We start from the raw sequence: 72,089 nt of genomic DNA, 5'->3' as shown, positions 1-72,089 counted from the left end.
AACATAGGATAAGAGCAGATGGTGAGAGGAATCTAGAATTGGGGCTTGGCAAGGTATGATTGATGACAGGAAGAAAAAAGAAAGGGACTTGATTGAGGAGGATAGTCTAGATTTGAGCTGGGACATCAAGGGGTAGAAACAGGGAAGAGAGGAGAGCATAGTCGGTGAAGGGTTGAAAGCCTGGAGGAAAAAATAAACTGAAGGGTTGAGGTAATGAAGGTCAAAGTAAGGATGAAGGACACAGATGGAAGGATGGAATGGGAAAAACAAATTATGATAGGGCAAAAAAGTTTTAGATATGGAAAGAAAATACTTCTGCATGATAACAATATGAAGGACACAACTATCTCTGGGTGTAGCTGAGGTGGATCAGGAGAATAAGTCAATGGATTTAGGAACTTGGATAGGCTAGTTGAAGTGGTTTCTTTATGTATATTGAAGTTACTCAGTATGAGGACAGTTGCTGAGCTAGGTAGAATGATCCAGGGCCTGGCCTCTTTCAGAAAGTAAGGAGAATGATCAGAGGGTTCAATAGTTAATCTCCAAAAGGATTTCTTTTGGGTGATAAGTTTGGATTGATTGAACCTCCAAGGCAAGAGTTTGCTGAGCAATGGTGGTAGAGGAAACATCTAGAAGTAGCAATAAGAAACAATGAATATTCTGACTCCCTCACTATAAACAGCAAGTCCAGGGTTATGTTTGAAAGTGCAAACAGTACTAGAAAGCAACACAAGAGGGAGAGATCAGATTTCGGGAAGAGTCACAAGTTGGAGGAAGTGAGCAAGCAAAAGTTTTAACATGGAAATATGATGGAGTACAATTCCAGAGAGAACTATGGAAAGGATGGAGAGATCTATAGTGGGACACTGGGATTAAAGAGTTGAGAGAGATTGAGTAGAGATAGGGACTTGGGGGTTGGAGAAGGTTGTTTTTGGATTGGCAAGTAGAAGTTCAGAAATGTTAGGAAGGTAAGAGTATGAAAGGGTGAGAGCATGATAGCAATTGAGGAATGAGTGCAAGTAGAGTATCAGTGGCTGGAGAATGGTCTGTTGAGGGAAGTAGTGATTAAACGATTCAAAACCCTCCCCATACAACATAATGTTATATGGACACATGCAGAAAAACAGGGGAAAGGGAATAACAAATGCAGCAACAGTAATAATGAGCTACAAAAAGGACCCAGAAAACTGGACACGGTGTAGCTATTGGTCTCAAGTTTTGTTTTGTTTGGGTTTTTTTTTCCTGTCTCTACAGCTACAAAAGGGTCCACACATCTAAAGTAGCTTTAACAACATCCATTTCTCTGTCATTCTGTCACCAGTGAATTATGGTGTAGAACAATAGCTAGTAATTTTTGCCCTTGGCATGAACACACATCCTCAGTTCAATTAGGGTAATGATGATAGAGATGTCAGGACACCATAAAATCATTTCTGGAGAAGCCATTGCTTAAGAGAGAACAGAGAGCAGGGCAAAACTTCCTAGGCTGTGGAGGAGCTTACCTTAACTGATCCTTGGGGGAAAGGGGGGAGTAAGTGTCTAGTGAATAATTTCCTATTTTAAATAATATCTTTGCTAACTAGATACTGAATTTAGGGTTTTTTTTTCTTGTGTTGCTAAATGATTAAAGTGCCATAAGTATACTCTAGATTTCAACCCACTAGAACAAAACTCTGGTCACTCTGACTCAGTTATTGTTCTGACATTGCTATTGCTGGTCCCATATCTCTTTTCTTTCTATCTCTCTGCATGCTTCATCCTGATAACTGCATTCTCATCTCCACTCATCTTCTAAACTTCTTTTTCCTAAACATGAAAGTACTGTCCATATTTTTCTCTCAGAGAATTTATAATTTAGATATTCAAAATTTTTAAAAATAAATTTAACATAGCACATATTTCATTTTATGTTAATACAATTCCATGTCAACCAAAATCAATAAGTGTATTGATACCTACCTTTCAAATTTTACACCTTTTTTATAAGAGTAATTTATTTCTGTTATAGCCTAAGATATACAAAAAGATATATTCTGTATCTTGCAGCAACTCTGTGTTTAGGGAGTGCCAATGTATTAATGTATCAGAAGTTTATGGAAAGGAGATGAAAGGAACAATGAGGTAGGCAAATTGCTATGGGACACCAGAAACACAAATCAGAAAGAGATCATGGCTAAGAGTAATAAATTAATGGATAAGACAGAGAGTAAGAAGAAGTTAGAAAGATGAACCAAAGGAGGAAGAGGAAAGAAGAAATTGGGATATGGTGATTTAGAAACAGGAATCTAATTCATTCAGGACAAGAGCCGGAGAGCTCTTGAGAGAGTTTATGATTGGGACCCAGGAGTAAAGCTGGGCCAAGATATTCCACGTGTGGGGTCCAGAAAAGACAAAGGATTTCATACAGGTGTCAGATGGCTATGGGGTGAGCAATTTGAATCTGACATTGGGGAATGGATCTGAGATCTAGCCAAGAAAGAGTTGGCGCTTTTTTTTCCCCCTCTTCTTCTGTAGGACTGGAGGCTAAGAGAAAAATATTCTAGTTGACTTGGGAATGAATAGAACTGAAAAACCACACTGATTTCTAAGCTGGACAAAACCATGTTCTCTAATCAAACTAGGTAGTTCTAATTTTATACACAAACTCATACATACACATGCATTTTTGTGTGTATAGATAGATATATTGGATATATATGTATTACGACATTGAGAAGAATCTTGCATATACACACACGTGTGTGTGTGTGTGTGTGTGTGTGTGTGTGTGTGTATCTCCCCTGTCCCCAAGATATCCTGCAATGTCATCATCAGATTAAATACTTGAAATCAGGCCATCATAGGTTATCATATACCGAGCAATATCTGAAATTATTTGGTGGAAGTATTTTTATCTTACAATTTACCTAAGTATAAAGAAAATAAATCAAAATATGAATGTATATTGTGGGAAAAATGAAAATATAAATAAGGAATATTGATTATTGTTCATACCCACTAGCTCTTGGTGGGAATTCATTATCTGAGGGGTTTTTTTTCCCAAAGATTCTTTCAGTGAGGGTTGTGTTATTGATGCTGGCATTCAGAATGTCTACTGAACAAGTCAATAAAACTACAATAATGTCTCTTCTAATGGCCCATTTGCTTTCTATTTTGAGAGATGCCAAGACTGCATTATTTATTTAGGTACTTATTGGATTTATGCCCTCAAAGTATAAATTGTTTTTAGTACATTTGGAGCACCCCACAGGATGCTAAACACTGAGCATAATATACACATGACATGGTCCTTCTAATAGCCCGATTATGTACTGTGTTTAATATACTTATTATTTTTCTATTTGATAATATAATTCTTTAACAGCCATATGGGATTCTCCTTGGAGCTAGTTAAACCTGGAAAAACTCTTAAAGGGAGCAATGTGGGTGAGCTTTTTTTTCTCCCATGAGTCACTCAGGGTTGTAAACTTCTCTCCTTTCTGTTAAAACTCATTTCCTCTCCTGGTTCCCACTTTGTCTAACCTTTTATTGTAATGTTTCTGGAATCTATTTTGTAGATTTTCTCTGGGCTATAATTGTGTGGTGAACTATTTTATTTTAATATTTTTCTCTTACTATGAATTCTGCCTTTTTAGAGAACAATCACACAATGCCAATATAGTCCCTTTGTCCTATCATTTAATATCCTTTGATACGAGTCATTTAAAAATATAAATAAATGCCAAAGATCAAACATCATTCCTTAGTCCTGGAGAATGTATAGACATTTTTAGTTACCCATATTTCAGACTGTGCTCACAACTCCTATTACTAGTTTCTTCATGTCTCTATCCTTCTCCTCTTTCCAACCCATCTCATCTTTAAGCCTTTTCCCCCTTATAGCAGTAATATGCACATCTACTTTGAATGTCTGACTTTCCATCCAACATGGTTGTCTCTGTCCCTGGTAGTTCCTTTGACTTCTAGCCACAACTTTCTGTGCTCCATCGCACTGTGCTTATAGTTTCAGAGCCACAGCATAATTAAAATCACAGCAGTTTGGAGTTTGAAGGAAACCAGATAAAGCATTTATATACTACAACAGCCATTTAATATGTACTTGTTTACTATGAATACTGTGCTAAGCACTGTAGAGATACAAATTTGAGATATGACTCCATCACTACCCTCAAAGTAGTCACAAACTCAAAGAATTACAATACATGGCAAAATTGTATAGCAAATGTATCAAATAAGTAAAAATCAAAGTGTTATAAGATTCTGGATAAGTCTAGCCCGGTGCTTTACTTTTATATGTAAAAACATTGAGGTCCTAAGAGTTAAAAGGACTTACCAAGTCTCAGCAATGTACAAGTGTGCAAACTTGGATTGAGTGAATTCTCATTTATGTACAATATAGTAATATATTCACATTGAATTTATGTGAAAAAAGTCATCAAATACAAAGCCACAGTTTATAAAGCAGCATAAATGACCCTGAGTGTCCATACATTAAAGAAAGCATTGCTAGCCAGAGGATTTCCTTGCAAAAGGCATTAATGCCTACTATGAATCAGTCATCATTGTTGGTGCCTTAGAAATTAAAAAAGAAGATATTGTAGACTAGGTTTCATGCCCTTCAGAAACTTTCAATCTTTTGGGTAGAGAAGGGGGAGGTGGTAAAACAAATCCATGAAACATACATGAAAATATATAAAGCAGAAAAACATAACCTTAGAACTGATACCTATGCTGAGATGTACACTCAAATGATGTACAATTGCAAAAGGGACTGAAGCGACTGTAGCAAAATGGGGGCAATGTGCTCAGGCTTCAAGTTTGGTTTTAAGTAGTATTTTGGAGCAGAAAGGCAGTTTTACAGAGAGAAGTGGAAAAAATCAGACTAAGTATGAAGTCAGAGACAAAAATTATTGTAAGCTTCTAGAGCAAAGAAATCCCATCCTATTTGCTGATGTCTTCCCAAGGTTTAGCCTATCACAATGTTGTCCAGATATTAATTCCTTAACAAATGTTTGTTGAATGAATGAATGTATAAATGGACAAATGGATGGGTGAATGATTAAATGTATGAATGCATAAGTAGAGGAAGCAAAGTAAGGGAAAGTATCAACATGTCTTCAAACTAAAGAGTGTGAGCTTGAAATAACCATTTCTTGGCCTATATTTCACATATTTGGTTGAAAAGTGGCTTTCAGAAAAATAACTAACCAGAAACACTAACATTCTTCATCATCAAATATTAGTTTAAATAGTCTATATATAGTATATTGTAGATATGTATATTTACATATATATTTCACAACTTATTTGGGGGCAATAAGTAAAAAAGCATTCTACATTTGAGCTGTTTTATTTGGATATTTCTATATTATGTTTAGACTGAATTTGGTTCCAATTCCCATTTTATATTGCCTTGTTATTTTATTTACTAGTTTCAGGAGTTCACAGCCATCCTCCACTCTGCCCCTCCCCTTCCCCATGCAGACACACAGTCTTTCATGTTACAGACCTTTATTTAAGACTCCTCTTTTACTTCCTTGAGTGGCTCCTTCCTGCTGTTTCATAAGACAGCTGCTCTTTGCTGGTGGTCTCAGCCACTTCCTAATCTTTCTAGTAACACAAGCAAGATGAAAAAATAAAACTTTTTGAAAATGTTTTTGTTTTCTGTTTTTCATTGTGCTTCTGATACTCTTTAGATTTCTGAAGAGAATCATTCAGGTGTTAGGTAGTAGAAGGGACCCAGAATAAAAACTAGAGTTGCTGGAGGTATGCTTTCAGTAGAAAGTGGGTATTTGAGGCCAATCTAAATCACATACATAGAAAAGGTCAATATTCTGATCAAAGGAAAGTGACCTGGGTTAAATTCCTTAATTAACTGAAGTACTGGCTTCAGATCTATTTCCAGCTCCTAATAACCTGATAATAGTCTCAAACTCTAGATTTCTCTTTCCTCTTTTTTCATGGCTGGATTATGCTGTCACTCAGCCTTTCTAAAGGAGTAGCTTAAAGCAGCATTGAGTAAAATAATAACTAGCACATCTGTTTCTTTTATGGAACTCAAAGTTCTTCATATCTTTGATTGTCAAAAATCCTCAGTATTTGCTCTATGAGAAAGATAGAAAGAAAACTTGATTTCCCCCTTTTTATAGAGAAGGACTGAAACATAAAGAGATTAGCCAAATTTGTTTTGCTCACCACACACGGGAATATTGGTGAGACTAGATGCAAGACTTTATGGGAACAGGGTCAAACTCTTAGGAGCTCTATAATGCTTCTCAACTTTTAAAAAGATTCCTCTTTTTATTATTCCTCTCCTTATCCATGACTGCAGGTATTAATACATATGCTGATGAACCCATATACTTAAAAGAAGTAAATGTCATTGAATTAACAAAAAGAAAAGTAAAAGCTTTCAAATTTTCCACAATTAAGAAGCATACAGTAGCATCACATAGCTATGATAAACTTATTGAATGAAATAAACCAAGGGAGAGAAATAAAGCTTAAAAATATGACCTGAAATCTTTGCTGTTTTAGAATTTCTTTGAAATTGAGAAACATGGACATTTTTGAACCTTGAAAATTGACAATATCCAGGATAAGAAAAGTAAAGAAACCATGAAAAAGAAAAGAGGAAAATAAAGTAGCTTGGAAACTAAGATGCAGAGAATAGTCATGACTTGTCACCGGTTACACTACTGGAAGAACAGGGCCTGAAATACATATCACCTTACTCCTGCTTCAATGCTTTTTCTACTATACTGTAGTATTTTACATGAGCTCTACCTAAGCAATGCCATTCTTATGGAGGGATCCAAGTACAGTGGGTTGTATTTTTGAATGTAGCTTCTTAAGGCATTAAGAGTATACTAGGAATAGTCAGGCCTATTAGCCATGCTGATAAAAGTATTAATTCTGGAGATTATCTAGATTATCAATGATTTATATTTTAATGGGTTCTGTATATCAATGTTATGTATAATGTTTTTTTTTTGTGTGTGTGTGTATTCTATATTTATATATAATTTTCATTTACTCATCCACTTCTAAAAGCATTGTCTCCTTCAACAACATTCTTGAACTTTTATGTTTAAGGCGTTACATTACGCTCCAAAGGAGACTCAAAAATGTTTGCCCTCGTTGTCTAAAGGTTTAGAATTTGAAATTGTTTCAATGTCATAATTGTGCTTCATTTTTAAAGTTTGTTTGCATTTGGTAAACAGATGCCATACACTAAGTAAGGAGATATAACCCAGAGGTTAAATTCCTAGGAATTGAAAAAAATGGGCAAGAGCTGATCCACACATTTAATAATTTCCATATAAGTGATATGGTTGGCAGTCCTTCTAAAGCAGGTTCCATCCTAGTGGTTATGCTGTTTCTTCCACATAAAGCTTTAGATTAACATTAGATGCCAAGACAAAGAGGTTATTTTAAATTCCAGTCAAACTGGCTTACTTGCTATTCCTTGGTAATGACATTTACCATCTCATCACAAGCAGTCCCCCATGCCTACAATGCTCCCCTTCCTTACATCCATCTTCTAGAATCCCTATTTTCTCTTAAGGAATAGCTAGCTGAACTACTAGCTCTTATGTAAGTCCTTTCTTAATTATCTTAGATCTTGGGGCTCCTACACATATATTTCTTTGTATCATATGTGTGTGCATGTACACACATTTATATGTATACACACATATATAAATATATATGTATGTATATGTATGTGTGTTCTATATTTACTTCTCTGTGCATATATAGTTTTCCCTCAGAGAAAATAAGTCTTTTGAGGTAAAGAATTGTTGTTGTTGTTGTTGTTGTTGTTGTTGTTGTTGTTGTTGTTTTGTCTTTGCATCCCCAGTACCAAGTACAAGGTCTGCCACATGTATGCATTGAATAAATTCTGGCTGAATTAATAAAGAGGTCAAGATTCTACAGGTCCTGCAGGATGTTGATGTTCTTCCACATTGCTTCCAATCCAAGATCAACTTCATGTTCGGATGTCCACTTGAGTTGTGGTCCTCCACCATCTCTGCCTACTTCCAATCAAATTGGCAGAGCTGAGAAAATAGAATTTCTCTATGACCAGTACATACTGGATACCTGTCTCTGCTGTCAGAATACAGGCTCCAACTACTTCATTGTTATCAGCATATTGCTCTTTCCCAGAGGAGAACCATGTAGATCATAGGCATACATGAAGAAATTAGAAAAAAAAAACCAAGACCTAGCAATAAGGTCAATTAATCAGAAAGTATTTATTAAGCATTTTCTATGTTCTTGGTGCTATGCTAAGCCCTTGGGATACACAGATAAAATACAACTCTCTGCCCTCAAGGAACTTATATTCCAATGGGAGGAAGACATGCACATATATAAGTATATAAAAATCTATGCAAACTTAATATTAGCTAGCATTGAGATGAAGAACACTAAAGGATAAAAGATTACTAAAAACTTCATGTAGATGATGGCAGTAGTCCGTTTTGAAGGGAAACCAGAGATTCTAAGAAAAGACATAAGAAAGGAAAATTTTCCAACAGTGAGGAACAGCCACTGAAAATGCATGGAAAGAGGAGGGAGAGATGTTAGGTCTAGCAAATAGTTCAGTATGGTTGAATTGTGGAGTGAGTAGAGCAGAGCAATGTTTAGTGATACTGGGGCTAGGTTGCAATAAGTTGCAAATGTCAAACATTAGATCCTGAAATTAGTAGGTATCATTAGAGATTTTGGAGTGAGAAGTGAAATTATCAACGCTGGCTTTATGAAAATTATTTTGGCAGTAAGATGGATTGAGTGGAGTGAAATGAATCAGGAAGACCAAATAGGAGACTATTACAATAATATAGCAACAATTGCAAGAGGTGATCAAGACTTGTATAAGAGTGGTAACTGTGAGATTTAGGAGAAGCAGACAAGCGGGGAAGATTTGAGAGAAGCAGACAGATGGGGTATGACAAGATGACAACTGATTAGATATATTGTGTGAGGGACAGAAAAGAAAAAATGAATAAGCTTTTATTAAGTACCTACTAGTACAGACACTGTACTAAGCTTAACAAATATTACCTCATTTGGGGCTCATAACAGACCTATTAGGTAGATACTATTACTATCTTCATTTTACAGTTAAAGAAACTGAGGCCAACAGAGGTTAAGTCACTTTCCCAGAAGGAAGAGTCAAAGGTAACATAAGGTTGCAAACCTGGACTTCCAAAGGGATGTTGCTGTTACAACAGGAAAGTTTGAGAAAGGAGTTTATTTAGGAGGTCAGATTAGTACCATGAGAACAAAAAGCAACCAAACAAACAAAATGTTAATCATCAACTGAAGTAATATTCCAACATTTAATCATAGAACACAGGTGATAATGGGCTCTCATAGGGTATGACAGTGAAGTATAAGCTCTAAGAGGTCCCAGTGAGCTTTAAGTATTGGCTGAATGATGGGCTTCTCCCTAGGGACCAGTCTAGGTAAATTTGTAGTGCCTTATAATCAGATTGACCATAGGGCAACAAATATTTCTGCCAGACTAATTTTTAAAGACCACATTAAAACTTTTAGAGAGATTATTATTTGAATTGCTTAATGGAGTCTCTCCCTCACTTTATGAAATAACGAATACATGAAACAGTGAAAAATAATCACAACTAGTTGCCTGGTTTATAAATATAGCTATTTCAACAGCTATGATTGAGTTAAAACAATTTAGAGTCTATCCAAACAATTTGTTTGACTGAACTCAATAGTCCACACAATGAAATAGGGGTAAACACTTAATTACTTTTTAAAAACTGAATTGAATGAATAAACAATGAAGGAAAAGCATTTATTCAAAAATTATTATGTCTAAAACATGCAAAATACTAGGAATATAAATAGAAAAGTGTGATATTCTCTGTTCTCAAGAAGTTTGTATTCTACTGGAAGAGATAATACATGTGGAAGATTGTAGCTCAGAAGTCAGATGAAAGGGTACCATGGTCCCTAGGTCACAAGGACAAAACGCATTTATGCAATACTGGATGGAAACCAGAGGTTAGCCATAGGAAGTCCATAGCCAGATTGGTCATAAACGTTCCCTCTTAGTAAATCCAGAAAGACTTGATAGGGTGAATAAGATTCCAGGTGTTATTTAAATATTGTTTTAAAGATGCCTTAGCTAGTACAGAAAGGTCACTCAAAGGGAAAATGTTTTTCTTTTATCTTTCTTTTCTCAAAAGTTATGCTGAAGTGAGAGATCAAATCAACAACAAAAAACAAAACAAAACACACTATTCATTCACTACGAATATAAAAATAATACAAGCACAGTTTTTGCTCACCAGGGCCATGTAAGGGGGGATGAGAAAAGTACACAGAAAATTATGGATATTAATTAATTTGGGCAAGAAATGATTTTTACATGCTTCTACTACTGACATTAGACTAATTAAAATATCTTACCTTAATCAAATGAAACCAAATTAAGTTGGCTTCCCCACTTTTAATTAGTCCTTTATTAGTTGAATGCTGGGATTTGTGCTATACACATGCCCCAGCATTACTTTTGTTTTCTTTTTAATTCTATGGCTTCTAAAAATGGATATTACTCCAAGGATGAAGGTAAATTTGGAGCCATCAAAGAGCACACTTCAGTGACCATTTGAGATATTAGAGTAGCTGTTAGTATAGTGAAGTTCGTTATTTCACATCAAGCCCATAATGAAACATGAGCAGCAATTATTTTATATTGTCCCTAACAATCAATATGATGTATGCTTAGAAAAGGTCCACAGACAATAATTGTATGCATCCAAGGAGGATAAAGTTCACTTTAAACCTCAGAAAATCAGAAGGGAGTAACCTAACCTGAGTCTTGGCAGAAGGAATGGATTTTATGAGATGTGGATAAAGGTAAAGTCTATAAGGACAAATAAGGATGCCATGCAGAAACAACCAGAGGTTGGAAAAGATGGGATAAGATCAAAGACTAATTGAAGAATATTTGTCCTTTCTCCCTGTTAATTCTGGGGTATATATGAGTGTGTTCCTGATTTATGAAAAGATGTTTCACTCTTATTTTCTTAGGTTTGATTACATCACCATCTCATTCAAAACAACTTGAATACCTTCCTACATAAAATAAAAATTCCTTCAATAGCCATTTAATGGCCCTTACAATCAGGTTGCATCTCAGTCAAATCACATACTACTCCCCTTCATACATGTTGTGTTTCAGCTAAACCAAATTGCTTCTACTGTTCTTAATGTCATTTCAGAAAATGCTTTTGCTTTGAGCTAGTTATGTCTTGCTGACTATTAAAGGCACATTGGTATGGACTCAAAAGCAATAATTTTAGGAGTGTGAGCCCAAAGAGTATTTATCATGAACCTTGGCTAGCCACCTTATTCAGGACCTGCATAAATTGGAGAGGGGTTGCTCTGAGAAAGGAAAAAATAAAAGATGACTTCAGGTACTCAAAAGTAACTTAGAGAATAGTACTTCTACCAATTAAATATAAAAGTTGAAAGAAAGGGGAGTGGTCAGTGTTTGTTTTAGAGTGGTCTTGATATGGGGTTGGATAAAGAGTTCAAGTTTGGTCTTCTTGAGCTTAAGATAATGGATCCAGGTAGAGTTTTGAAGCATGCAGTTGAAATGCTCAGGGAGGAGGTTTATGGCTAACAACATAGATTCCTAAGACATCTACAAAGAGTTGCTCACTGAAGTTGCTGAGGGGAAAAAATGATCCACTAGAAGAGAAGAGAACTAGAGCAGAACATTTGTGGACACCAGACTTATGGAATGCAGAAATAAATAGCTAGCATAAAAGACATACAAGGAATGTGAGAAATACAGGAGGAAAACCAGGAAACTACAATTTCGTAGAATTCAGAGGAAGAGAGCATATCAAGAAGAGGATGATTAACAGTGTCAGATGCTTCACAGAGGTCAAGAAGAACTGAGACTGAAAAGAGGATGTTAGATGTGTTTTTAATGAAACTTTTCAGGGACTTTGAAAAGAAAATTTACTGGTAAGGAAAGAAGTCAGAATGCAAGAAGTTGAGGAATGAAAGGGTAGTAAGAGAGTAGAGACAGTGCTTATAGACTACTCTTTCTAGAATTTTGGCAGAAAATGACAGGAGAGTTAAAGGATGATAACTTGAAAGGGAATCGGGGTCAAGAGAAAGTATTTTTAGTCACAGGATATTTGAGCTTGTTTGTGAGCAGAAGGAATAACTCAAAAAAGCGGGAAATAGTGAAGATAATAGAGACAAATGGGATGACCGTAGCAGGTGGACAGGGATCAACATTTTCTTTCCACACACACAAACACACACACACACACACACACACACACAAATGAACACATATACAAATATACACACACACTGTATGTGTATGTATTTATGTATGCATATACACATACACACATACCTGCTATATGGTACAGTGGATAGAGCACAAGGCCTGGAGTCAAGGAGACTTCAGTTCAAATCCAGAGCTGTGACTGTTCAGACCATAAAATCAATAGATCTATTAGCATTTATTAAGAACTCAAGGCAGAACTCTGGAGATATAAATACAAAGTGAGACAACCCTGGCCCTACATTCTACTAGGGAAATATATATGTCTCTGTGTGCATACATATATAGATAAATATATACACATATACGTACAGTTATGTGTGTGTGTGTGTGTGTAGATATGCGTGGTGCACATTCATATGTATGTATGTATACCACTCATGGAAAATAGGGGACAACAACAACTAAAGTAAACTGCAATCTACAGAAGTTAAAAATTGGCATATGGCTTTGTTTCTACAAATTCAATTTGTTGTTTTGGCATATATCTGTGTGTACATATCATAATTCTCCAAAATTTATTTCTTGGCTAATTTAGCAATTGGTAGAGTGCTTCAAACAATAAAGTTATTATTATGTTGTCCATTTCAACCTCATTAAATTCAATCACCATTTATATGACACCTATTGTGGTCAATATACAAGGCAAGGCACTGGAGTTATAAAAATAAAATAACACTATAACCTTACAATGTAAACAGCTGCTTCATATTTTAAAATTTCATAAAATTCTGGTATTCCCATTTGTCATATGTCAAATCTGTTACCAAATGTTGTTTAGTTGTTATATTTTCTGCCCCTTTAATTCTAACATCATGTAATCACACATTGGCTTGTCTTTAAAGAACTATTCATGTGCTTCATCTTGTCATGGAGGTTGCCCTTCGTTCTAGAATGTCATATAAGCAGAGAATAAGCAAATTTTATCAACCCTAGAAAGGAGCTGTATATAATGCTGGTAGCAAATTATTTCTCCTTTCTGAAGATTAGCTTATGTCAATATGGAGGTTGAGGTTTGCCATTTTGTGATGAAGTATATGGACACTTCAACTGATGAAACAGAGGAAAATGCAAAATGGTCCTAAACAAATATCCTTCGGCTCTTTCAGTGATGATGCCAGGATAGCTGAAAAAGAAGCAGATAATACTAATTACCTAACAGCTTCTATTCTTTAATTATTTTGTTTATATTTTTAAATATTTCCCAATTAGATGTAAAAAAATTAATAATTTTTTTTTAATTTTGAGTTCCAAATTCTGTCCTCCTCTCCTTCCCTTCCCCACCTCCTTGAGAAGGCACATAATTTTATTTCAATTACACATATGAGGTCATGAAAAACATTTTCATATTAGTCATTGATTCCCTTGATGTTCTCGACCTTATCTTCTTCCAGATGAATTTTTTTATTATTTTTTCTAGCTTTACAAAAGAATTCTTTGTTAGTTTGGCATAGCACCGAATAAGTAAATAAACTTAGATAGAATTGTCATTTTTTATTATATTGGCTTAAGCTACACATGAGAAATTAACATTTCTCTAAGTATTTAGATCCATCTTTATTTGTGAAAAGTTTTTGTAATTGTGTTCATATAATCCCTGGATTTGTCTTGGCAGGTAGACTCCTAAGCATTTTATATTGCCTGCTGTTATCTTAAATAGAATTTATCTTTCTATCTTTTCCTTCTGCCCTTATTGATAGTATATAGAAAGATTGATTATTTATGTTAGTTTATACTATGTCTGGCAAATTTGCTACAGTTATTTGTTTCAATTAGTTTTTTTAGTTGATTTTCTAGGGTCCTCTAAGTATGCCATCATATTTTCTGCAAATGGTGATAGTTTTGTTTCCTCATAGCCTATTTTAAACTCCTTTAATTGCTTTTTCTTATCTTATTACTAAAGCTAGTATAACATTGAATAGTAGTGGTGATAATGGACATTCTTGCTTCACTCCTCATTTATTGGGAATGTTTCAAGTTTATGCCCATTACAGATAATGCTTATTCTTGGTTTTAGATAGATAATATATATACATACGTATGCATATATATATATATACATATATATATACATATATATATATGTATATATATACACATATATATATAATTTTAAGAAAGGCTCCATTGATTTTTATACTTTTTGGTGTTTTTAATAGAAGTGGGTATCATATTTTGTCAAAGGCTTTTTCTGTATCATTTGATATAATCACATATTTTCTGTAATTGTTATTGATATGTTCAATTATGCTGATAGTTTTACTACTATTGAATCAGACAAATTCCTAATATAAATTGAATTCCTAATATAAATTAAATCTATATTAATTGGTATATTATATATATATATATATATCCCTAATATAAATATAAATCAAATTGAATTCCTAATATAAATTCTACCTAGATGTAGCATGTGAACTTTGTGATACATTGCTGTAATCTCCTTGTTAGTATTTTATTCAACATTTTTGCATAGATATTCATAAGGGGAGTTAGTCTATGGTTTTCTTTCTGTTTTTTCTCCCCTCATTTAGGTATCAAAAACATATTCCTGTCAAAAAGAAAATAAGAGTAATTGTGTAGGGCTCCTTCTTTACCTTTTTTTTCTTTTTCAAGTAGTTTACATAGTATTGGGATTAATTGTTCCTTAAAGGTTTGGTCGAATTCACTTGTAAATCCTTCCAGTCCTAGGGATATTTTTTTCTTAGGGAACTCAATTTCCTTTTCTAAGATATGAATATTTAACTATTCCTTGTCCTACTCTGTTAATCTGGGAAGTTAACATTTTTGTAAATACTCATCCAATGGGTTGTCATTTTTGCTGGCATAGAATTGGGCAAAATAATTCCTAATAACTATGTTAATTTCAACTTCATTGGTAGTGCATTAATCCATTTCATTTTTGATACTAGCAATTTGGTTTTCTTCATTCCTTTTTTATTTTTTATTTTCATTTTTTTGCATTCTTTTTTTATTGTTTTAAATGAAATTAAGTTATGGTTTATCTATTTTATTGTTGTTGTTTTCATAAAACCAGCTCCAATTTAGTTCAAAGATATTTTTTCTTTCAATTTTATTCATACTTCTTTTGATTTTCTGGAATTACATTTTTGTGTTTAAATCCATATTTTTAATTTGTTCTTTTTCTTGTTTTTTTTTTAGTTGAATGTCTAATTCATTGATCTGCTTTCTCTCTCTTTTACTGATGTATATATTTAGAGATATACATTTTCTTCTAAGTTCTGGTTTGGCTGCATACCACGAATTTTGCTGTGTTGTAACATTGTTTTCATTTTTTTAATGAAATTTTTAATGATTTCTATAATTTGTTCTTTGACCCACTCATTTTTTAGGATTAGATCATTTAGTTTCCAATTACATTTTAACTTATGCTTCCATGGCCCTTTAACATTAATATCATTTATTAAATGTATTTTAATAGGATTATGATCTGAAAAGGGTCCATCCAATATTTCTGCTTTTCTGCATTTGGGAATGAGATTTTACAACCTAATACATTGTCATTTTTGTGAAGGTGACATGTACTGCTGAAAAAAAAGGTAAACTGTACTCTTTCTCTGACCATTCATTTTCTACAGAGATCTATCCTAACTAACTTTTCAAAGATTCCATTCACTCCTTTGCTTCTTTCTTATTTATTTTGTGGTTAGATTTATCAAGCTTTGAGAAAGAAAAGTCAATTATCTTATGATTTCTCTTTCATATTTACATTTTTATTCTTCTCTTGAGTCTTACATCTAAAAATAAGATTTTCTATTCAACTCTGGTATTTTCATCAGGAGTGCTTGAAAGACCTCTGTTTCATTAAATATCTATTTTTTTTCCTTTGAAGGATTATACTCAGTTTTGCTGGTTAAGTTAGTACTGGTCATAATCCCAGTTCTTTTATCATCCAGAATATCATATTCCAAGTACTCTGTTTCTTTGATGTGATTGCTGCTAAAGCTTACTAAATCTTGACTGTGGCTCCATGGTATTTGAATAGTTTCATTCTTGCTACTTGAGGTATTTTCTCTTTACCTAGGATCTCTGGAATTTGGCTATAATATCCCGGGAGTTTTAGCTTAGGTATCTCTTTCAGGAGGTGATCACTGGATTCTTTCAGTTTCCATTTTACCCTATGGTTGTAGGATATCAGGACAGTTTTCTTTGTCAATTTCTTGAAATAATCTTATCTAGGTTCTTTCTTTGCTCATGGCCTTCAGATAATCCAGTATTTCTTAAATCATCTCTCCTTGATCTATTTTCCAGGTTACTTTTTTCTAATGAGATATTTCACTATTACTTCTACTTTTTTCATTCTTTTGACCTTGTTTTTCTTTTCATTTCTTTATGTCTCATGGATTCATTAGTTTCCACTTGCCCAATTCTAATTTTTAAGTAATGATTTTCTTCGGTGAGCTTTGTTCAATTTGGCCAATTCTGCTTTTTAAGGAGTTGTTTTCATTAGTGAATTTTTGTATCTCTTTTTTTTCCATTTGGTCTATTCCATTTTTAAGGAATTATTTCCTTCAGTATTTTTTGCCCTCTTTTACTAAGCTGTCAATTGTCTTTTCATGATTTTCTTTCTTTGTCTTCATTTCTTTACCTCATTTTTCCTCTACCACTCTTATTTGATTTTGAAATTCAGTTTTTAAGCATTTACAAACATTCTTGTTGGGGTTGTGTCCAATTCACTTTTTTTTTCCCCTTGGGAGCTTTGCTTGGAGGTTTTTTACTTCATTGTCTCCTTTTGAGGTTGTGCCTTGATTTTCCCTGTCACTATGGTAGCTTTTTTATGGTCAAGTTCTTTTTGGTTTTTTGTTTTTTGCTTATTTTTCCACCCTATATCTTGATTTAGAACTTTATATTAATGCTGAGTTCCATTCCCAATGCAGATATATAGGGGGCAGGGGAGAGAAATGAGAAACTCTGTTTTAAGCTGCAGATTTTTTTGTACTGCAATTTTCAGAGCTAGTTCTGGGGGTCTGCAAGTTTTAAGTGCTTCCAAGGTGGTGTCATCTGGAGAAAGATGTGTTAACTACTCTCTTGTTCTGCTCTCTGGTTACTACTCTAGTAGCACTCTAGATCAAGGAAGGGACTTGATCCCTTGGGGCCAGAAGTGATACTTTCTCTCTGGGCTTCCATTCCCTCTTGACTGAAAGTGTTACTCTCTTGAATTATTACCCCAAAGGGTGTAGGCAGTAGAGTTGCCAAACAGACTCTGATCCTACATGCAATGCTCTACCTCCTAGCCTCACCACTGGTGTTGTTATCCCAGTGGGCTCTGGACCAGCTTCCTCCCCCATGTCACAGATCTCTCTTTCTGTCCTCCCATGTTATCTTGGTTTGGAAGAAAGTCTCATTCTGAATATTTATTGGCTCTAACACTCCAAAATTCTATTTGAGGCCTTATTTCATAGTCATTGGAGGAGAATGTGGGGAGAGCTCAGCTGAGTACTTTTTCTACCCTGCCATATGGTAGCAACCCACCCCTCTGAAGTCCTCAAATAGCTTGTAGATAAAAAGAGGTAACATGTGCTAGACACATCGAACCATGACCACCATCTCCCCTAAACCCCAAAAGAAACAATGCAGAACCCAGCTGCTAAGGGCTGCAAGAAAAACAGCCCCCCCCCAGATCACTGGTCTTGTTTCCATCCCAGCCACCACAGCCATTATTGGGATGAGCAATATTTATACAGGAGTTTGCCATCTCTATCCAGATCAATGCCATATATAGACCAAATGCTGAAACAATAAGATGTCCCAAGGCAGACTGGAAGTAGTATGTACCAGATAGATCAAAGGACTATTCCCAACTCATATGGGACACAAATTAGACAGCCTAGGACTCCACACACAAGAAAAAAAAACCTGAGAAAAGTGGTGTCTTCTCCCATATCCCCAATCACCTACTTCCTTGTAGTCCAGACTCCACAAGCCATCATTCAGGGGAACAAATCCTGTGAAGAAGAAGCCTGCCATCTCAGCTATGAAAACTGTTGTTAGATATCAAAGTAAACCTGTAAGAGCTGGCCATCTTCATCATACTGCAAAACAAACTATTCAAAAGTCTTTGGGACATCCTTTTTTTTTTTATTTCATTTCCTTCTGGCCTGTAAGTTTTGTCCTCATTGCATGAACATTGAATAATAAGACAATGAGAAGCAGAATTATTCTAGTACTACAGAAATTCCAAAATGGATATGGCATGTGAGCACAGCTTTGTTCCATACCATATATACCAAAGTTAAGAAATTCTCCTAGAAATGGAAATAATCATGTAATATAGCCTAGAAGCTCAGCTGCTATAATCCATTTGAAAATCTAAGGGCTCTAATAAAGACTAGGCTTGGAAGAGTGCACTGTTTGTCAAAGATTCACCTAACATCCAGTGTGATAAAAGTGTGGTTTCATGATGAAGAATTATAGAATTTGTGTCAAAATTTTTTGACCTCAAAGCCAAATTGTGTAAAACAAGCCTTTGAAGCAAAAGGAGGACATATTGCATATTAAAAGCTTTTAAAATATGAATAATGCAAGGTTTATTTCTTATATTAATAAATGTATTTATTTTACTTTATTCCAAGTAATTAATATACTGCAAGAACATTCCATATACCTATTTTGCCATCTTTACAAAGTGTTTATTAAAATATATACAAATGCTTTCATGGTTTCCTTGATGCAGGTATGAAAGTGGAACAAGCAAACTTTCAGAAATAACACTTTGCAACAGACAATTCCCTGTTGTTGACAATGATGCAAGTCCTCCAGATGTTCCTCTCTGCCAATGACATGATGTCAGTACCTCACTCCCTGGAATATTTTCGAACATCCTGGATAAAATCACTTAAAAGATTTCACTCTATTAAAGAGGGCAATGGGGGAATAAGAATGAATAAAGAATGCCTGTTCTCCAATTATGACATGCAGGAAAACAATCAATTGGTTATAATAATGAAAATGATCATTAATGATAAATATTAATAATAATATTAAACAATAACAAGCATTATATAATGGTTTAAGGTTTACAAAGTGATTTGCATATATTATTCCATTTGATCCTTACAGTAATCCTTAGATGTAGGTGCTACTATTATCCCTATTTTACAGATTAGGAAAATAAAGTAGTTAATATGCCTGGGGTTACATAGTAAGTGTCTTCTAGAGACGGGTTTGAACTCAGATCTTCCCAACCCCATGTCCATAATTCTGTCCCCTTCACCACCTAGCTGTCTTATTGACAACAGAGAGTTAAATAAGCTCAAAATCAATTTGGAGGAGGGAGAGTAGGCCAACTTGCCTTTGAAAATCGCATAATGCTTTTACAGATCCCAACCAAATGCCCATCTTTTAAAAGGCAATGTTCTTCTAAGGATGCTGTAAGTAATAGAATAACAGTCTGAAGAATTTAAGTTGTAGGTCACCCAAAGGAAAAAAAAAACTTTAACATATTACAGATGAAGTAAATTATAGAAGAACTAAAATCAAAATGGAACATCAAAGGCATCTATGAGCAGAAAAAGAGTTTGTGTAGAATGAGGAAATGTTACACAGCTCAGGTGCTTTACCAAGATCTGCACAATGTCAAGAACTCTGGAGGAAGTCCCTCCTCATGTTCAAGGGAGCTCATTTGCAGCATCAATTGGAAAAGATGGCAAGAGACATCCAAGAAAAAAAAAGATATAGGTATATTGTCATCTGCATCTTTACATAGCTTCTACACATTGATGAAATTATGTATACACTAAAATGCAGAACTATTAACTTTTCTCTGGTTTTCTACCCATGATATCTATATCCTTTTGTTATGGCCCTTAAAGTCAACACAGTATTTTTAGCAGTTTCTATTACAGTGCCTGAAAATCTTGTTATTAGTTTCCTATTCACTGACAGTATACATGTATATTTACATAATATAAATGTATATGTAAACATATATTATATATACACATATATATAAACATATATACAACCTACAGTAACATGACAGCTTTCCAGCCACACTGGATGTCATTTTATATTTATGTAATTTAATTATTTGCTCATTATTTTTCACTGAATATCATTCCAGTCTTGCCCTTTGAGTAAACATGAATATATGGGTACTTGTTTTATACAGTTATGTCTGGATGTACAAGTACATAGCATAAATGTGTATTTGTAAGCGTTCTTCCTAATGTCACATTTCAGTGTGTGAGCATGTCATATTAACAACTTCACGACATTATTAACCCTGAAACATTTGTACTTTGAATGTTTTGAATAAGAATTCCATTATAGGAATGTTTCAAAACCTCTAATTGTATCTCTCCATTAGAAAACTCCATGAATACTTGCAAATATGACTCAAGAATTTTTCCAAAGGGTTCTATACCATTCAATAAGCTGAGGTTAGCTGAGATCTAACAAGGCCACAGGTTCTGCACAGAGTCTGTCTAATCTCTGAACAGATCTAGGAAATGAAAACAGAACCAGTTAAGTGTGAAGAAAGATAAATTGCATATTTCAGTGTTAATCATTTGGCCCAGGTTAGAAGTCTGTGAGCACAGTCCATGAATGTCCCTCTGATTGTGCTTCCATAAAGAGATGAATGGGTTCCCCTTTTCAAATGTTAACATGTGCTTGGTATTTAGCAATTGGTCTTAATGCAATATACAATAAAATTGCCATGATTTACATAATCTGTTTGTTACCATTAATAGTCAATTTTACATGAAGTGGAAACATTTTATTTCTAACGCTTGTTATATCTATTTAAGAATGCTTACTAAAAGGAGTAAAATTGATTCCTTAGAATGCTAAAGAGGAAGCAAACTAATCCCACTTTTATTCTATTGAGGCCTGCTGCTCACTGGGTACCTCCACGTAGCCAGTGAGAGGGAATATTTTCTTCACAATCACTCATTCACAAAAATGCACCTGTATTGTAAATACTGGGTTATACAAAACTCTGGCCTAATCTTGGGTGGTCTCTTTACCCAGGTTTGATTAAATATGTCTTTTCACAACAGGTGACTTTTTAATTGTTTTCTTATGGCAACCCATTTATTCCTCAACCTTTGTTTGGCTTGCATTAGTTTTCAAAGTTAATGACCATGTGTGAGAACATGCTGAGTACAGGTGGCCAATGGCAGTGCTAAGAATGTGGGTATTATAGCCCATGCAGGAGGCTATTGATTTAACTTTGCCAATTAATACATACAGTGGTTGAATCGCTCCATAACCCTGAAGGCCTTTCAAATGAGGGAAAAGGCCAAACAGGCATTCGTAATGCAAGTATGAAATTACGAAGAAAGCAGCTTGTTCCTTTCATTTGGCAGGTTTTCTTTTCTTTAGAAGGCTGAGGTTTTTTTTCCCTTGCACAGCTTGAGAGCGACAGAGCACCAAAGTGGACTGGCTTCTTTTCTGTGTAGCAAGATCAGAGATCTGTGGAATTTTAGGATCCTCTAGCACAATACCTTCATCTGACAGATTCAGAAATTGAGTCTTAGAGCAGTTGACTGGTTTACGTAAGGTCATAAGGGTATTGCAGAACTTCACATTTTTCCTCTTCTGTGTTTTAGATGACATTATTAGTCTTCAGCAGGTGTTTTCAAAGGTGGCTTCTCTGAGTTTCTTTCCTTTCAGGCAATACACAGGAGAAATTACTGTGATGGCAGTCATGGTGTTCTACACAATCCAACAGATACCGAATCACTTTTAATTTTACTTTACTGACAGTGAAGTCTTTACAGAGTTTACTTACAATGAAGCCCTCTTATCCTCAACATGATGAATTCAAAGAGAGAAGTTGAGCTACTTGTAAAATAATGAAGTCTACACAACATAAAGGTAGGTATACCAAAGGATTAAAAAAATTTGGGGACTAAATAAGTTGTCAATAACAGGAGACTGAGCACTGAAGAAAGAAGAACAATTAGTCATCCCACTGGGTTTCATTTTGATTTCTTTCCCTTTCTGTCAAAGCCACATTTGGTTACAATTAGCTTATGCAAAGGAAATAGCATCTGAAGTCCTATTTTCCAATTGGGATAACCCTTCTGACCCAGCATGAAGACACTTGGAAGCATTTTTGCAGTCTTGGTTAGGTATGTATAGGGTGGGGACAATTTGAACAAGCACAAATTGATTTTCCAAGTATGTTCAAGTTATAAAACTATGTGGTATCAACATCAAGACTAAAATAGCCTCTAGCACAATGAATGTGGAGAATGTGCTGTATTCAGCTGTCTATGCTCTTGTTAAGTCAGACATATAAGATCCTAGGATTTAGAACTAGAAGGGAACTTAGAATTCAATAAATCCAACTCCCTAATTTTACAAAAAAGAAACAAAGTTCCTAAGGGTCAAACAGCAAGGAATGTCTGAGGTGGGATTTGAATTCAGGTCTTCCTGATCTCAACTCCAGAACTCTATTCACTATATGACCTTGCTGCCTAAGAGTTTGCATTCATTTCAAATTGGGGCATATATGCAACAAAGCAGATTTCCTTAAGTCTCAAAGGAATGACTTGGTAAGGGCTGGTTGATGATGACGAGTTTCGTTGCTGTTGCTGTTCAAATGGATCCAACTTTTCGTGATTCTATTTGGGTTTTCATGGCAAAGATACTGGAATGATTTGCCATTTCTGTCTCCAGCTCATTTTACAGATGAGCATACTGAAGCAAAGAGGGTTAAGTCATTTGTCCAGGGTCACACAGTTAGTTAAGTGTCTGAGGCTAGATTTGAACTCAGGAAGATAAGTCTTTCTGACTCCAGGCCCAGCACTCTATCCACTGTACCATCTAGCTGTCCAATGATGGCAAATAGCTGAATTCTATTATACAGGTGCTTGAAGGTAGAGGAGTCTTGCTCCCCTCTCCTCCCTTTCCCACTCCCACCCCAACGGTGATAAGCAGTCCCTTGTACATAATAGATACTCAATCAGTATTCATAATTGCTTTGAATTTCATGAGGGAAAATTAAACTGGAAATGTGTGAATTCATGAAACCTTTTTTGCAAGTTGGTGTCCCCATAGCTTCTGCTCAACACATCTACTAATTCTGCTGATTGCTCTTTACTAAAGAAAAAAGGAAAGGATGAGGGATTTGACTAGAATTATTTTACAAATACTTAGAATCCAAATGATCTCAAAATGTAGTGTTTTTCTATAGGGTCAATTCATGCTCTCCAATGTTGTGGTTAATAATGAAATGAACATACCACAATTTAAGTTTCTGAACCCACAGTAGGAATTTTTTTTTCCATTTTTAATGCCCTTCTGCCCCCATCTTATCCTTCAATCACATGTCTACTGAGTTTCATAGATTTACTTGAAAATAAATTGATAGCATGGAATATAAGTAAGCCGTCAATACTCCTACAATTTGGAAAAGAACCAACTCCCAACTTTCCTTCTTCCTCATGCTTTATTTTTAGTCATTTCTCCCCAAGCCCCAGTTTCTCAATCAGACTTAGTTCAGAGGCAATAGAATAATACATGATGTTTTCATTGAACCCAATTCTTCCCTCCAAGCTTAGGATAGCTCACTAATGTGGCACTGCAGGTCAGAGGGCAGAAAACCTTTTTCTCAAATTATCTCCAGAAATAACACATAAGTCAAGCTTGCCTTGGAGATTCATTGAACTGACACTTCAGCTATACTTTACAAGAACAACTGCTGAGAAAGGCTGTTCTATGTGATATAAAAGCATTTTCTAAAAATGTAGGTGTAGATGATAAGGAGCACATAGGCTACGACACAGTTAGGTAAAATTATTGTGGCTGTAATTCTCCTAGCTCTATTCCTTCTTTTAACTTCCTTGCCCTTAGCTAACATGAAAACTCCATTGCCACCTCTTGAAATACACAGGTTGATAGAGGCAGTCAAAGTAAAAGAACCATTCTCCTCGCCATTAGGAAAATTGCAAAGGTATCATTCTTGCAACATTCCCACAATCTGTTCTCCCTTCGGGGGGGAAGACTGAAAGGGAAGAACATAGTACAATAATAAGAATAAGAATAAGAATAGGGCTTTTTGTTCTCATTGAATGCACCAATACTTAGTACCAATACCTTCCTGTACTCAGAGATGAGAGGAGATAGACGGAATACAGGAGAGTTGTATGCCTTTCTTTTCCAGGGTTGGGGCTGGGGAGAAAGGTGGAGAGAAAGCACAGATAAAAATAAAGACTAATTATCTAGCACATCATATTTGTGAGCTGCATGACAATCACTTAAAACTCAACTTCCTGAGCTTCATATTTCAGGTGCAGATAAAATCAGTGTGTTCACACATTAAGTGGAGTGGAGAATTGAGACAATTGTCTGTTGGCAAATACAGTCCCCAAGTCCAAATGGAAGCCAGACACAAGAGGCCTGAGGCCAGCCGGGAATCAAACTTCCTCTCTCTGGGAACCACCCAGATATTAGCAAGACTGAACAAAAGACTATAGAAAAAAGGGAAGGAAGATTGTTTGGAATAAATCATCCTATTTCTCCTGTGTGAACGTATAGACATTCCCCTATTCCAAACTGCCCAAATCTATCAGGCTCATATAACACAGTCTTCTTGTGGCAAGTAGTAGTCACAAATATTTGAAAATCTGAGCTCTTTAAGGTAGTAAAAGGCATATTGTCTGAGGTTATCATATCTCTGTAGTCAATAGAGACATTCTCTTGGAGCTCTTTAGGATCAACAAATGATCCCAAGACCTCCCAGAAGAGTACTTCAGGGTCACTACTAAAGCAAAGAAAGGACAGATAGTCCCACCTTTAGAGAAGGTAGGGACCAAGCCAATGAAACTCCTTAGAAGCAAGGAAAACACATCATCAATGCAGTCTAGCTTTCCTGGAATCTACACACTCCTCATTATGAACAAAAGGTATTTCAAAAATATTTAATAATGTGAGAGATGATCTCTCAGAAGTGAAGCCTCCTCAGGGAGTCAATGGTTCTTGTTAATAGTTCTTGATTATTGCTTTCAAACCCTGTCAGGCTCAGACCCTGTTTTTAAGTACTAAGCAGAAAGAATAGTCCTGCCTCCAACCTGAACTGCTTGCCCTTGAAAAGCTTCCCACCTTTTCTCATCTCTGGGAGAACTTGTGTCTCAGTGAATGGATTGTACCCTCTGAAAGCCCAGCCAATGGAATAAGGGGAAGGGGGTTAGGAAAGAGGAACTCTCGTTAGGGTATAAATAAGCCTTGGTTTCTGTACCGAACTCTTACTGTCCTGGCCCGCAATGGCGACTAAGAGGGTACCCTCTCTCATAAGAAAGCAATAAACTCCTTTCTACTTTCAAGGTATCTAAGTCTTTGTTTTTATTTTTGAGTAAGTGGTCTCTGTCCCACACAGTAGAATCATAGATTTAGGGATATTAAAGTCAAGTCCACAAACATTTATTAAGTGCTTACTCTGTGTCAGGCATTGTGCTAAGTGCTGGAAATACAAATACAAACTCCTAAACCTTGCCTTCAAAAAGCTTTAATTCTAAGAGGGGAAGAAAATACAAAAAATAATGCGGTAAGGGAGGGGAAGAGATGATGGTACTGGCTGAAGGGTGAAGAGGGAGTAGCACAGGGAGAAGGAATGGTAGAGAAAGAACAGAGTAGAGTCTGAAACAGAAACCTGAAATAGAATAAAGACATAGCTGGCCTGGGTCTCCTTCTTGAACTGGAGGTTCTGGGAGGAGGCAGTTAATCACAGGGAGAGGCTGTAGGAATGGAGGGTACTTCCAATGTAAGTAGTCCAGAGTTTGAATGAGTTTCCAAAGGGAATTATTTTCTATGGCATGGTAAACAAAATCCTGTGAAAATCCTGGAGTACAGCCTGAAGAGGAATAAAGACAAACATCGTTGGCCTGGGCCTCTTCCTTAAAATAAAGGTTTTAGAAGGAACAGAGATAAAGTGTACATCTAATGTAGAAAGCAGTCCAGAGGTGGAGTAAGCCTCCAGATTTCTCTAGTATGGAATTCCAAGTCCTGTGGACAGTCAGGAATATAGCCTGGTGAGCAATGACCTCTTAGAGGTCATCTGTCCAACCCTCTTATTTCCTAGATAAGGAAATAGGGGCCCAGGTTAAGAGGATTGTTCACAGTCCCATGGATAGTAAAAAGTAGAGCTGGAATTTGAACACAGGCCTTCTGAGTCCAATCTCTTTCCATTGTAATGTGCTGTGTATACATCCAGAAGAACATTATTGCTGCTCTCTTTTCTTCCTTATATATATATTCTAATATGCTATGGACAATAGCAACTTTTTTTTTCTCCTCACATCCAACTCTGGGTATATCATTCTAGCTAACATATAATTTTTTACCTGAAATGTAGGCAAATACTACAGAAAAGGAAAACAATTGCTTGGGAAGCTGTGGAAGGATGGAACCACTCATATACTGTTGATGGATCTCAGAGTTAGTCCACCCAATTCTCTATAGTAATTTGGAATAGGCAAACCATTTGACCCAGCAAAACCTGTACTAGGCTTCTACCCCAAAGAAGTCAAAGACTGAGAGACCAATATGTACAAAATTATTTATGGCAGTTTTTTTGTATTACTGCAAAGAACTTGAAACAAAGTGGTGCTCATCAAATTGGGAAACAAATCCCAATGAAGGAACATAATGGAATATTACTGGGCCATCTGAAATGAGTGAATGATTCAGAGAGAACATAGGAAAGGAGCAAGTATTTATTAAGCACCCACTATGGGCCAAGGACTATGCTAAGAGATGTGTGTTATATATTATTATATGTAATATATATAATATGTTACTATATATTATATGCAATATAGCAATATATTATTATATATTACAAGTATTATTTTATTTGAAGTAGGTGCCAAAACAGAAAACCTGAAAACACTTATTTGAACTGATATAAAATGCTTGTAATCAAGAGGAGGAGTTATACAATGAATACCCTATGTAAAGGAAAATATTTTTTAGAATCATAAGAACATTAAAAATGAGGAGGAGGAGGAGAATAACTAGCATTTAAGTGACACTTTAAGTTAGGCTTTATATTCACATTACACTTTACATTTAATCACACTGATCAAATCAATGCAATGACCAATCATGACTTCAGAAAACTGATGGTGAGAAATCATGTTTGCCACCTCTTGACACAGCCGTGATGGGCTAGAGAGATGCAGAAAAGGACATGTTTTCAGACACAGTCAAGGAGGAAGTTTATTTTTCTTGTCTAGGCTTATTTCTTAAAAGGGAAGTTTTCTCTATGGTTTGGGGGAGTTGTGAGTAAGTAGTGAGAGTGATACCAAAATGAGAAGAAAAAAACTATCAGTGATTTTTTAAAAATACATACAAAAGAACAGAAGGAATTTCAGAATGGGACCCAGACAAGAAAGGCAATTTTATAAATATCATGTTAAATTTAAGTTCATAGCTTCATATGCAATCCTTTTTTTTCTTTTTTCTTCATATATTGACATATTCGTGTTTGTTGATATTTGTTGAGTTCATTTTTTTTTAACTTTAGAAGAAATATGGGTAAAGTGACACATATAAATTAGGATGAGAGAGTTGAGGTAACAATCCTCTTTTGGCCTAAACCATCTAGACACATATTTCAATCCTCTACTTCATTTTGTATATGAATACGTAGTTTAAGTGATTGCCTAAGTTCTTAGAATTAGTGTTTGAGGTTTTTGAAAAGTCATTTATTAAAAAAGAAAGTGATGTTCTCATTATTTACATTTTTTCCTCATGAATGCACCATTTAGGTAAAAAGAGACTACCAGAGCTGAGACTACCAGTCCATCTCCAAAGTATATAAATAGTACTTAATTTACTTTCTACTTGCTAAAAAAAATTGTTTACTGTATCTATAGTAGATTGGAGGAAGGGGCAGGGAGGGAAGAATCCAACTAATAGTTGTATTATATATTTTTCTGGAAATTTTTTCTTTGTAATTGAATTTAATTAAATTCAATAGGCATTTATTAAGGATCTACTTACATTCATTAGATTGGGAACTCTTTAGGGGCAGGGACTAATTTTACCCTTCCCCCCCCTTTTTTTAAATCCCCAGCACTTAACACAATGCCTGGCACATAATAAGTGCTTTAAAATGGCTTAATAAATGGCCTACTTTATAGCAGGCATTGTGCTAGGCCCTATGGATAAAAATATAAAAATGAAAGAGGCTAGATTGATTTCTCTCATTTCAGTTCTGTTCAATAATTGTCTACAAATTGATGGGACAAGTTAGTCTATCAACATGAGGTCAAAACCTTCTATGTCCTTGAGAAGTAGCAATAACCCTGACAGAAATACCATATAATTAGCATTCTCAATGAATTACTACCATAATCATAACAATCAATTTCTGTAAATTAGAAAGCAATAGAATTGTTATCCTTAGATAGGCTGTTTAAAATAACTTCAATTTGGGGGAAGGACATCAATGGTAGAGCAGTAAAAGCTCAGTTATAAAAGTGGGCATGCGTGGAAGCTAGGGAAGCTAGGTGGCCCAGTGAATAGAGCACTGGACCTGGGGTCAGGATGATTTATCTTTCTGAGTACAAATCTGGCCTGAGACATTTATGTGTATGACCCTGGGCAAATCACTTAACCATCTTTGCCTCAGTTTGCTCATCTGTAAAATGAGCTAGAGAAGGAAATGAAAAACTGTTCCAGTATCTTTGCCAAGAAAACCCCAAATGAGATTTTGAAAAGTTGGATACCACTGAAATGACTAAACACCAACGTGTGGAAGAAGACACCATATAGTCGCTTCCGGTTTTACTAATTATTCCTGACTGATTAGATTCTAAGATCTCAGCTGTTTTCTATGCCTACTGAAGAACTGCAAATGCTGTCAGCACCATCTAAACTTTAACACCTTGGAGCAAAGCCCCAATTGCCACATCCTAGTTATGGTTCTGATTACCATCTTCCAAGATTCTCAAAACTTTTCCAATTAGATATTTATAGCTGAACTCTAAAGATTCTAGTAGCTCTTGTACTGATAGAATTTTGTCTTTCCAGCTATGTGTCTCTGATTTTAAAAATAATATATAAAAGGTATAGATGTGTGTACCTCTTTGAAATTAATTTGAAGTTAGTCTAGGAACATTACTGTATCTGCATAAGTCAATAATTCCATCACCTTCTGGGACTAAAAATAGTACTTTTTCCCCAATTGTTTCTTTCAAACTAGAATATAGAAGATTTGAAGATCCCTGAGATGATATGTTTCAAATTTTCATCCATTGACATTTAATATTCCCAAAATAAAGACTAATGCAGGGTTGGGTTGTTTTTTTTTTTTTTTGGAACCTTTTAAGATTGGCTAGATGCCAGATACTGATAGGCATTGGTCCTTAAGGGACTATTGTAACTATGCAGCTGTATTGTTGGCTGAAGTTTGTAGTCCCTGAGATATTTTCTGGGTCTGTTGTTGTTTTGGAGTTCAGGGAGGAGGGGAATCTTTAAGGGGGAAAAAATCCAAAGTTTCTGCGTTTCCTTTTCCATCTTTCACAGTCACTGTAATGTCAACACCACTTAGGTCAAATTTCAGGCATTCTAAATGTGCAGACCAGTCCAGCTGCAAGAACTACAACTTGTTAAAGGACGATAGCCTGAGTAATAAAACATGTCGAAGGGTGTTAGCTAACAATTTACAGGTGTGTGCCATCCTAGAAAAACTTTTAAATAACATGAAATTTATAATATATATTAGAAACCCAGAAAAAACTACATATGATTGTATGTGTTTTTCATTTGTTTGTGGCTTTGTTTTTGTTTTTTTTTACTAAGGCCAGTGAAGGTTTTGAAACTAAATCATTAGAGAGGTGCGCATTACAGGATGCTTCAACTACACTAAACTCAACTGTTCTATTCTAAAAATTAAACCTAGAAAGATACTTTTTGCTAGTAAGCATTTGGACATTGGTGTGTTTATCAATTTTAATTACTTTTCCTATTGCTTAGTATTTCATCAAGGGTGGTGAATTCTTGGAAACAGACTAAAATTAAGAGGGTTTTTTTAACCTTTTTGGTGTAATGAAATCCCTTTGGCATTTTGACAAAACTTATGGACCATTTCTTAAAATGATGTTTTTAAATGCATAAAACAAAATGCATAGAATTACAAAGGAAACCAATCATACAGAGTATAGTTATTAAAACATTAGAAAAAAAGTACACAGACCTTGGGTTAAGAACCCTTGGTAGTTGGAGAGTCAGTATCTCCTGTTGTCCATCTTAGCTTCCTGCAAACACACATCTAGACTCACTGAGGTGAAGTAAGGCTTCTTATAGACCTGCAGAAAGCATGCAGCTCAAAGCAGAGGTAGTTAAATCTATTGTAAAGTGAATATGAGGGGAATTTCCTCCCAATTAAAAGTTATCAGGAGTAGTTCAATTAACCTTGAGAAAGGGAGGGAACTATTTTGAAAGATGAAACTATAACCAAAGGCAGGGGTGAGGTTATTCTCACCCTCTACAGCTAGTTTCTTCTCCTAGGCCATGATGTTTGCTCCTTTCCTTTTTAGCCAAGAGTATCCAGACACCACATACATACACATACACATATACTTACATACATACACACACACATCAGTAAAAGGAGTATGGAAAAGGACTACTTTCCATGATGCCAAGGGCAAAGAAAACCCATTCTTATCCATACCAGAAGAGCTATGCTAATAAATGTTTAACAACCAGCTCTCTGAAAAATAACTACACATACATTTTTAATTTTGATCTTCATTATTAATATTTTCTCTGTCACATTCCTAAGCCTAGACAATCAACAAAGCAATAAATGAAATCGTAGTTTGTGTAGAATTTGATTTCTGAGATTTAAATGCTCACACTGAAAATTAAGCAATTGTTTCTTCCAAGCCAGTTAGAGGTGCCTAGAACACACTTCTGCAGAACCAACATTCCAGACTTGCTGTCCCATCCTGATTCTTGCTGTTAGTGACATTCATTTAAGATCAGGCTCCCTAGAAGACAAAGAGATTGAACATTATTAGAAAAGCAAAAAACAAAAAAGCACCTATTTTTACCAGACAACCTTAACACAACTGTGGGTGGTTACCTTAGTGTTATTATTGCCACATTGGCCTTTGAATTGTGTGTGTGTGTCTGTGTGTGTGTCTGTGTGTGTGTGAGAGACACATGACACACACACACACACACACACACACAGAACCTGTATGCCTTTGGTAGAAATAATGCCCAGGGAGGAAATTCGTTCTATTACTGCAGATCTGTTATCACTTCTTGTGCAACTTACAGTCTCAGAATTGCCTGGGTCACTGAGATTTCCCTTAAAATTTGAGCAGCTAGGTGGTGAGATGGATAGAGTGTTAGGCCTGGAATCAGAAAGGCCTAAGTTCAAATTCAGCCTCAGAAAACTTATTAGCCTTGTGACCCTGGGCAAGTCACTAATCTCTATTGCCTTTGCTTCCTCAACTACACAATGGGAATAATAATAATAATAATACATATCACGTACCTCAGAGGAACATCGTGAGGATCATAGGAGATTTGCCAAACACTTAACATAATAGCTGGCACATGGCAGATACTTAGTAAATATCTATTTCCTTCCTTCCAATTTTGAGCAAAAGCTTGAAACTTCTGAATCTCAGGCTGCTCTCTATTCACTTTACCATGCTGCCTCTTAAGCAAGGGAATTTTGAATTTAAAGAGGCAATACAGTACTTTAAATCAAGGAGACCTGGGTTCTAATGCTGCCACAGGTACTTACTAGGCGTATGACCACATATCTTTTAACCTCAGTCTGTTTCCTCTTGTGTAAAATGAGGATAATAATAATACTTATTCACAGAAATATAGGTCCCAATGAAAGTATATAATGCCCTTTGCAGACCTTGAAATATTAAGTAAAAGTAACTTATTATTATCAACAAAATTCTCATTTTGTTCAAAGTAGTGAAGATAGAAATGGTCATAGGACAGGTCATTACTCTGTTACTATTCCTTTGTATTTGATGTTCTGTGTACTAGTCCACATGTGTATAAAATGACTTTTGTGCTGTTGATTAAATATATTAAAATATAAACTCATTGACTGAAAGCATTCTTGATGTAACTCCAATAACGCATAGTCAGTAAATAAGCAATTACTAAGTAGTTACCATGTGCCGGGGATGACATGAACCTCAACTTGCTTCCAAATGATTTTGATTTTTTCTGCCAGCTCTCTATATTTTGAAAGCTTTGTATTCCACGCAGCTTAGAAATTGTGTGAAATCTATTACATATATAATTAAATTGTTATATATGAGTGATTGTGGGCAACAATTTGGTCTGCTATAATTCTCCAGTTCCAGTGTATTCCATTAGTTGACTTCTCAAGGATATTCTGAAGTCTTCATTTATCATAAGGGGATTAGTCAGCTGTCAGCCCATGAAAGATAGAAAGCTTTTGATGTATAAATCTAATCAATGGGTCATGTGTTGCTAGGCATACAGTAGGGGCTTATTTTTGCAGTCTGAAGTAATGTGTGGACAGTTTAAGTCAACAAGAATTTATTAAGCACCTACTATGTGCTAGGTACTGTGTTAAGTGCTGAGGTTACAAAGAAAGTCCATTTTCTCATATAATCAACTTTTATCACTAAATCTGGGCTCCTTAAGGAAAATATGTTTGTAATTTCTGGTAGAGGAGACATAGACTGAATTACCATCATAATCATCTCTGTATCTATAAATAAATTCATTTATTAAAATTTATTAAAATTCTTTACCCACAGAATGTGGCTGAATTCATGTAAATCTAGACCATAGAGTATCTTTTAATGACAATACTGTATGTTAGCTTGAATGATGGGCTTTGTGTTTTGCTAATAGTGTATGGCCTTTACATATATATGTGTGTGTGTGTGTGTGTGTGTGTGTGTGCGCGTACATATATAGTATCCTTTCCTAATCTCTTATGGTCTATTTTAGAGTTTCAAATGTATGCATAAAGACTGGCATTACTCAAGTATTAATTACTCTAAATACTCCCTTTGAGTTTTGATTTTAGGATGCCAGTGTGTCTTTTAATATAATTAGCCAAAGCTTTCTCTTTGATAGCTTTAGACTCAGTATGTCTTGCATATAGATACCAAGCTATTTCTAACATTATCTCCACCTATTGGTTAAATTTGACCTCCAAATAGAAGCTTAATGATGTTAGTCTCTATTTTTTCCAGTATCTTTTATTTATAGTTTTAAAGTGACATCTTTATGTCATTGTAGAAAGATTTCAAAAGATAAAGGAATATTTAATTAGAGGATTAATATAATTTCATGCTATCCATGTATGTAAAATAATAAGATGTTTTGGTTTAACTCCCGTTTTAATTATAGGTAACAGTTAAATTTAAAGGAAGATGATAATGGATTTAAGGCTAAGAAGAACCAAGGCGAACTTAAACTCTCATCTTGAAGTATATTGCACATTTGATTTCAACTGATCTTATCATTATTCTGTTAATGGAATTTTTTTTAAATAGAGAATAGTTTTCTATGAAGATATCAAATATTCCCACTATACTTTAATGTATTATATATTTGTAGTATAGGAATAAATAACATACTGTTATTCTTATTAAAATATGACTGAAATTAAAGGGACAAGAAAGGAGGGTGGGAAGAGAAGGAGAAATCCTAAGCTATGTCTTAGATAAACTTCATGTTTTGTTGTTGAAGTGAAGACCTCAAACTGTACTGTATAAGCTTTACTGGGAGGTGAGGTACTGTGGCAAAGGTAGCTAGTGATCATATCTTAGCTTTATTGAAAACCAATCAATTAGGTTCCAAATAAATAAGATATAAAAGATGGCTCATTTATAATAATTTACCAAATAATGAAATATTAATAGCCTATCTTATTATATAAACTCTTTGTGATAGCTGCTTGCAATACTCAGTCTCTTTGGACTAGCATGGCAAAACACATGCTAGAGTTTCCCTCCCGTCCATCTCTCTCTCTCTCTCTCTCTCTCTCTCTCTCTCTCTCTCTCTCTTCTCTCTCTCTCTCTCCCTCTCTGTTTCTCCTCCTTTCAAATACCCCTTTCCCTTTCCTACTTTAGGAAAGGAAATCCAAACTTCTTCCTACCTCCACTGATCCTACAATCCCCACAGGTCCATGAAGCCAGGTCTCAGAGACCCTTCCTGAAAACAGGTAAATTGCCCTCAATGCCTAGTTACATATATAATTACTTGCATTTCAAGAATGAAGATAGGAAACAAGCATTTATTAAGCATCTACTATGTGTCAAGCAATGAGCTAAGTGCAGGAAATTGAAGCAAAGAGAGGATAAGTGACTTACCCAGGGTCACATAACTCAGTGTCTGAGGCTAAATTTGAACTCAAGTATTCCTGCTTCTAGGATTCACAGCTGCCTCTTGAGTAAACAAATGAATCAATGAATGACTAACACCATAAGGTAAATATAAATTTAAGTAAGTCCTGTGTGCCCAGGAGGACTGTGGGCTGTGGCCAGGATATTTAAAGCATCCTCAGTCATAATGGCTAAGGTTAGAGTCACATAGGTACACACTAGGTTTAACATTGTTTCATCCCACCCTTATACAAAGCACCTTTCTTGAAAAGCAAGTGTACCCAAAGACATGCCAGAGACAGAGCATGGAAAATTGATTTGTAGAAGTCCTTCCCTTTACCACTTCTTTGTGGATGTCTAATCTACATAGTTGTTACTATGCCTCCATTCCAAAACTGTGTTGAGAAGAATTAGTTCACTATTGTTCTAGAATTGTTGTGTGTGACCTTGGGCTCTCTGATCCTCAGCATCCTCATATGTAAATGAAAGGGTTAAAGTAGATGAACTGCTAAGGTCCTTTTCAATTCCAAATCCTATTAACTTATGATCATTTTAATGCAAATAAAGCTACGAGAGGGAGAATTTATATGAGTATCCTGGCTGGGACAAAAAAAGAGATGAGAACCCAGTCAACCTCCCAATATTTTCTTTGCGCTTTATAGGCAAAACATGTTTACTCTCATTTAAGAAAGACAAGAGTTAAAAGTATGGAATCATTACAATGTTGGCGACTTCCTCCAAACGACAAAAAAAAAAAAATTAATAAGCCTGAAACCATGGGCAAAAAGGATTGGATGAAATTCAGATAAGTATCCAAATATGTAGAGACTTATCTTGATCAAACTGAACACTGTGAGCCCCACTTGGGGTGATCTCTAACACATCAATTTTAAAAGTGTGAGTCACAGGAAACTAGGGGAAGAGCAGAGGAGGACATGACTACTGAAGCACATAGTTATAGATGAAAAAAACCAAACACAGTTAAAAAACATCAGGAGAAATAAAACCATTGCCTATCCTGTTCTGACGTTTCACATACACCATGATACAACTTTGGAATGTTCAGTGAGATGACTATTTGGGATTTCATGATCATATTATTTTAAAGGTGGTTATTAAGCATCAAAATAGATGCCAGCATATCTTACAAAAACTTACTGGATAAAATTTATAAAAGTGAGGTCCTCTGATGCAGTGAAGTTAATTAACCCCATCCATTCCACAATTTAGATCTTTATAAAATAGGTGATAGCAGGCAAAGAGAACTAGAATCTGAATCATGAGACTTGAGATAAGTCATGGCTCATCTACTTGTTAGTTGTTTGACCTTGGCCAATTAATTTCCTTTATGCAGGCCTAAGTCTTCTCATTTAGAAACAGGAGATGATTGGACTAAATTATGTCTAGAATCCATTTCAACTCTAACATTCTATGATTTTCATTTTTCTAATCTATCTACACTACAGAAATTAATAACTAGAGCATAAACAGGCATCAGATGCTGCTGGTAAAAATGAGTAGCACCTTTTATTCTACGAAGAAAGACAAGCATGTACACATATAAGTGTATATAAAATAGATAAGCCTGGAGAGTATACCTAGGCATCACAGCTGTAAGGAGCTCATTGGTAAGGAAACAGCTTTTTGAATTACAGGTCATCACCATTTCTACAACTGATAGCTTTAGAGGGTCACCTATCACAATAAGTGGTTAAAAGATTTCCTTACAATCACATGACAAATACTTGTCAGAAGAGGAACCTGAATCCAGATCTTGACTCTGAGCTTGGCTTTCTAGCTGCTATGCCACAATAATGTTATAAAATTTATAAAAAATAAATAAATATAAAATAATAAATAGAAGAGGGATAGTAGTAACAGCTGAAGGATAGGGGTAGTGAATCCGGATTAATTTTCTACACCTAATTCATCATTCATCAAAGGTCAAAATGAAGAATTCAGTCTTCCTTTGAAATGGACACTGAACAAATAAGCTATAAATTCTCTCTACTCTTTCACTCTCTTAGCAGCCCTAAAATCCCTTAGTTTTCTCCATTGTCTTTGATTTCTAAGTTAGTGTGTATCTCATTTTATTAATCTTCAAACAAGGAAAAACAAAAACATTCTCTTCATCTTCATTCCTCTCTACAAAGAGCAAAATACATTTATTTTAATAGGGACCACACTTAGGCAAAACTTAAGTATATTGCATTCCAGAAAACCCTCAGTAAGAAAACCAAGTTGCAATAGCTGTTATGCACTATGGAAACAGGCCACCCCAATCCCAACTTCCTGAAGCCTTCTACAGTTCTCTAGGACTGTCTCCAGAGGGGTAGGATAAAGATGTGGTGAGAGGAACTGACCAGATCAGCTGCATCTGGGTACCCAGCTTTCCAAGGACCACACTTGGCCTTATGTATAGTCTGTCACACTGGCTCTTCTTACTCTCCACAGGAGTGGATTAAGTGAGGGGAGCTGTCTATGGGATGTGGGCACATGTTAACACTGCCATTGCATATTACACCACCCAGATAGCCATTTGAGGGAGAGCTTGGCTGCTGTTCCAGAAACAGGGCCAAAATGAAGATGAACTGCTTTTTGCCAGTGGTGTGTTCATTTCTGCAAGCATTTCTCAGTCTTCACTCGACTCTCACACAAGGTTCTTCTCTATTAGGCATGTGATTGATCGTGTGGTAAACCATTACGGGTGAAAATGAGTCATACTGAGTGGAGTATACACTTCGGCCCACTTTGTTTATGTACCTGTCAAGCTCAATAAAATATGTATTTTGTGCCCCAGAAAAAACAGATGAAATGGTATGAAAATGGCTTCAGCAAAGACTGATTTTTGATTTTACTATCTTGACTCATCAGGGAAAGGCTTATACATTGAGGCTTTGTACAATATTTCTCACACAGCATCCTGAAGTAACATTGCTATTCAAAATGTAAATATCGGGTACAGATATATTAACTGTTAAATTTGTATGCATGTGTATCTGTGTGTGTATGCATACTGATCATACAGCAGCTCCACAATTTCTCATAGAAGCGGTTGGCTGTCAGTTGCCTCTCTCTATCAAGTAGTTAATATTAATAATATCAACATGTAATAGTGCTGACCAAAATAACCCTAATTTTCTGCCACTAGTGCCTCAAAACACAGGTCCTGAAGTATAGACATCTAAATATGTGTACAAAAAAGAGGCAAAAGTCACTTTGTTGTCATACTTTTGTTGGCAATGAAGACAGTGAAGACAGAATATATTTCCTTAGAAGAATCCTTCCCATCCTGTGTTTTCTTTGGTCTTCAATATATCCATTCATACATGTGCATAATATATGTGTGTATATATATATATATATATATATATATATATATATATATATATACACACACACACACACACACACAAATATACTAAGCACACACTTTTCATTCCACAAATAATTTAATTCTCTTATTTTAATTATTTCATCCCTTCATTTCTCACCAGGCTACAATCCAGATTTCTCAATTATTCCAGGTTCCTCTCCCCTTCAGCTACCTTTTATGTGTTCTCTTGTCCCATTAGAACGTAAGCTCCTTGAGGACAAGAAGGAGCTCTCTTTATTCTTGTATTTGTATTCCCAGCACCTCATATATTGCCCAGCATATACTAAACTCTTAATAAACGCTTTTTGATTATCTGATTCAGATGCTATCTATAAGTACATATAACTCTAGCAAGAGCTGACATTGTAAAATGTAACTTACAGTTTACAAAGTGCTTTATGAGTACCGCCTCATTTCATTCTCAGCATTATGCTATAGTATAGAAAGTACAAGTATTCCTATCTCCATTTTTCACAGACAGAACCTGAAGCTTATAGAGGATAAATGACTAGGCCAAATAATTGGTAAGTGGTAGACCCAGGACTGAAATCCAGGTCCTTTGACTTTATATTGTGTTCTATCCATTGTAATTTACTCCTCTCTTGATAATATATAGTAGGTATGTATATATTTATGTAGGTAGTTAGGTAGGCATGTTTTATATATCTAATGTTTAAGATCAATTCTAACATATAATATGCTCTATCTAATAAATAACATATAGTACTGTTTTATTTATTACCTATGCTCTTATTTATTTATTATCTGTGCTATTATCTATGCTAATCATCTTTCGCTAAGAAATAATGTATCCTCTTTTCATCATAATTATTACCTGCCAATAAATGATGATGTGCTAGAATTTCACAAATATGTAGAAATTAAAAGTCAGTCAATATTTTCAAACTAAACTTCTAATCAGAACTCCCTAACTTCTCTCATGCCATTCTCCTTTTCTATCATGTCCATACTTCTCTTCACCTGCCTATAGTCTTCAAAGACTTTTGCAAGCATCACTGGATATGTGCCACCTTCCTTGACCACTGCAGCCATCATCCTTGAACTCTCCCTATGAATTCTCATATCACCTAGTAACACATTTTAGTTCTTATCTAGGCTTCAAATGCATCAATTATATTTCATTTAGTTTGGGAGCACTTTGAAGGCAATTATTCTGTCTTTTCCTCTCTCATCTGCAATGCCTAAGAGAGTGCTGGCCATATAATAAGCACTGACTAATACTGTTGATCACGTCAACCAACAGTTATCCTTCAGAGTAGAAGCATAAGTAAGGCTCTGATTCATGAACTTATTAATTATTCTTATTTGTTCTGGGTCATAAATACAGTAAAGATAAAACATAAGTGCATTTTGGAAATAGTTATACTTTTTTATATAGTTCTCGTGGTGTTTTACTATAAGCAGCAGATGTAAACAGAGTTAACTGAGAGGTATGAAAGAAAAAAATGTACTATGTTATTTTTCCCAAATAAGAAATACCTAATTCATAATACTACAGAAACAAAATTGTTGGATTCAAGTCAGTGTTTCAGTAGAATTCGGAAATGTTCCTCACCTGTCAAGGAAGTTTGGGTGTTTCTGAAATTTATTGAAATATGGCCGTTTTCAAATGTTAGATTCCTTCTTTATTGTCCACACGCAAGGTGATACCTCTGCTATTTAAGGAAACCTAGACATTTGCCAAAAAAAAAAAAAAGGAGGGGGCGGGAATAATCATATAATTCTCATTAACTTTGTATAAAAAAAATAGAGGAAAATAAGTGTTATGCTTGAAAAGGATAGGCAAAACAGAGAGGGAAAAAATGAGGAAAGAGGGAAACAGAGCAGCCAGAAATCCTCCTCCCCCTTATCAAGGGACACAATCCTAAACCACACCTCATCTGTCCCTTTGATTCCTGGAACAAGCCCCCACCCTTTAAGACCCGCCCATCCTCCCCTAACAATCCTTGTTCCCCAGACACTCTGGCCTCCCACACCTAAAACAGCATTGCCATATCATTTGGAATTTGTAGTGTTTATTCTGTTTTGCACATCTCTAAAACATTTGCCTCTCAGGCATGAGGACAATAACTATTCTTCCTGCCAAGTTATGCTCCTCTAATTCTAATTCTCGAGGAAACAGAATCCAAGATTGGGGTCTTGAGAGCACTTGCAGCATTTCCAGGCAGCACAGTCATAATTTGTGTCTGAAAAATCTTAAGGAAGGACAATAAGACTGAAAATTTAAAAAAAAAATGAAGTCAAGAAATACAAAGTTGAACTTGGGGTCAATTTACTTTTCAATGATTCAATAACCAGTGCTACTTTGGAACAAAATCTCTTATGTCCTAAAGAGGCAATGTTTAGAATAAAAGATATTATTAACAGTAAACAGATTACTTTGTCTATTTAAGTTAAAGAAATGTGATTGTTTCCAGTCATTATATCTAACTTTGAAACAAAAAGATAATGAATTTTTTTTAGCTTTCCATTGACTTACAATAAAATATCTTTAAAACTTAATGCAAGTCATTATCTTTCAAAAGTTTAAGGACTCAGTGAGATGTAAATGTTAAGAAGTTCAAAAAGGATCTTAATTTTAATTAAAAATATTGATTGCATGTGCAAAACCCTAGAATCTATAAAATATGATATTATTCTTTCTATTCATTAGACCAGGAAATGCAGCATGATGAATTTGTACTCACTTTTCTAGTAACCTAGCACATGACATTACAGATAGTTAATTTGTTCCTGTATAAAGAGTTTTGGAAATGAAGTATGCTTTGTGTGTCCAAGACCCTAATCTTTGTTCCTGATTTCACGACTGTGTGACCTTTGGTAAACACTCTTTGTGCCTGAGTTTTTCCATTATCCAAATGAGTGGTAGTCATATTTTTAAACTTCTGATCTACTTCCCAGGGATTTTCATTCAGCCATTGTATTCTGGGAATGAATGGAATAGTAGAGAGCCCAGTTTCTCCCATTCCTCCATAATGGAGATCAGATTCTTACAAAGAAACAGCTAGAGATAGTGATCATTCCTCAATTGCATAAAAAAAGGGAAAGCAAAGGGAGGATAAAAAAGGAAAGGGAGAGGAAGAAGGAGGAAAGGGGAAAATGAGGGGGGAGCTTTAGAGGCCTTTGAGCTTTTTTTTTCCTCAAAGGTTTTTGAAAGCAATTTATAATTATTTGATAGTCAATTTCATTGAGAATATAATGGCCAGAGGAAGACCCAGAAACTCACATAAAATGTTTTTTGAGAAAATTATCTGTGATGATTTATTGGATCATATTTTCCCCAAGTATAACATCCTATAAAAGTATCTTGCTTATGGAATTAAATGAAATGTCCACTTTCTAGCATTACTTGTCAAGGTAAAACAGCAGCCAGTCAGATCACCAGTACCAGACCATTCCCCAGAAGGTGAATGAAATTAATCTAGGTCAGGAGTTCTTAACCATTTTTGTTTCATGGACACCTTTGACAATCTGGTGAAACCTACAGACCTCTTCTCAGAAGAACATTTTTGAATAATTAAAATAAATGTTAAATCTCAGTAGAAAGTTAGTGTAACTTTGCTGTTCCATCCAAGTTCTTGGACCCTCTGAAATCTATCCACAATCCCGAAAGAAGTTTGTAGATCTTCGTTCAAGAACTCCTGGTCTAGGCATAATAGGTTGCACAGGGCCAGCTGCACCAATATGCAGGATTGTAGACAGCATGTTTTCTTACTTGTCTCAGAAGTGAGGTCTGGGACTTTATAAAGTCACTAATAGGTAGGCATAGATTTGAGCCACTGTTTACAAACTATTTACAATCTTCCCCCATGCCATTGATTCTCCAAGTGTTTCCACTATGGGGTTGTGAGTTGCAGAAATGCCGAGGCTGCTAACCTTCAGTTGAGATACTCCTTAAGGAAGTTACTTCCTTATTCTTGTGCTTGCTCAAATCAGAGGGAGAATTATATGTCAATCTAGCCAGCAAAGCCAGACACTTCATGACAAAAAAAAATTTTTTTTGAGTGCTTAAAAATAATGAAAAACTAAATAATTTTCTATAATTTTTGGCTATAGGTTCTGCTTAATAAAAGTTACATATTGTAAGACACATAGTGTTAACCCTCTAGTTACTCAGGTCCAGGTTGCAATGACTCACCAACATATGTTTTATGTAGTATGATCAATAAACTCCTACAATACCATATTTCTTATTTATATCAGATGTGGATAACCAGGGAGAAGTAACAAAATAATTTTCAATGGCACACAATGATTAAACTCTATCCTTTCTTTCTGCCCAAGCAGGGTCCTGTGTGCAACTGTCAAATAGGTGAAGTTTTGACCATCCTTCCTTCGCCTCCCAGAACCTTTCTCTCAAATTTAAACTCTATCACTCCATTTACTTCAATTAGTTGTTTGAATAATATTATCATTCTGATAACTAATCCAGCCTGGCTTTAAGACTACTTGTACTCTTCATTGTCTCAATCCTCCCAACCTCTGCCTCAAGTAAGGATTAATCTTATTTAAGCCCCTTAGATCACAAAAACGTATTTCCCTTATTACTGGCATGTGCCAAGATTGCTTTGGGTGTCTCATGACTTAATCTTTCTTGGGGATATTTTTATTTTTAAAAAGAATTATGTTAAATGTGTGGGGAGATGTTCTATTTGAAGGGGGAGGTGTATACTTTAATAATAACTGACATTAGTGTAGTGCTTTATGGTTTATAAAGGTTACAGAGTACCTGCATGACCTCATTTGATCAATTAATCAGCTACCATTTAATAAGCATGTACTAGGTACGATAATATGTGTTAGGGATAATATGGTAATGAAAGTTAACATTGATGTAATACTTTTTTGGTAAATAGTATTTTATTTTTTTTTCCAATTACATTTAAAGAAAGTTATCAACATTAATTTTTGTAAAAGTTTGAGTTTTTAATTTTTTCTCCTTTCCTCTTTCCCATCCCCCTCCCTAAGACAGCAAGCAATCTGATATTGATTACACATGTGTAATGATATAAACATATTTCCACATTAGTCATGTAATGAAAGAAGAAACAGAACAAAAGGGAAAAGTCACCAAAAAAAAGTGAATATAGTATGCTTCAAGCTGCATTCAGACTCCACAATTCTTTCTCTGGCTGTGGCTAGTATTTTCCATCATGAGTGTTTTGGAATTGCCTTGGATCATTGTATTGCTGAGAAGAGCTAAGTCAATCATAGTTGATCTTTGCACAATGTTGCTGTTATTATGCGAAACATTCTCCTAGTTCTACTCACTTTACTCAGCCTCAGTTCGGATAAGTCTTTCCAGGTTTTTCTGAAGCCTGCCTACTCATCATTTCTTACAGCACAATAGTACTCCACTACATCCATATACCACTGCTTGTTTAACCACACCCGAATCGATAGGCATTCCCTTAATTTCCAATTATTTTCTACCACAAAAAGAGGTGCTATAATTATTTTTGTGCATGTAGCTCCTTTCCCCTTTTTTATGGTATCTTTGGGATATAGACCTAGTAACGGTATTGCTGGATCGAAGGGCGCAGTTCCAAATTGCTCTCCAGAATGGTTGAATCATTTTACAACTCTACCAACAAGGTATTCATGTCCAAATTTTCCCACATCTTCTCCAACATTTATCATTTTCCTTTTCTGTCATATTAGCCAATCTGATAGATATGAAATGGTACCTCAGAGTTGTTTTAATTTGCATTTCTCGGATCAATAGTTATTTAGAGCATTTCTTCACATAAATATTGTTAGCTTTAATTTATTCATCTGAAAATTGCCTGTTCATATCCTTTGACCATTGATCAATTGGGGAATGACTTGTATTATTGTAAATTTGACTCAGTTCTCTATGTGTTTGAGAAATGAGGTCTTTATCAGAAATATTGCCTGTAAAAATTGCTTCCCGTGCTTTTGCTTTTTCTCTAATATTGGTTGCATTGGTTTCGTTTGTGGAAAAACTTTTTTTAATTTAATGTAATCAAAATTATCCACTTGGCATTTCATAATGTTCTCCATTTCTTGTTTGATCATGAATTCTTTCCTTCTCTATAGATCTGACAGATAAACTATTCCTTGCTCTCCTAATTTGCTTATGGTACCACCCTTTGTGTCTAAATCCTGTGCTCATTTTGACTTCGTCTTGTATGTGTGAGATGTTGGTCTATGCTTAGTTTCTGCCATACTATTTTCCAGTTTTCCCAGAAGGTTTTGTCAAATAATGAATCCTTATCCTAGAAGCTAAAGTCTTTGGGTTTTCAAAAAGTAGGATACTAAAATTATTTACTACTGTGTCTTGTGTACTTTATTCCACTGATCCACTACTCTGTTTCTTAACCAGTACAAATAGTTTGGATGATTGCTACTTTATAATATAGTTTTAGATCTGATATGGCTAGGCCACCTTCCTTTGCATTTTTTTTTTCATTAATTCCCTTGATATTCTGGACCTTTTGTTCTTCCAGATGAATTTTGTTATTTTTTCTAGCTATATAAGAGATTTTGGGGGGAGTTTGATTGATATGGCACTGAATAAGCAAATTAGTTTAGTCAGAATTGTCATTTTTATTGTATTAGCTTGGCCTACTCATGAACAATGGACATTTACCCAGTTGTTTAGATTTGACTTTATTTGTATACAAAAGTGTTTTATAATTGTGTTCATATAGTTCCTGTGTTTATCTTGGCAAGTAGACTCCCAAATATTTTATATTGTCCACAGTTATTTTAAATGGAAGAAGTTTCTGACTGGAAAAACAAAACAATGACAACAACAAAAATGGGCATTATCACTATGTATGTACTTCTCTTCTGCAACTTATTAGATGATAAAAATGGCAATTCTTAAGGTTAAGGCCTATATCGTGCTTTGTGTTCTTCCTCCCCCAAGGGAGTGACTTGCACATAATAAATGTTTAATAAATTTGATCACTTGAATAAAGTCACAAAATCACATGTGGCTCCTGTTTGGTTTCTTTTATTTGTTTCTCAAACAGTCCCACATTCTAGTTTTTACTGCTTGTTCTAAAATGGAGTATTTCATACTGCAACATTTAGAAGCATTGATCTTCTTTCTGAACCTTAACTAGAAGTTCTGCCTCTCCCCACATAGTTTCTTATAAACCAATTTTGAATGGTCTAAATTTACTATATATAGTCACAATCAACTTTAAAAAAAATTTAACAAGGATGGCAAAGGTCTTTTTGAGGATAAAGTCATGGCTATCACACTGAGTGATCTAACTTCTCCAAGTTCAAATAGCCCAAAATATCAATGCTCAAGCTTAAGGAGATAGAAGTGAGGATAGATTTAAGGAATTAACAATCAATATTATTTAGAAGAGTGTCATTTGGCTTTAATATGGGTCAAAAGACAATAACTGTAAATGTATACATAAACAAAGGATCACAGGATTTAGAGGTTGAAGGCATCTTAGATAATATGTAGTTCAACCCTTTAGTCTACTGATGAAGAAACGAAAGCCCACAGTGGAGAATTCAATTCAATAAACATATATTAAGCACCTACTATGTGCCTGGCATTGTGCTAAGTTTTGGGGATAAAGAAAAAGGCAAAAGACAACCCCTGCCTTCAAAAAGCTTACAATCTAATGACAAATGTCAAAGCCTGCAATAAAATAGATAGGAAATTGAAGATTTGGGAATAAAATCTAGGTCTTCTGACTCCAAACATGATTGTGGAAAAGTCTCTGTATAACATCCATGGTGGTTGGACTTTTGGTTCCAAGATTGGTCTATTTTCTCACTAAATTAATTAATTATTAATTATCAATTAAATGTCTAAATCAATTTATGCTTGGTATAAAACAGAACATCTTGCACCTGTGTAAATAAATCATTAATAAGTATCATTATCAGATTAGACTTAAGCTTCATATAAAAATATTTACTTTTTTTTGCCTGTAGTCCTTAGACATTTACCCCTGTAAATGACAATAAATTTAAAGATGTCACTAACAACACTAAAATACTAATAATCTTGATGCTTTTCTACATTATTTATTAGAGGCAAAATTACAAAAAAAACCCCCACACTTTCTAAGTTAAGTCATATTTCCTGGAACAAAAATGTAATTGAATTTCACATTTTTAGTTGTGAGTCTATCCTCAGTTGTGAAGCTATCTTTTCAATAGCCGCACCACTAGAGATGATAATCCCCTGCAGGACTGTCTTCTCTGTTTAGTTCCCTTACTGAATAACCCCTTCTCTTGCTAGGAAATTAATATCAGTTTAATGGTATGAGACCATGATTGAAAGAGACCTGGAGGTGAAGTATGTTTTCTTTAATTTCCTCTGCAATGGCCATGGTTTTGATTGTAGAACAGAAGGTATGGATTTATAACATGATGTGTGATTGAGCAACAGCTGTCAGCAATAGAATTCTACGAAATTTTCATAATGAAAACTCAAACCATGCAAAATGTACCTGGCTTTGGGTTTCACTACAAAGCTCCAAACTCAGTCTAGATTTTGGAAAGATCTGGTCTGAGTTATATATTTTTGCCAACCTCAATCCCCTCCACTCCGACTCTCCCACCTCTTCCCCATTTCCGATCATTGTTTCTATAAGCAGAGCCCACTACAGTCTGTCATTTGTACCTTTGTGTCTCTAGGCTGTCTTTCTTTGCTGTGATGGGATGTTGCCTTGGGATGTGGAATGTTGGATTTTTTTTCTTCACTTCCCCAAAATATAGGCCCAAAGGATGAAAAAGGATTTGATTCTTTTATCTATCAAATATCAGAGACTATATGAGAGTATATTTCAAAACCTTTCCCTTTCTCTTTCAAAACCTTCCACCTTCAAAAGAGACAGGACCTGGTGAGTATCTCTCCCGCACGACCTCTCGGGCCACACACTGCCCCTCGTCCCGCCGCTGCTGCGGCCATGCCCCGAAAAATCGAGGAAATAAAAGACTTCCTGCTGACAGCTAGGAGAAAAGATTCCAAATCAGTCAAGATGAAGAAAAACAAGAACAATGTGAAGTTTCAGGTTCGCTGCAGCAGGTACACTGGTCATCACAGACAAAGAGAAGGCAGAGAAACTTAAACAATCCCTGCCTCCTGGTTTGGCTGTGAAGGAGCTGAAGTGAAGGAATCATTCAATGTTCCACCTGTATTAAAATGTAGGGGGGGAAAAAAAAATAAAAAGAGACAGGACCTAAAAATGGTACAAAATATAAAAGGCTGTCATACCTTACCAATTTAATCATTACTGTCAGTTATTGAACAGACTGTTAAATCGGAAGTCCAGAAGCCTGAGTTCTGTCAGTCAAGTGGTAGAAAGCTATTTTCACTCCTCTGCGTTATTGTTCATTATAACAAATGGGGTGAAAATAACCACAACTTATTGAAAGGTTAATTAGCTGATATTTACACAATAACAGCCACATTGTAGGATAACTAACTTTGATAGACTTAGCTCTTCTCAGCAATGCAACAATCTAAGACATTTCTAAAAGTCTCATTATGGAAAATGCTATCTACATTCAGAGAAAGGACTGTGTAGTTTGAATGCAGATGGAAGCATGCTATTGGGCAGCTAGGTGGCACAGTGGATAGAGCGCTGCCCCTGAAGTCAGGAGGACCTGAGTTCAAATTCAGCCTCAGACCAAACACTTGACACTAGCTGTGTGACCCTGGGCAAGTCACTTAACCCCAATTGCCTAAAAAGCAAAAAAAAAAAAGAAGAAGCATACTATTTACTCTTTTTTTTTCCTTCTATTTTGTTTTGTTTCTTTTTTCTTGTGGTTCCTCCTATAGATTCTAATTCTGTTTTACAACATGACTAATGTGAAAATATGTTTAATAGGAATGTATATGTAGAGTTTACATCAGATTGCAGGCCATCTTGGGAGGGAGGAGGGGAGAAAGAAGGAGAAAATTTAAAACTCAAAAGCTTATGGAAGTTATTGTTGAAAACTAAAAATAAATTTAGTAATAAAAAAAAGAGATCCCTCCCAACTCTGACATTCAGTGATTTTGGGATTCTTCATTTTAAATTTTCAAGAAAGAAATGTAGGCATTCCACGCATGAGATCCCCATTTTTAAAATTCTAGCTCTCACTCCAAGTGTAACTACCTTACCTAAACAAAACAGTAAGTCTGCAGAGGGCTTACCTAATCTGAATCTGAACTAGTAATCATACTTGGTTTGTATGTAATTTAAAAAAAATTCCCTTTCATTCTTTTCATATTGCTGTGGTTCAAATTGTTATGACTTAAAATGAAGGTCATGAAAAGATAAAGCACCTAAATACCGTTTTCTAATTTTGTTAATGTTTCCAGCTCATTTCCTATTTTCCTGCTGATATTACAAAATCCCTGCCAAAAGTGTTCAGGCAAGTAGAGGAGATTTAAATAACGGACATCCGATCTAAACTTTTGTGGATAATTAGAGGACTGAGTATCTTGAAGAATAAGGTCATTTTTTCTTATTACTTACAAATAGTTTACTTCTATGGATGTTTTATTACCTAGTGAGGGAAACAACACACTGCAGAAAACACTGACACACTTTTAAGAGTATTCACTTCATATTCTGGAGAACCAAAACCGCCATAAAATAACCCTTTTCATCAACTATGCCCAAAATGTATTTGTTTCTCTGTGCTTAAGGAAAAAAAAGGGCGGGGGAGGGAGCCAGCTGCAGAAACAGATGTTACTAAAATATCTAGCTATCACATAACCAGCCCAATTGGAACTAGATGTTTCTGGTCCCATATAGGAAGAACTTTCAAATTCTGCCATGGTTGCAGTAAAATTGATAAAGGGATCAGAAATTATTTATTCATCAGGATGTATATATCACTTCCTGCAGACTTGAACTTGAGTAATCTACATTGTACTTGGCCATGTCATTCAGCAACCAGCCCTACCCACCCTTCCCCGATGCAAAAAACACTCAGTCTGGCAAGTTGGGGAGAGGATTGTCACCCCACACTCACAAAAATCAATTTTTAAAAACTGGCAGTCATTTCCCGTTTGATTTCCTTTTTTAGTTGAATTGAATTTCCTTCCTACTTGAGATATACTAACATTCGTCAGGCGCTTGTTCCTAACTATAAGAAGTTGAAGAAAATGGAAGTTATGTAATAGAAAAATGTTTATGACTCAGAGAAGTGAAACAAATTACATGTGTCATCATTCTTAGCATCATATATTTAGAGGTATCTGAAAGGTATCTGAGCAATCGTTTGGTCCAACCCATATATTTCACTGAAAGGGAAATGGAGGCCCAAAAAGGGTGACTTGCCCGAGTCTACACAGGTACCAAGTTTAAAAACAAAACAAAACAAAGCTAAGGTTTGAACCCATGTTCACCTAGTTAAAGGACCATAGATCCAGAGCTGGAAGGGACCTCAAAGGTCATGTTGCCCATTTCCCTCATTTTTACAGAGAAGGAAATTGAGGCCTGAGGAGGTTGAATGATTTGCTCCAGATCACAGAGGTCACAAACAACAAAGCTGGGATCTGAAGTCAGTGTCCCTGATTCCCAAGCCAGATTTCTTTCTACTGTGCCATTCTGCCTCAGTTTCTCACAAAAGGTGAGAACATTCATCCCTATCAGAAGACTTATGTTTAAGCTCCAACTCAAATGCTTCATTGCCATGTGACCCTCCAAATCACCTTTAAAGAAATACGCTTCTGGGGGAAAGATCACAGAATTTGGGAGGAGAGAACTTGGGTTCAAATCTTTGTTCTGCTTCTTACTACCTTTATGATATTAATCAAATCACTTGACCTCTCTGGGTCTCATTTTCCTCATTTGTAAAATGGACTAAATGGTCTCTTAAGTTCCTTCTATTTCTAAATCTATGATCCTATACTCCTTTAGTCTCCTTTCTTCCTTGATGTAAATAAAGAACTGTATAGTTACTGAGTTCAAATGACATTAAGATATTATTGGAAAACGTTTCCATGAGATGAAGTAGCTACTTAATGGGATTTTCTAGCATTCTCACTATGCTTGATCTATTTTACATTTTATAGTACATGAATAAATAATGAGCATAGGACAGAGTAAAAGGCTCATAATCAATAATCATAATATTATAATCATAGTGATGCTGATTGAGGAACAAGGCCAGCCACAGACAAAACTACAAAGTAGTCAGATTGTATTTCCTGCCCCCCTTGCTTCCTTTTCTATTCCTTTTTCTCCACTCTATAGTGTCTCACATGTTCTTTTTCTTCATCCTGACCTCCTATAAAATCCCCCCACCAGGGAAAGATCTGGTAATCCTTTCACACTAAGACTGATAAGCCATAATACCTTACTTCTCTCTGGACATTTTTTAAAATTTTCTTGGAGGAGAAAGGAATGATGCTTCAGTTAGGGAAACAAATGGGAATGAATATGTTTAACTCCAGGTCTCCCCATTCCTAAAATCCTTCACTTGATCTTGCCATCCATTACACAGTCATATCTCTTCTCCTTTTCATAGACAACCTCTAGAAAAGAGATGTGTACATTCTGTGCTTACATTTATCCACTTCTCACTCACTTCTAAACCCCTTGCAATCTGGCTTTCTATTCTGCCACTATATTGAAAACACTCTCTGCAGGATTACCAGTGCTAATTCAATGACATTATCTCAGTCATTGTAATACTATATGACCTTTTGTACATATCTTGATCTCAGTGATCACCCCTCTTCCAAATACTCTCTCTTGGCTTCCATGATACTACTTTCTCTTATATCTTCTATTTATCTGAACACCTAGATCAGTCAATCTTCTTTGCTAGATCATCATACATCTTTTATCTATTAAATACAGGTTTCCCTGAAACTCTCTTCCTGGTTTTTCCTCTTCTCCCACTTTATTCTCATGATGATCTCACCAGGTATCATAAATTTAAAGATCTTTTCTAAAAAGATGACTTCCAAATCTAGGTAAAGCTCTATTCTTTCTCCCAAACTCAACCAATTCCCTGCTAAACACTTCTACGTGTCCCTTCAGCATCTCAAACTCAACACCTCCAAAACAAAACTCATTTTCCTCCTTCTTCAGCACGTCCTTCCTCCTATATCAAGTATCCATCATCTCTCCAGCAACCCAAGTTCATAACCTCAGAGTCATCCATGACTTTCGTTCCTCTTCCTCATCTCCCACATTCAATCAGTTACCAAATCTTATCACATCTATGTTTACAACATCCATAGGACCTGGATCCTCTCCATTCAGTTAAAACCTTAGTTCATCACTACTCTCAGACTACTGAAATAACTCCCTATTTGATATCTTGGGGTGTAGCCTCTCCCTTTTCCATATAGCTCTCAAATAAATAATCCAAAGATGTCCCACTCACCAGTCAAGAATGTTTCCTGGTTCCCAATCACTGCTAGGCCAAAATAAAAAATTCCTACATAGTAATCTGGTTCCCATTTTGCTTTCCCAGTTTATTTCAAAATATTCCATTTCATGAACCCTATATTTTAGCCAAACTGTCCCAATAGTTTTGCCCCAGGCTTGGCATTCCATCTTCCATTCCTATACCTTCTCACAGAATGTCTTCCATATGTAAAATGCATGCCTTTTTTTTTTTACCTCTCTCTCACAAAATCCCTAGCTTCCATCCAAGTTCAAGTCAGGTACTATCTCCTGTTTGACTTTTTTATTTATTTACCCAGCTGGCTGTCGTACTCTCCTTCCTCAAATTATCTTTTCCTTTTTCATGTGCACATCATATATCTTATTGAATGTAAAATCTTTCAAGGAAGGGACTATCTTGTTTTTCTCTTTAAATCTGTCAGTACAATGCTTTGCAATAAAGATTTAAAATTTTTTTTAATTAAATTTAACAAGATATTTTTTTTCTGGTATTGAAGAGCTTACTTCATGTAGGTAACTATCTACTCATAAATCCAGCTCTGGGGGAAATAGGTGAAAGATGGTAGCAGCTGAATCAAGAGGATATAGGCTAGTGTCTCTAAATGGTGAAAATAATAGAATCCACCTCACAGGGTTGTTATGAAGATCAAGTGAGATAATATTTATAAAGCAGTTACCATAGCATTGGGCCCACAGTAGATATTATGTAAATGACATCTATCTCTGGAGCGAGGTTGGGGGTAGAGTGAGTGGGGAGAAGTGAATGGAAATGTGAGTTGTAGTGGAGGTAGAATCAATTAAAAGAGGCAACTGAATGGATAAGTAAAGTGAGGGAGAATGAGGAGTGAAGGATGGTTCTAACATTGTACTCCTGCGTGAATAAAAGGGTAGTGTTAGCCCTGACAGAAACTGTACTTTAGGAAAATGGGTGAGGTTGAGGGAAAGATGATGCTATTTATTTAAGACACATTGAGTTGGAAATGCCTACAGAAATCCAGTTCAATTTGTTCAATAGACCGTTAAACAAAAATAGAAATTATTATTATTAATAATAATAGTGATGATTAGCACATTTATATAACAAAGTGTTATCTTATTTGATCCTCACAATAACCTCGTGAGGTAGGGGTTTTCATTACCCCTACTTTACAGATATGGAAATTGTGGCTGAGAATGGTTAAGTGACCTGCCCAGGGTTATGCTGCTAGTTTGAGACAGTTTTTGAGTTTGGGCCTGTCAGAATCACCTTATTCACTATGCAACCTAGCTATTCAGTAAAAAACAGATTAAGACTATATATAGACATCAGAAAATTATCTGAAAAGGGGTGCTAATTAAATCTATGGGAACTTATGAACTCCCTGAGATAGTGTAGAAAACAATTAGCCTTTATTAACATTTATTAAGAACGTACTATGTGGTAGGCATCGTACTTTACGAATATTATCTCATTTAATAAGAGAAAGAAGAAAAAAGGCCCAGGACAAAATCTTATGTTGTACTCACAGGTAAGGGTATAAGATAGGAATGATAATTCAGAAAAAGAAATTTAGAAAGGGGTGGAAAGTCAGGAGGAAATCCAAGAGAAAGAATTATTATGAAAACCCAAAGAGGAGAGAATGGCCAGGGGGAGAGGATGATCAAGTGTCAAATGCTGCAAAGAGGTAAAAAATGATGAGTATGATGAGAAAAGACTCACTGTTGCCATTAGCAGGAAGGCAAAAACCGTTTATTAAGCGCTTACTATGTTCTAGGCACTGGCGATAAAAACAAGCTAAAACAAAGACAGTCCTTGGCCTCAAGGAGTTTAAATTATAATGGGGGAAGACAGTGGAAAGGAAGCTGGAGGGGGAGATTTCTGTTCCCTTTAGGATTTTGTTGAAATACTGAAAATCAAATTTCAGAATCATACTCTCCTTATAAAATAATTAGAGAAGAACTCATGATAATGAATAATTTTTACAGTATTTATCCACACCAGGAATTTCAGCTTTTGCCCATATTTCATATTTACTTTTACATGTATATCTTATTTCTTTTGATACAATGTAATTGGCATAAGGGCAAGGATTGTTTCATTTTTGTCTTTGTTTCCTCATGTATGGGAACAAAGCAAACATCTAAATGATCATTGAAACAGACTGAGTTTAATTTAATTAGTAAGTTATGCTGGACACAGATTTTCTACTTGTCACCATGGCTTATAGGCTAGTTGTTCTAACAATAGGTGTATAGGCTTATTTAAAAGTAATAAAATGTTCATTGCCATCTATGTTTTCTCCCCAGCTTTAAAGAAAAACACTAAAGTGAATTCTTCCCACTTTTCCTGGAAAAGTATATTGTCCTTCCCATAAAGATTATCTTTGCCTGAAGTTCCTATTCAGAGGTATATTTAACAATAAAACAAATAAATTGAATGGGCTAAACATGAGTGAACATGTGAGATTTTTCACAGCTGAGGGCAATTGCTATCTATTCCGGATAGATGATAGGAAGGAAGGAAGGAAGGAAAGAAGGAAGGAAGGAAGGAAGGAAGGAAGGAAGGAAGGAAGGAAGGAAGGAAGGAAGGAAGGAAGGAAGGAAGGAAGAAGGAAGGAGGGAGGAAGGAAGGAAGGAAGGGAGGGAGGAAGGAAGGGAGGAAGGGAGGGAGGAAGGGAGGGAGGGAGGAAGGAAGGAAGGAAGGAAGGAGGAAGGAAGGAGGAAGGAAGGAAGGGAGGAGGAGGAAGGAAGGAAGGAAGGAAGGGACAGTGCCAGGTACTAAGCTAAGTGATTTTTACAAATATATCTCATTTGATCCTCACGATAACCCTGGGAGCACTATTGATATCTCCATTTTACAATTGAGGAAACTAAGACAAATAGAGGTTAAGTGACTTGCCTAGGATCACACAGTTATTAAGTGTCTGAGGCTGGATTTGAACTCAAGTCCTCCTGACTCCAGGCCCAGAGCTTAATAATAATAATAATAATAATAATAATATTAATAATAATAATAATAATAATAATAATAATAATAATAATCTATTAATTTGATTGATATTTGGTTGATATTTCTAGCATATTGTTCATGTTTCATGTGTACTTATTTTGAGTATTGATAATATTAATCTACTGAACCAAAGTCATGAAATTATATTCCACTACATACTTATAACCACTCCATGTGTAGGCATTATTATACATTTAACCTATGAGGAAACTGAGATACAGAGGGTTTAGGGATCCCTAAGATCATAGATTTTAAGCTGGAGGGGAATTTAGTAATCATTTAGTTCAACCCCTTCATTTTGCAAGTGAGGAAACTGAGACTCAAAGAAATTTAGTGAGATGCCCAACATGGCACAGATAGAAAGTGGCAGATTCACCTGAGGGTACAAGAAGCTAGCAACATATCTACAGTGGAACCCTCGTTGTCCTCCTCCCACTCCACTAACTGGCCTCCTTAACCAAGAATGAAAAAGACATTTCCTCTACCTGTGGATATCAGCTGCAGTTCTCTGAAAGGCTGCTTTTGTGACTTACATGTTTCAGCCCTGTTTGAGGGCAGGGTTGGGGCGGAATCATCTGAGCTCACAACTAGGTGTATCTAATACTTTGACCAGCCATATAACAACTGTGCCAAGGCCCTCAGCTTCTGACTTCCCTATATCACTTTTTTTCCCTTAAAGGAGCAAGTGACCACAAAAGGCCACTAATTAGAGAAAAGTGATTCTCCATTCAAATCCAAGCATGCAAATGGTTCAAGCAGGAAGTCCCCAAACTTTGCAAATGAAGGGGTTTCTGTTCTGATAGCTCTGGAGGGCATGTTGTTATGCTCTCTGCAGTTGGAAGGGAAGAGTCGAGGTGATTAAGTGCTACATACATCGTAAATGCTCAGTAATAATAGGCTATGTTCCATGGTTGTTAGTCACACACAAGGTATGCCTTAGGAAAAATTTGTGCATGAGCAATTGTGGAGCAGAGACCTGTAATAATCATCAAATGGACCATACAGAGCAAGAAGACACACAGATGATGGTACTTAACTGAATGCATTTTTTACCTCCTGTTCCCTAGAGTACTGATTTTGGAGGACTGAGGATGCACAGTGGATCTCTGAGATTACCAGAGCCTAAAACACAGAAAAATTTGCAATTAAAGCCAATGACTGGAATGTGACCCAAAAGAGAACAGGGAAAAAATGAGCAATCCAGAATGTCTCTAATATTACATGTCTTTTATAAAAAATTAGGAGTAGAAGGGAAGACCTTTGGCTCCTGCCTCCACTCCTGCAGGGCCTGAGGAACAGATATAAATGCCCATCCCATCATGAAAGTATTTTAGTTCCTGGGGGTCTTCAGCAACCCAAAACAGGTGATCTAAGGTTTTGTTGGTGGTGTACACACAGTAACCTTGATCCCAGGAGACCAGAAATTATTGGACCAGAAATCTCAACTTCTGTTATAAAGATTCTTAAACCTGCCAAAGTACCCATTCAGTAGGAAGAGAGGAATGTGTCACTGCCATTAAAGAACCTGGAGGAAAGTGGATGATTCCTCCTGAAGTCAAAGAATCCATAGACAAAAACAAAATGAGACTGAAAGATCCCTTAAAGATACCAATAGCAGCTAGACATCCTTCTATGAATCTACTGCATTGTAAAAATTTTGACTTTTACACAATTGCACATCCACATGACTCCACTGAAGGCTACAAAACTTCTTACCTGGGGGCAGCTAGGTGGAGCATTGCCCCTGGAGTCATGAGGATCTGAGTTCAAATCTGGCCTCAGACACTTAACACTTACTAGCTGTGTGACCATTGGCAAGTCACTTAACCCCATTGCCTATCCTAAAATTAATTAATAAATTAATTAACTAATTAATTAAACTTAAAAAAATTAAAGTGAACCCCTCAAAACTCCTTAAATGGATGCAAATACTGTCTTGATTCGAGAGAACACTGAAGGCAAGTACTGTGGCATTGAGCATGTGATTCTTGATGGTATTGTACAGTATATCAAATTCATCACTGAAGACGCAAGTAAACGTATTGTCGAATTTGCCTTTGAGTATGCTAGGAACAATCATTGAAGCAATGTGACTAGTGTACAGAAAGCAAATATCATGCAAATGTCAGATGGCTTTTTTTTTCCAAAAGTGCAGGAAAGTTACAGAAAACTATAAAGATATTAAATTTAATGAGATGTACCTTGATACAATATGTTTGAATACAGTACATGATTCGTCCCAGCTTGATGTTCTTCTGAAGCCAAACTTATATAGGGAATCCTTAGTGATTTACATGCTGGCCTGATTGAAGGCCTTCATGTGATACTAAGGGGAAACATTGGTGCCAACAGAGTCACAATCTTTGAATCAGATCATGGAATTGCCCCAGACATTGTTGGGAAGGACATCACCAATTCCACTGCCTGCTTCCGAGTGTTATGATGATGTTGTGGCACATGGGGATGTATGAACACATGGCAGAAATCAAAACCACTTACTATTCAAAAATTATAGATGGAAAGAGCTTCACAAAAGATATGGGAGGAAACAACAAATGCTCAGACTTTACAGAGAATATCTGCTGCCAAGTAAAAGACCTAGATTAAAGGAAAGCTTCTCTTGTTATGAGCTTTGCAGCTATCACCACTAATGGACATAATAGAAAACGCTATTGCAGATAATCTACCATCTGTATTTACCATGCATACCAATCTACCATGCATATTTCTTGACAGAGTAAACATTCTAAATTGGGCCTTTTCTTAATTGGTTCTGTGCCCAGGCACCCAACTGATCCTCCAATGCCTACTTCCAGGGGATTTTTTTTCAAATGTTTTGTTTTATTTATTAAATGTCTCTGTGTGGTGGAAGTGCTTTGTATATTGTAAGGATGGATTTCTGTCCCATCATTTTCCATTGTTAACCATTTTACACCTCAATTAAAAAAGCTTTTTTCCCCCCTGAACTGAAAGACTTGCTGTAGATATCAAGAAACTGTATTAACAAGAGAAATTGTTAATTTAAAAAGAAAACTCCTATTTTCCTCAGAGCGTGTAAAGTAAAATGGAAATAAAACAGTTACTGACCTAGCACAAGATGACATTCTTATAAAAATAAATGGGCATAAAAGGAATTTCTTGGGAAAGTCACATCAAGGAGGATATAGATGATACATTCTAAAGTTGTATAGTGAGCTAAGAAATAAAGATTTACTCTCCAAAAGATTTATTGTATGCATGAATAAAAATCGCAATCCCAAGATAAATTGACTCAGTAAACTATATATATATATATATAATATATATATATATATATATATATATATATAATATGTTATTGAAAACAAGATAATCTACGCAGGACAGATAACATTCTAATCCAACATGGTATTTTGGAGTTTGTTAAGTTGGTATAATATTTCTTTGCTTATAGTAGCACTTTCAGTGAAGAAAAAGGTATGACAGCTCCCTGAATCAAATGTTCATTGTACCTTTTGAGTGGGCAAAGCTTTCTGCATAGTTGTAATCACTACCTGGAAACCCCCACCCATAGAGCTATCATTGCATTGGATGCATTGTGTTTCTTGTGTCTGTATCTGTCGCCCTGCTAATGAAGCAGCTGTCCCAGCTGGAGAAGGTCCTGCTCAGTCTGGCTGTCCTCTGAGAGGAAACAGTTAGCTCTCCAGCTGCAATTAGGAGCCCAGGATGTTGACTCACTCCTCATTGCATATTTTAGCATCTGTTCATTCTCCTACAGGAATATCAAGCTGTTGCTTTCCCTGAACAAATAACAAAAAAAACACCTTTTTGTCTGGTTGCATAAACTAGAGTGGCTACATGATGGATTGATACACACTAACTAGCAAAGCCTTCCCTCAAGTCCCTTGCACTTTGAAAGGTGGGAGTTAGGCATCCTAAGGCCTGAAACTTTTGTTTGTTCTCACAGACCCCAAAGTGACATCTGAGGGCTTGGATTGATTGGAGGAGGGGTGGAGGATTTTTGGTCATCCAACATTAAGCTCCCTTGTTAGATGAATTCTCTTTGGTGCGTTTTATGGTTTTGCTTTGGTCCTATAGGCTAATACAGTTTGGACCCTGTAGTTGACCAGTTCCTCTTAAAGCTCCATGAAACTGAGGAACAATATGGCAAATAATTCATATCATACTCTTAGACAAATTATGTCTGAGTCACTCCTCAGTCTCCCTGTGAAGGGAAGGGAATCCCTTAGGCTCATGACCAGGGCTATAGCTTGCTCAAAGAGTACTTCATATTATTTATCTTGCTGACTCTACATTTTTGGTGGATTGTGATAGCTACGAGAGTGCTTGTTGGGTTCAAAATAAATAGTCAAATAATAAAGATTTTTAAAATGAAAAAAAATTGGGCTAGTATCTATATCTTTCCTTTTCTTCAAAGTATAGCTCTAGTCCTAAATATTCCATGAATAATATTAGTTCACATTTATATGTTGCTTAAGGTTTGCAAGGTATTTTGCATACATTATCTCATTTGATGCTCACAACTTGGCATGTTAGGTTCCATTATTATTCCCATTTCATAGATAAGGAAACTGAGTTCTTAGAGGTTCCATCACTTACCCAATTGGAAGTTTCTCACAGGATTTAAATCAGATCTTTTTTGATACCAAGTCCAGCCCCGGCGCATAATACCACACTGGTTCTTTATAATAGATCTGTAATCTGTGACAATGAGCACTAATGAAGCCAAGTTTTATTTGGAAGAAATTACCCTTATTTGCAAAGCATAGAGTGGTAGTTACATCAAGGACACATGGAGAGTATAGCTTCCAGTGATCTACTTAGCATCAACCCCACTTTGAAGTCATGCACACTTACATAGGTCTGGACAGGGCCTGTGCTGTGCTTAGGTGCCTGTGTAAGTTTGATTTGATGGCACAGTTAAGCTGCTCTTCCTGGGTCACCTTGAATTTCTAGCTTGGGCATAACTCATGGCTTTCCACAATTTCTATAATTGTTTCTCATGAAGTCTTCCCTTCTAGCCAATAGTGATCTCTCATTTTTCTAAATTCTTCAAGAGCTGGTTTTGCCTGATTAAAGGTCAATTTACAACTAGATTTACTCTTTGCTGTGCATTGCCAATGAGGGAGTTTCTAGTCAAAAATGTTTAAAAAATAACTAATTAATATGATTCTGGTTTGTGATTGAAAACCAATAGATAATATACAAATAATGCATATTAATGATAGATTGAAGATAAAAGTTTTGGATGAAATCATCCTATACCTGAATTTAAGACAATATGGGAAAGATAAATTACTTACAATTTAAATAAGAAAATGGAAGAATGGGACAAAAGACTAAGCCAGAAAATGCTGCAAATTAAATATGTTTACATATATATATACACACACACACACACACACACACACACATATATATATACAATGTATACATATACATATATACACACATACACACATACATATATACACACATTATATATACAGTAAATGTCAAGTGTCTGAGGTCAGATTTGAACTCAGGTCCTCCTGACTCCAGGGCTAATTGCTCTATCCACTAAATATTTTCGTTATATGGACAAGATTCTACTTAAGTTTTTTGGGAAGATATATACAACTTATCAAAGCACTATGATTAAAAAAAATTGTAGTTTGGCCAGTGGATTCACTAGAAGCAATTCTCTTTATTGTTTCTATGAATTCCCAGTTCAACAGAGAGGATTATGAGCCCAAGTTTGATGGGGCACCTGGGTAGAATGGGTTTACCCTGGGACATACCAACAATGTACAAATAATATAATAGTGTCCAAAAAAGAAATTGTTAAAAATGGCTCCCAGCAAGGCAAGTACTTATGGCCAAGAAAACTATAGCCCATTGTTTGCATCCAGCTGCAAGAGGATTTGGAACAGGGAAATGGAGAGAAGTTTGTCCCATTTCTGTCACATTGGAGCATGTAGCTAACGCTCTTCTAATTGCACAGGAAGAACTCAGTTCACTTTGTTTATGAATACTTGAAACAGTCATCCTAAGGAACGGAACAAATAAGTAATTTAAAATTTTAAATCTGATATTTTCCCTTTAAAATGAAAGAACTCATTCTATGACAATTAATGCTTTTTTGCATTTTTTCATAATAAAGGTATATTTACAATTGTGAACTGATTTCATATGTGAAACAGAAAATAATTGGCTTCTTCAATGATTTAGAAAGAAACCCTCTTTAATGTATAAATCAAATCCACTATCAATTGGTGTGATATTTTAAAGTGCACGATAGACTTATGCTGGTAGTTTTTCTAGTTCATTTAGAATGTTACTCTGCTTTTTACTATCCTCAAAATAAAATGTCTCTAACAAATGTCATTTTTTCTTCTTACTAAGCATCAGTTATAAACATTTCAACCATAGAGATAGCTCTATTTTATTAATGATGAGAAAAATAAATCTGTCTTAGCTGTGATAAATTTAAACTTTTCACCCCTTATTTTTAGTTTAAGCTTCACAAGACTGTCATATTTTTCTTATTCCATTACCTCTCATTACTATTCTTATATCAGGAAGGAATGTAAGGACATCAGAATGAGTCTGTAAGGATAAGATATACATTTGGAGAGAAATATATATGTGTACGTACATATATGGGTGCATAATATATATGCACATGCACATAGATATGGGAAAAAAGACTAGTAAAAGCTTCTAAAACAAGTCTTTGTTTTTTCTCCATTGAAGCCAGTGGAGCCTCCAGATTTGGCTGCTTACATCATAGTTCTTGATATGCTATGTGAGGGAGCAGTAATAGAAGTAAAGAAAATAGAAATTTGAAAGCAGATATATTGCTAGACCAGGTGTAGAAGGAAGAGGTTTATGATACAGTTTTTGAGTTCACTGATGGGCTGAATATGAAGATATTAGAAAGAGGGAAACATCAGATGCAGATGACCTCATGTTGAATACATCAGCCCTAAGTACACTTCAGAGCTTCTCAAGTGTGTTCTATAATTTTGCAAAATATTTGACCTACAAACACTGTGTAATGGTAGGGACCAATCTTGGTCCTAGAGAAGACAGGAGGAAATGTACCTCCCGCTTGCTTTACTTAGGGGGCTACATGTATTTTGGTGATTGGGGAAGATAGGAAAATAGGTGCAGAACATTTTCTTACATTAAAAGTTGTGGTAACTGCATATCCTGGATTTACTTACCTGACTTTTTTTCGTTAGAAAAGAAGTCTCACAATCCTATTTCTCACATGCAGTTTCCCCTTCCACTGCCTAGTTCTTGGATTCCAGCATTCCAACTGCTTCTTTGGCATATTGTTAATGTGCTAATAATCTGCCAAGCGCAGTAATGAGTTACCTATGATCAGAGGTATTAAAGCAGAGGCTGGATGGCCAGTTGTCTAGGATGTTCAATCATCAATCAACAAACATTTATTAAGTACTTACTATGTGCCGAGCACCATGGGTACAAAGTCCTAGGGATACAAAAAGACAGTGTCTGCCCTTGAGGAACTTATCATCTAATGTGGGAGAGTTGCTGTAAAGGGATGTAAAGCAAATATCGTAAAGGGGATATATGCTTCAGGTTAAGAGACTGGGCTAAATGGCATCTGAGGTCCCTTCGAGCTCTAGGTTTGTACGATTCTATTACTTTGTTCTTCCTTCCCCATTGTGGCTCATGGCTCATCTTCGTTTACCTGCCTTGTTGGGTCAGTAAATGTTCGGTGAAGCACAGGTTGAAAAGAGATGCTGGCATGAAGGTTCTTAAGGTCAATTTCTCAAGTGACATCGCTGTCTGTTTCCTTCAGGAAAAAGGATGTATTGGGGGAAGGAAGTGACTTGAGCATGGTTGCTCTTCTGCGTATGTTTAGTAAATACTCCTTGACTACTTAGTTATGAGGCCAAGAATCTGGCTTGGCAAGTAGAGATAGAATGGGAAAGCTGCTGACTCAAATGCAACATCTTGTGACACGATGGAGTGCACATGAAAGCCAGTTAGAGAAAAGAGTAAATTCTAACGGACTCAGTCAGAGAGTAAAGTGTAGTAAGGGATAAGCCTGAAGTCCACACCATGCCTTCTTCTTCCTTCTCTGCTTCCCTACAAGACACACCGTGAAAGCTCTTTTTACCTGTCCAATTCTGTCACACATACACACACACACACACACACACACGCACACACACACACACACACACACACACACTTCTCACCACTGTACCCATATCAAATCCTGATATATCTTGCTTTAAATTATTGTTTATATTCTTTGCCATCTGAAAGCACTTTTAAAGTATTCCACTGTTTACAATTATTTTGGTCGAATTCTTTAAGTATGCAGTTTTAGATTGAAAGAGGGGATGTTAATCCAGAAGGAATTAGAGGTTTTCCTTATGTTAGGATAAGGTGAGGGTTTGATGAGTAGAGAGAGACTTTCTGTAATTTTAGTGATAGTTTAGAACCTGTTCACACGCTAGGGTTGCTTTTCAACCCAAGGAGAGACTTAGTAAAGAAATGAGTTAGTAGTAATGATCAACATAGGTTGATGTATTTATTCAATTATGTATGCAGATAACTGACAACCATATACATGGAAATATAATGAATTAGTTGACAAAGTATGGTCAAAATTGAATTACTGTGGTAAGAAAAAAAATGGCAGGAGGATACATTTCTACAAGTCTATTTTCATAATTAGATGTCTTTTACCACATGATTTTAATGTTTAAAGTGGTTTCTGGGGCAAGAGATGGGGCAACATGTTGGATGGCTTTTTTTTTTTTACAATGAATTCACTCATCTTACTGAATTTTTATTATATGTGTTCACATGCATTTTTATAGAAGAAGGATTGAACTCTAAGATCAAAATTATTCTTCATTAATCAAATAGAAAAAAGATGGATAAATTAAAAAAGCAGTCTCAAGGATGTCAATAGAAACCATACTTTTTTTTTTTAATGTATCACTAAAGAAGTAAGCTGTGGGCAGGGTAAGATTGGAATGTCTCCTTGGTTCAAAGGCTACAGACTGCTTTGTTCTTCAGCTATTCATCATAATCTTAATGGATTCTTTTAGGCTCTCAGAGATGTGAGCTGTATTGGTGACCAGAGAGCATGGTTCAATGCATTTAGCAAACAAACCCTTACTAAGTTCTAGCAAACAGTTTGTGGAAGCTCTGACCTCGAGTTAAAATGACCAAATATTCAGAATGAGAAAAGATGGTTCAGAGTCATTTTAACCAGTAAAATTATGAAAGGAGTCCAGGTGTTAAAAGTATTGTGAATTTTAGTAATTGTAGGAAAGTGGCAAGAGAGACTGAATCAAACTTTATTTTCTGTGACTCATTTACCTCAGCGTGGACAATAATTCACACATACTTATTTGGCAAGTAGAAGAACTTAATATCTGGAGCCTCTGTGATGGAATGTTTTAGTGAGCTTCAATGACTAAGATTTGTTCCAAGTTGGAATATAATTTTGCAAATACATAAAATTCAGTCTGGAGTAGTAGATAAAGGGTTAGACTAGTAATCAAGAAAATCTGATTTCAAATCTTGCCTCTGACACTAATTGTGCGATCATGGGCAAACCACTTTATCTCTGTGAGCCTTAGTTGGATGGAATAATATCTGGAATTCTACCTGATGGAGTTTAGTGAGATTCCAATGAGATCATGTATGTGAAATATATTCCAATTCTTAAAGCACTGTGTAGATAATCAGATTTTATTACATAGAGGCAGTGAGCTATAGTAGATAAAACTGGCCTGGAGTCAGGAACACATGTTCATCTTCTTCCTTTAACACCTGAGGCGGTGGGAAAGCCAATTAACATAGCTTAGTCTTTATTTCCTTATCTGTAATTTGGGCATAATATTTGCCATACCTACCTCACTTTTTGGGGGAAGGGTAGCGATTTGAGCCTCAAATGAGATGTCTTTCAAGCATAACAAAAATTTCAAAGTACTACATAAATGGCAGTTAATATTACAAATATCGCCTTTTTCAGTATAGATGTGTGATTTCATTAGCATAGAGAACTACTAATAAGGACATTTCCTCTGCTAATGCAAGGCATCACCTGCAATTCAACTTATAGTCTTAGACAATTGTTTGAGGACATTGGCAACTGCCCTGTCCAGGGTCATATGGCCAGAATGTGTCAGAGGTAGAATTTGAATTCTCATCTTCCTTACATAGAGGTAAGTTATCCATATGCAGTAATACACACTGCTTCACAATTCAATATTAATAATTTTTTTCATCTATGACTTTATTCTTGGCTTATATTGATACTTAAAGGTAATAATTCTAGGTACCAATAATAAAGTCTTTTTGTGGAAGGGCAAAATTTGATTCAGACTTTCTATTCCCACTTACCAAAGCATTTGAAATGTGTTAAGTGTTTCAGTACTTTATTTTGCACATATAACCCATAGAGTAATGACACCCTTCATAGAGACTCACTGCTCAGCAATGCTGTTTTAGCTGTCTTCCCAACCCTTTGCCCTGGAGAAATGACCCCAGGGAGAAGTGCATAAACTGCTTCATAAACAAGAGATGTTTCCAAATTTGGGCATGTGACATTTGCAGTGAGTCCACAATTTGCCTGAACTTGTGTTGAACCATTTTTCCTCTCTTTGCCTTTGAAGGGCTTTGCAGAAGCTGGTGGAACAGTGAAAACTTCCTTGCCACTGCATAATGAAGGCAGGCTGTTCCCTTGCTCCCGTAAACACTGGAAAGAAAGAAAACAGCTGGTGCATGAAAATGAAGCTTGCTCACACATTTCAAGATAACTTCCTTGAAGATACATCTTTAGATTACTCTAGCCCACAATTCTTTGGGCATAAATATGAAACATATTGAACAGTACAGGGAGGGAGATTTGTTTTTGTATGTCAAGCAGTGTGTTCGGCCTAGCAGAAAGTTTCCTTATCCCTGTAGACTCTCAGGGGCTTGTGGGATAAAAGTGAGTTGTGCATCACTGTTTGTTGTGATCTCCCAAACCATATCAAACAGCCTATGACATGCTCTTCGTTCAACAGATGGAAAATATAGCTTTGCTGGCTGGTGCCAGGAAGGGAGGATAGTTGGGAGAGGAGAATAGGGGGCCCAGAGTTACAGACAGTCAATGTACATTCCAGTGAGTGGTTAATGGTCAAGAAAAGCAGGAGTTCACTGAGGCAAGACACCGAGGAATGTCCGAGTTGTTTTTGTGATTGATGGCCAGTGGAATGCCAAGGATCAAGAGAAAATAAGCACAAAAAGACATTTCACAAGAGAACACAAGGCATTAATAGTGAATATTATGCCTAACACTGATGATGATTTATTGTCTGGCTGGGAGACAAAACCACCAATCTGGTGCTGCTAATAATATGCAAACCATGGAAAACTCTTTTTTAAAATGACAAAGTACACAACAGCCACAAAGTTTCTCTTGGAACTTTTCTTCCTCCTTCAAGATATCATGTAATCATTCAATTTCCAAGGTCATCCTTCTAGATAGAAATCTATGGTGCCAATGTGGGATTGCAATTAGAGATATTTCTTAACTAGCAGTCCAGGCCAGACATCAAGGGCTCACTTCAACATTTAACCAAAACACTACCTCCCTCTTATTTAAGCTACCCTTGAGTGTGGGTACTTGTGTACTTTCTGATTTCAGTTTCCTTTCTTGAGGTTCATGTGGTATCAGCCTTTACCTAAACATTAACTAAAACAAAAGACTTAATATAACACGTAGTATGATGTCATAATGCAGAAACTGCTCATCTGACTAAAGCTGCTTTCTCCCACTCTCATCCTCCTCCCTCCTCCCTCCTCCTAGAAGTGGCAATAGGCTGTCTACAGGGAGAGAGAACATCACCACCCTATTCCCTGGATCAAGATATGTTCAGTTTCTGCATGGCTTGCATATTCCAGGAACTGTTTAACCTCATTTCTAGGGTATGGCCCAAGGCAAAGAAAGTTGCAAACAGGAAGCATGAAACTTGGATCCTGTCATTATGTTCCTGTACTTCCTTCCTTACAACTCCCAGGAGGTCATATTTTGATGTACAATTTGGAATGGTTTCTTCCTGGACACTATATAGCTTGTGCAGAGTTAGGAGAAATGGGGAGTAAACAGTTGCAACCATTAGACCAGGCACAGTCTCACTAAGTTTTAGCAATCCATTATGCATTGTTTTTTGGTTTTTGGTTTCCGTCCCTCCCCCTCAATTCTGTGTCTGGAGATGGCATAGTACTCAAGAGCTGATCAACCTTAATAATAGGAACAGATATTTTTTTTTCTAAAAATCATTTTTGTGTCTCTCAGAAGAAAAAAGAGAACCTGAAATATAGATAGTTACCTGTTTTTCAGATTATCTACTTATCAGACAAATCTGTCTTGAAATCTCTTTGCTGTGCTGAAATCCCCTCAATTTAATGTCCACACATTCACACTTTATATTTTATTAAGATTTATATCCATTCTAAGATTTTTTTTTGGAGGGGGGAACATTTTACAGAAATTTAACCTTTGCATAGACACCATATTTTTACCGAGTTATTAAAAAAGCAATGAATATGCAAACACCCCAGAGTGTGTGAAAATGTGCAACCCTAGAACTATTAAAATTTATATTTTATGCTTTTGGGAAGGATTCAAAATATTCTACATAACTGGATGGGCAAAATAAGGGGCACAAACTCAGTACCATGTTTTACAATGGAGAATAAGGGAATTATCTATGGATTATAGATCAATTAGAACTTCAATAAATGGAAAGGTTCTAGCATAGGTCATTAAAAATAAATTTACAAACACCTGAAGAATTATAAGTTGTTAAATGGCACTGAATTGCAGATTTATCAAAAAAAATCATTCTAAACTTAGCTTCCTTCTTTGACAAGCTCCTGACCTTGAATAGAAGAAAATATGTGTTATCCTTTACCCTAAGTAATGTTATTTTTAAAAAAAATGATTTTCTCACTATTTTCCTTTACAAACAGTATTCTAAATTTCAGAATATAAGTAAGAGTGTTAAGGGAATTGGAGAGAAATAAGAACCAGAAATGTAAGTTCACTGGCGCAGTGAACTCTAGGTGAAAAACAAATAGGATACTAAATTCTAGACTATAACCAGGAAGATTGGATGAAAACTCTTACACTTCAAGGATTTATAGTTTTGTTAGCATAAGTACATTCTTTCCTTTGGCTAATCATAACTGCTCAAGATCCTAGGATATGATCTTTAAGAAATGCTATGGCCAGAAAATCACCTGCCCTATGAACAACCTGGTTATAGTTTCCTCCAAACTTAACTGACTGATTTGCATACAAAAGACATCTAATCTCTTCAACAGGCCCATATTCAAAAACTTTCCAGCATAGAAGAATATCTGATTATAGATTTCTAGTTAGAAGGGATCTTAGAGGCTATCTAATTGACCCTTTCATTTAACAAATAAGGAAAGTGAGACCTAGAGAGTCAGTAGATAAGCATTTTCTAAGTTCTTAATATGGACCAGACACTGTGCTAAGCTCTGGGCATACAAAAAAGAGGGAAAAGACAATCACTGATCTTGAGGATCTCACAACCTAATTAAAATTTAAGTGAATTGTTTAAGATTGCCAGTCTTTAAGAACCTCTGATTATATCTATGTCACACTAAGGCATCAGAAGAGTATTTTAGTAAAGTATAAATTTTTTTCTATTACAAAAAAAGTGTTGTTTTCCTTCATTCTCAAAGAGGACCAAAATGACATCAGTATGTTGGAATCAAGGTGCAATGTGTCTGACTGTTCTTGATCAGACCAATATGAGCTCAGAAGGCTCTACCACAGGTCAGGCACAAATAGTCCACATTAACATTTGGAGTGATGTCTCTAAATCTGAGCATCTCAAGTTTCTTTTGTGCTACTGCAATTCTGTTTTGCTCATAGAGCACAGCACCTTCTTTAATGTGGGCATGCCATGCTGGTGGTCTTTTGCCAGTGTCTTCTATGTCACACAATTGATTCCAAGAATGTCCTTGAATTGCTTCTTCTGACTTCCATGCGAGCACTTGCCTTGTGTGAATTCTTTGTAAAGTAGGCAAATTTTTAGGCAAATGTATGTCTGGCATTTGAACAATCTGGCCAGCCCATCTGAATTGTGCCCCTGCAGCAGAGTTTGAATGTTTGGCAGTTTAGCTTGAGAAAGGACCTCAGAGTCCAGTACCTTATCTTGCCAGGTGATTTCAGAATCTTCCTAAGATTCCTTAGACAGTATTCCTAAGACAATTAAGAGATTCAGTTTCCTGACATGACACTGGTATACTGTCTAGGTGTCACAAGCTAACTGAAATTTTCTGTGTTGTATGACAAAAGAAGGTTATCCACCAGGAGTTCACGAATGCCTCCATTGTACATCTCTACAAAAATGCATAATTTCATAGTGGAAGAAAAATGATAATCTGAGCTAGTTGTGTATACCTTGTTTCTGTGGTTCTGTTACGTACATAGAAATGCCTCCAAAAATGACCTGAGAAATTATAGTAATCCAGATTCTGCTAAGTTAGGTAAATTTGATATGGATATTTTCCTTAGCTTTTATTTTGAATACAGACAGGGGAAACTAAAAGATTCTTAGTTATATATTTCCTCAATATATACTCGTGACATTTGGTGATCCAGAACGATGATGCTGGCTGTCAGGAAGTCACTGATGTGTCCCAGAGTCTTTTCTCCCAGAAGTATTGCACTAACTTGAAAGAAATCATTAACCCTACCCTCATTTCCCCCTAATTATTTATTTTTTGTTGGCAAGTAGTATTTTATTTTCCCAACTACATGTAAAGATAGTTTTCAACATTCATTTTTTGTAAGATTTTGAGTTTTAAATTTTTACTCCCAACCAGGTTTCCCTAAGATGGCAAGGAATCTGATATAGGTTATACATATGCAATCATGTAAACATATTTCTGCATTAGTCATGTTGTGAAAGGAAAAAAAAGCAGAACAAAAGGGAAAATCCACCAAAAAAATGAAAATAATATGCTTTGAGATGCATTCATACTCTATAGTTCTTTCTCTGGTTATGGATAGCATTGTCCTTCATGTGTCTTCTGGAGTTGTCTTGGATCATTGTATTGCTGAGAAGAGCTAAGTCAATCACAGTTGATCTTCACACAATGTTGCTGTTGCTGTGTACAAGGTTCTCCTGGCTCTGCTCACTTCACTCAGCATCAGTTCAGTCAAGTCTTTCCAGATTTTTCTGAAATCTGACTGTTCATCATTCCTTATGGAGCAATAGTACACTACATTCATATTGCATTCAATATTACATCCATATACTACAACTTGTTCATCATTCCCCAACTGATGGGCATCCCTTCAATTTCCACTTCTTTGCTACCACAAAAAGAACTGCCATAAATATTTTTCTGCAAGTTGATCCTTTTAATTATTTTTGTGACCTCTTTGGAATACAGCTTTAAAAGTGCTATTGCTAGGTCAAAGGGTATGCACATTTTTATAGCCCTTTGGGCATAGTTCTAAATTGTTCTCCAAAATGGTTGGATCAGTTCACAGCTCTACCAACAATGCATTAGTGTTCCAATTTTCCCACATCTTCTCCAGCATTTATCATTTTCCTTTTCTGTCATATTAGCCAATCTGATAGATGTGAGGTGGTACCTCAGAGTTGTTTTAATTTGCATTTTTCTTTTCAATAGTTATTTAGAGAATTTTTTCATGTAACTATAAATAGCTTTAATTTCTTCATTTGAAAATTGCCTGTTCATATCCTTTGACCATTTATCAATTGGGAAATGACTTGTATTCTTATAAATTGACTCAGTTCTCTATATATTTTAGAAATGAGGGCCTTATCAGAGATACTGGTTGTAAAAAATGCTTCCCTCCTAATCTTGGTTGCATTGCCTTTGTTTGTGCAAAAACTTTTCAATTTAATGTAATCATAATTACCTATTTTTGAATTTCACAATGTTGTCTCTCTTTCTTGGTCATAAATTCTTCCATTCTCCATAGATTTGTCAGGTAAACTATTCCTTGCACTACTAATTTGCTTATGATATCACCCTTTGTGCCTAAATCATGTACCCATTTTGACCCATTTAGTGTGAGATATTGGTGTATGCCTAGTTTCTACCATACTATTTTCCAGTTTTTCCAGCAATTATTTGTCAAATAGTGAGTTCTTATCCCTAAAGCTGAAGTCTTTTGGCTTATCAAACAGTAGATTACTAAAATCATTTACTACCGTGTCTCGTGTACCTAATCTACTCCACTCATTCATCATTCTATTTCATAGCCAGTACAAATAATTTTGCTGATTGCTACTTTATAATATACTTTTATATCTAGTATGGCTAGGTCACCTTTCTTTCCATTTTTTTTTTTGATAAATTCCTTTGATATTCTTGACCTTTTGTTCTTTCAGGTGGATTTTGCTATTATTTTTCTAGCTCCATAAAATAATTTTTGGTAGTTTTATTGGTATGGCATGGAATAAGTAAATGAGTTTAGGAAGAATTGTCATGTTTATTATATTAGCTTGGCCTACTCATGAACAATGGACATTTACCCAGTTGTTTAGATCTGACTTTATTTGTGTGAAAAGTGTTTTGTAGTTATGCTCATATACTTCCTGGGTTTATCTTGGCAAGTAGACTCTCAAATATTTTATATTGTCTAGTTTTTTTAAATGGAATTTCTCTTCCTATCTCTTCTTGCTGAGCTTTGTTGGTAATATATGGAAATTCTGATGATTTAGGTGGATTTATTTTCTATCATGCAACTTTGCTTAAAGTTGTTAATTATTTCAAATAGTTTTTTAGTTGATTCTCTAAGTATACTGTTATATCATCTGCAAAGAGTGATAGTTTTTGTTTCTTCATTGCCTGGTCTAATTCCTTCAATTTCTTTTTTTTTCTCTTATTGCTACAGCTAACATTTCCAGTACAATATTGAATAATAGTGGTGATAATAGGCACCCTTATTTCACCCCTGATCTTATTGGGAAGGTTTCTACCTTATCCTGAGTACAGAAAATGCTTGCTGATGGTTTTAGATAGCTACTACTTATCATTTTAAGGAAAACTGCATTCATTCCTAAATACTCTAGTGTTTTTAATAGGAATAGTTGATGTATTTTTTCAAAAGCTTTTTCTGCATCTGTTGAGATAATCACATGATTTCTGCTGGTTCTGTTATTGATATGGTCAATTATGTTAATAATTTTCCTAATATTGAACCTGCCCTGCATTCCTGTTATAAATACAACCGGGTGATAATATATTATCATTGTGATAAATTTCTGTAATCTCTTTGCTTATATTTTATTTAAAATTTCTGCACCAATATTCACTAGGGAAATGGTTCCATAACTTTCTTTCCCTGTTTTAGTTCTTCCTGGTTTAGGTATCAGCACCATATTTGTGTCATAAAAGGATTTTAGTAAGACTCTTTCATTGCCAATTTTTCCAAATAGTTTATATAGTACTGGAATTAATTTTTTCTTTTTTTTTCCAGCCAAAGACAAGGTTTATTAAAGATCCACCATATTGGCCAGACTGTTAAGGAATTTGAACAGAGAACAGTTTGTGAGATATTGGCAAGGTTCTTAAGGAATCTGAGCAGTGGCCAAGGGAGAATGGAATCTACATAGGA

The 72,089-nt window shown here is 35.7% G+C and overlaps 2 pseudogenes; both read left to right on the top strand.

Moving 5' to 3' along the window:
- Window positions 1-46,989: 46,989 nt before the first annotated feature.
- Window positions 46,990-47,246, top strand: LOC110200127 (large ribosomal subunit protein eL38 pseudogene; annotated as a pseudogene).
- Window positions 47,247-53,865: 6,619 nt separating this feature from the next.
- Window positions 53,866-57,034, top strand: LOC110200130 (isocitrate dehydrogenase [NAD] subunit alpha, mitochondrial pseudogene; annotated as a pseudogene).
- The last annotated feature ends 15,055 nt before the right edge of the window (window positions 57,035-72,089 follow it).

The sequence above is a fragment of the Phascolarctos cinereus genome, unplaced genomic scaffold (assembly GCF_003287225.1).
Source record: "Phascolarctos cinereus isolate Bilbo 61053 unplaced genomic scaffold, phaCin_HiC Scaffold_7;HRSCAF=346, whole genome shotgun sequence".
Taxonomy (NCBI): domain Eukaryota; kingdom Metazoa; phylum Chordata; class Mammalia; order Diprotodontia; family Phascolarctidae; genus Phascolarctos; species Phascolarctos cinereus.
This window is presented reverse-complemented; position numbering and strand designations above follow the sequence as displayed.